Source organism: Panthera onca, chromosome E2, assembly GCF_046562875.1.
Source record: "Panthera onca isolate mPanOnc1 chromosome E2, mPanOnc1 haplotype 2, whole genome shotgun sequence".
Taxonomy (NCBI): Eukaryota; Metazoa; Chordata; class Mammalia; order Carnivora; family Felidae; genus Panthera; species Panthera onca.
Window position 1 is genome coordinate 29,168,543 of NC_138353.1, and position 72,089 is coordinate 29,240,631.

Sequence of the window (72,089 nt, forward strand, 5' to 3'; positions counted from 1 at the left end):
GATCTTGTGTCCTCATCCAGGGAGCGAGGATTTTAAGAGCTGATTCTATAGAGGGATGTTTTGAGAAATGATCGGGAAAAGTGGGTAACGTGCCTGCGCACAATAAATGTTAGCTCTTACTTCTATGTATTCTTATCTGGGCTTTCAACGCAACGCTATAGGACTGAAAGATGACGCACTCCCCCCGCCCCATCCCCACCCACAGACGTTTTATTTTAAACAAAGAGCCACAGAAGTTACCCCATCGTGCATGCATAAAGCCATTCAGTGTATTTATTTACTGAGTCCCTTCCAAGGTAAAGGCATTATTCACAGTGGTAGAGAAGAGAAAAAGGACTGTGGAATAAGGTCCCTGCACTCAAGTTGGGATTAGCTGTTTGAGGAGCACCCAGGTGTCAGAGGAGCGCCGGGGAGCCCTGGAGGGATGCTAAGAGTCCATGTGGATTCAACCCCCTCATTTCACAGGTGGACGAACCAAGGGCCACACCGGGAGGCTGGTGGCTGCCAGCAGCACCCCCACCCGTGTCAGTTTCCCTATAGTTACCAGCTGGAGGCACTTTGGACTGAGCATCTGCTTCATGTCGGTCTCCACGGAGCTGTGAGCGGAGCGTCGGAGAGGGACTTTCAGAGTTGGAGAGACAGCCCCTCACCCGTGTCCTCGGGCTGCTTCTGAGAGGAGGACTGAGGAAGCTGTGATCTTTTTCACCCACTCCATGGGAGTGGAGGTTTTTCTGCATCGACATTTCTAAGTGCTTCCCAGCCTCTACCGTCTACACTGGGTCCTGTCCCCCTTACAAGCCTCCCCAGAAGGGGGTGGGTTTCTGGGCTTCGTTATCACAAGCTGTATTTCCACTAGACGGTTACACTGCAGGCATTATATCTGAAAGGGACCGTGATGCAGAGACATAACTGCCCTTGGTACATCCTGGTGAAATCTGCTCCTTCAAAAAACCACTTAGAGATACCAGTCCCGGTTCTCCACGGCCAGACGGGACTTAGCCGATGGCTTAAGGGCGCTTCTTGACTTCCCTTAAGCCAGGGTTATTAACTCCCTAACAGCATGGCAAACAGCATTTTATTCATAATTTTTTTTTTTTTTTTTTTTTTTTTAACAAATGAACTTGCAGGGACTGATCTGCATGGGGAACTTTCCTGGAGGGAGACAGTGGGGATACTAGGTCAGCCCTTGAGGGGATGGGGCCCCAGCCTGAGTGTCCATTTGGGGAGCCACCCAGCCCCTGCCTCTGGAACAGCGTTTGGGGATCCTATTCAAATCACAGAGGGCTGGCTTCCGAGCATGTGGTGCCCTGTTCTGCTCCTAGCGTTGTTTATCGGCAATTACCCTGGAAGTCCTTCCTGTAATTAACCCCAGCTTCACGGACACTGCTATTTGCACATCACTTCCCTCCTAAACACCGCCTCTTTGCCATTATTCCCTGGGAAGATGAGTCACTGGAGGAGATGGCTTATCTCAACTCGGTTTTTAACTAGCTTTTGTCTCCCAGAGATATTTGTTGATGATACTTAGAATATTTCAAACCAGGCACTTTTTTTCCCCTCCCCTTCCTTCAACTTCTTGTTCTTCTTCTTCATCTTTTTTTTTTTTTTTTTGTAACAACATTTTCTCCCTTCTGCTTTTATACTTCTTCCTCTCCCTCCCATCGCCTTTCATGCATTCAGGATGTAGGAGAGCCAGCATCAAAGCCCAGCGCCCTCCTGAATCCTCCTCCCTATGGTAAGCATGCCCTTTCCCTGTCTGATCATTGACTCATAACCACGGAACGTCCCAGGCACAGGATGGGGGGAGAGGGAGGGCTGAATAAGCAGGGACCACGGTCTGCAGCCCCAGAGGAGACAAAAGTGGAGGATTTGTTCAACAGGGCTCCCCACCCCCTTTTAGGGATAATTGTTTAGGACAATCTGAGCTGGCCGGGCCAGGGAGGGGGTTGGGGAAACCAGCACCCTCCCCGCCCCCAACCCCATCAACTGGCAACTCCAACCAAGTGAGACTCATCTGGTCTGCCTCCAAGTCCCAAGGCCAGGCCAGTCCTAAACCCACTCCCTGGGCACCACCAAGACTTTGGATTGCATTATTTAATTTTTAATTCAATTGCACATATGCGTATTGATCGCCTACTACGTGCCAGCCTTGGAGTTGACAGGTGACAGCCATGGGCTTAAACCCTGTGGAAGTTAATATCCCTGTCCTTTAAGACCACATTTGAATTTGCAGGCCAAAGACAGCCCTGAACTCCCCCCACCCCTCAGATCCTCCCTCCCCTCTGTCTCCATTAGGCATGAATGGGCATCACATCTGTTTCTTTTCTTGCTGGAAAGCAAGAGGCAGAGACCCTAAAATGGGGACAGGCCAGCATACACCTGGGTGGTCTTTAAATTAGAAAAAGTTTTTGCCAGAGATCCTCATTTGGGCCCTGCAGTCACACTCCTTTCCATGCTGTCTGCCCCTGTAGGTTGGGAGAAATGAGGTGGGGTGGGGGCGGGGGCCTCTGACAGGGTACTGCTGGGGCCATCCATTGTCCTGCTCTTCTCTGTGGCTCACACATGTTCCTCTGAGCCGTGTTTCCTCCCCTGGACTCCTCCCTGGGCAGGCCAAGCCCCGGCAGGGACAGTAACAAAGCAGGGGCAGAGGCAGGGATGGGGGGTGGGAATGAGGAAGCAGCCATTTTAATTTTAGCATATGCGTAGGGTTTTAGATCCTTTTGAAAATTAAATTGTTTATGTTATGGTTTGGTATCATTTTATTTTAAGCATCGGATCTGGAGCCAGGCTGTCTTGGTCAAAATCTCTGTTCTGCGGCCGTGTGGCCCTGGAAACTGCACCTCGGTTGCCTCGTCTGTAAAATGGGCATAATCAAAGCTCTACCACATTGGGCTGCAGGGAGGAATAGTGAATTCATACGTTAGACTAGATGTTCACCCTGGTTAGTTGCTGGTGACAGCCTCTGGGGGTATAGGTCTGCCCTGCTGCCCTGCACCGAGATACTTCCCTCCGGGAGTTGTTTTGTGTCGTCGAGACACCTGGACATTTGTGACCTCACTCAGTACCCTCTTTCTTATTTAAAATCACTAAGAAGTAAGATTCTTGGGGTCAGTTACGAGGCTCCAGGCCTCTTCCTAGGTCTAGGTGTTTTATATCTGGTCTCAGGCTCTCCCGGGGTAGGTTTGCCCGTTAGGTATAAGTACATCTCAAATATCACATGGGGACATACTTATACTAAAAACGTTTTTATTGATTATCTGAAATTCAAACTTAACTGAGTATCTTGTATTTTTGTTTGTTAAATCAGATAGCCCTACTTGGGGATTTTCCTCGCTGGTGTTTTGGTTGGCCGCCCTACATCCCTAACGTGGAGAGAGGTCAGCACGGTTTCTGGAGCTGGTTCCTCACAGGAATATTCTAAAGCTCCAGAGTAGATGGAAGGAGGGGGGGGATGTCAATGAGAATACAAGTCTCCTATTTCTTATAAAGATAATTAGAACCATTCTCAAAGTAGCTGTCCATGGCTGCCCAAAAGAACAGAAGAATAAGCCTTTTGGAAGTTTTGTGTTTTTTTCAGACTTAAATGTAGTATTTTAGCTCGCGTGCGCCCGTGTGTGTGTTTGTGTGTGTGTGTGCATGAGTGTGTGCATTAGGAGAGCAAGGGCTGTGGGAGGGATACAATTAGTGGCTTCTGTACATCTGGGCTGTGTTGATGGGTCCTATGAACTATGTGATTTATAACATACATGCCTTTCATTTTTGTATAAACATGTAGAATGTTTAGCCAAATGGTTGAACCGTTTGGGACAATTGCTTGAAACATTCCAAGTTCTTTTTGCTTTGTTAACTTTTTTCTGAGTTACTGAAAGTTCTAATTCACTCATGAATGGGTGAGATTCAGGGGAGGAGGAATCCAACACAGGAGGGAGCGTATTTGTGTTTCAGAATTTGCCAAGGGAACCACCGGACGAGCCCGGCTAGGCTTTTGTGAGTGTTATGTGAGGGGAGGCTGATAAAAATTATTAGTATTACTTATAATCCATGAGACGTGGTAAAATTACTGTCTTAAAGGAGGTTTATTAAGAGAGTCCGGTTTATAGACGATGTTTCCCACTGAGTCAGATCATCATCCACTGGGCCTGCGAGTGAGTAGGGTCGGCTAAGTGAGAAAGCTCTTTAGAAAATTGTGTGTGTGTGTGTGTGTGTGTGTGTGTGTGTGTGTGTGTGTGATACTGCTCTAGGAGGTGGTAAAACAACACCCAAGGAGGGACCCTCAGGATGGAGTAGTCCCTTGCTGACTCATCTGAGGAGGAAGTGTGTTAGGTTCTTACTGCTTTCCAAGTGGTTGTTTTCTTTGATTTGCAAAGCCGCGGAGACATAGAATTTAATATTCGTTCCATCAGTAAGTTCTCATCCAAGTTCCCCCCAATAAATGAATGAATAAGTAAATAAATCAGTAACTGAGGTCACAATTTCTTAATTAAGTCCTACAGGAGACGGCTAGGAAGTATTGTACCTAAATTCTATTTCTAATCTACATTTGGAGTGGCTCCGTGCTGTTTCAGCGGCACGGAGCCTGTCCCTTTCTAAAGCAAGCATGAGCTCCTCTGCCTTTTAATTCTAAGCTTCCCTCCCAGCCATCCAGGCACAAAGTTGCCAGCGTTGTTTGTAGCGTGGCAGGAAATCGGTGACGGACTCTGAGAAATTAAAGGAGCCGGGGATTTCAGAGTAAAAAATATAATGGAAGCCACTCTTTGGCAGAAACTGTTCCCAACACACGGGCAGCAATCACGGGCCAACAATAATATAATTTGCATTTACCCCCTTTACCTGCAAGAAAAGTTAACTTTGTTTCCTCCCATTAATTACACTGACAAAGTATCCTGTTACCAATTCTGAATAGTTTGACTGAAAAAGATCCCCTTTTCCTAAATCCAACTGTAGCCAGCAGTTTTGGTCTGACTTTTGGGGGTGAGGCAGTCCAGTTAAGCGTCTAGGCAGGGCACAGGTCATCTGCGACACAGGCGGCCCCCGCCCCGTTTTAAGCTGTTTTCCTTAATTACCACGAGACGAGAGGGGCTCTCCCTCTGCCGGCAAAGTCTCGGTACCTGCTGGCTCGCTCCTTCCTTTCTTTCCCAGGAGGGCCCATCCTCTTTCTTCTCAAATCCTATTTAATTTTTGCATTTCCTGATTTTTATCTTGGGAAAACAAAAGCCAGCTGCAGTCACTTAAGGAAACAGCTGAAGGGTGCTGGCAGGTAGAGGTCTTGCAGGTTTCCAGTCTCAAATGGTGAGAACCCAAATGCGGCGTGTCAGGTTGCAGTGACTTCGGCACTTCTCAGCTCCCTTTCTTCTTCCTGCACACGCGCGCGCGCACACGCATACACACACACACGCACACACACGTGCACACGCACGTCCCTTTTTGCTCGCCTCCTGCCCAGGGTCCCCCTCACTTTCTACAGCTGTATTTCTAATCAGCAGAAGATACATCTTGCTTGGAGCCAACACGCCTTTTCTCCGCGCATTCTTAACCTCCTATCTTATGCATGGATCACTGGTTAGCTTAGAAATGCACAGACACAAAGGAGAAGCTGACATTCGATGGTTGACGGCCATAATGGCTGTTTATAAACCTAATCCATCACGTTTAGTGGACACCTCCATTTTTGTCCCTCTGAAAAGGTATAAATAATAAAATGGGATAGCTCCAGCTCGGAGGTGCCTTGGTAAATATTTTAACTATTTACAAGATCGCACCAATCACAAAAGAAGCATCTGTACCATCCACAGAAGGGCCCCTAGCCATTAAAGAAGACCCAGATGGTTGCTACCGTTCGACCAACAATAACATCTCTTGATGGGAGAGCTTTTGTGGCGTGGTTTACATTTTTTTTTTTTTTTTTTTTTTTTTTTTTTACAAACCACATTGTGAATTTTCATATCACATCCTGAACTTGTCTTCCTTTTTCTCTGCCGGCCCCCAGCAACCTTTCTAAAGAAAATCTCCCTAAATAGCCTCCCCCTACCAAAAGAATGAGGCCTTGAAGGATCATGGCAAATGGATGTTTCAAAGCCCAATTCAGAGGCAAGTCTGTACAATTATAAACTGGGCCTTCTCCAAGTCCAAATATTGACATGGGCCCACTCATTCTGTGGGTAAACACCCCAGTTGAGCCCCGAATGCACCTTGCCATCTAAGACTGAGTGCGCAACTCTGGCTCATTCGGTTTCAATTTACCCTTTCCTGCCAGGCTTAGAGAAGAGTGCAGTGGGGCCCAAGGAGCTCCAAGGGTGACCTTTGGAGTTAAAGGCATTTCTTCTTTTTGGACCCTGTGCCTGACTCCGGGGGGCAGGCCGGCAGCGAGGATAGAGTGTGGCTCTTGACATCTTTGGGCAAGTCAGATCACTTTTTTGTTCTGAGTATGGAGCAAACGGAGAGAATTTGCAGCCCGTAGCTGCTTAGTAACTGCTGGGAACTTAGGTTGTTTCTAAAGCACCAGGAAACCCAGCTTTTTAGTGACACGGAGATGGCAAACAGAGAGCAGGAGAGCGGCGCCCGAGTCCCGGAGCAGATCTGATTCTGAGTCTCAGCTCGGGGGGCCCCACGGCAAACGCCTTCTCCACGCCGAGCTTCGGTTTCCAGGCTGTATCACCCGGGCACCAACAGCACAAACCCCTGAGGGTGCCTGTGTGAATTACCCAAGATGATATATTTAAAGCAGGGAACTAAGCGCTCCATAAAGGTTGCTATAATTAATACTGACAAACCCATCACGGAGCGATCAAATCTTTTGAAACTAGAAGATGAGGCAGGCAGCAATTTCAAGGTTTCTGCAAACAGCATGGGTATTTGAAGTTTCCTTCCGGGGGTGGGGGCGGGGCTGGGGGTGGGGGACAGAAACCCCAAACCATGTGACCACCACTCTCCAGGTCTAAACGTTCATTTCTTTTCCAAAGGCTCTATTTAATTTCGGAGCTCCCACTTTCCAAATTTGGTCAATAAAATTAACAGCCTCCTTTTGAGTGGAACATCACACCTCCAAATGAGCTCAAGCTGGCGCAGGGATTGTCCTGCGGAATGTGAGATTTACATTTTACAGCTCCTCGCCAAGTAATGAATGAATCAGAGCTCGTAAACAAACGATCCTCGCTTCCCTTGTTCCGTGGACCCCGACGTGGGGTGTGTGCTGCAAAGAAAAATATTTATCCTGTTTGTGTGGCGCTGGGTCCCTGAATGGCCCACCAATAAAACAACATCATAAAGGGCATTTCACAGCTGAGCTCGCAATTTAATAAACAGATGCAAACAGAAGGGCTTGGAGGTCAACAATTAAAAATAAACCAGCCCGACGTTCTCCTTGGAATTCCCCTTCTCTATAAAGTAGAGAGGACCAGGCCCCCACAGCTGTGGCAGGGCTGGGGGAGGGGTGGGAAAGGAGCTCAGGAGGGCTGTACCTGTTCTCGGTGATTATTGCCACAACTCTCTCTCTAGCAAGAAAGGGCAACTTCCAGAGCAGATGAAATGCAACTCATGAGCCCAAAGAGGCCAGAAAACGGTACAGTGACCTTGGCTGGCTGCAAAGGCGGCCTGTCGATTTCTCTAGTTTCTGTGCCCAAGACCCTACGTGTTGGAGCAAAAGATCTGAAACGGTGGGGAAGCAAAGACTGGCTTCTGTGTGGTTGGTTTCGGAATGGGTTTTCCACTTAAATCCGAAAGTGTGTGTGTGTGTGATGTCTGAGAAGGAACGAAGGCACTGAGCAAAGGTCTGGAAAGATGGTCACAGGCACCATTCTGTACCCACTTTGCCCCCTACCCTCTCTCAGCGCTGCTCAGATCAAGGCTGCCCACCACGTGGGCACACGTGTCAGCGCCATCTTGCCCACCACGCGGGCACACGTGTCAGCGCCATCTTGCCCACCACGCGGGCACACGTGTCAGCGCCATCTTGCCCACCACGCGGGCACACGTGTCAGCGCCATCTTGCCCACCACGCGGGCACACGTGTCAGCCCCATCTTGCCCACCACGCGGGCACATCTGTCAGCGCCATCTTGCCCCATTTTGCCTGTCACTTCAGGCTCAAATACCATCTCTCCCTGCCTCACTTTCTCTTAAGTTAAAGGCGGGTGGTGGTGGTGGCGGGGGGGTTGGTAAGAATAGTACCTGGTTGCTGGCTGAAAGTGTTGGCTGAGGATTGGTGAGGTCGTTGGTGTAAAGCTCTTAAGGCCGTGTTTGCAAACAGCAAGGCCTCAAAAGTCCTAGTTCTTTCTAATAGTATCTGTGCGGTCTCAGGGGCTCACGCTTTCTTCTGGCCCAGAGAATTCCACCGTGGCAGGTCTCACTCACCTACCTTGAGAATGTGCTGGAGGCCTGCAAGCCCCCCATTCTGACGCGCTCACCCTCACAAAGTCCCAAGTGCCTACCCAGCGAATGCGGACAGCCTCCCCACATTCCTCTGCTGATAAGAGGGGAAATGAAGGATGGGTCTAAAGATAACCATTTGCTCTGGGGGACAGACCTCCCATGAGGACCCATCTGGCGGTCAGGCAGGAGCACTGTGTCAAGTGCCCCCCCCCCCCCCCCCCCCGAGTCTTCGGTGGAATTATGGACCAAGAAGTTCGTTTTCTTCACACGTGAAGAGTAGCGATGGTGAGCTTGAGAAATCATTCAAGCACCCCGTATTCAGGTGGACTTCCCAAACGTACCAGGGGCTCCCACGCTGTCTGGTGGCTCATCTTGGGCTGTGTTCTGGGTTCTTGGGGCTCCTCCCCTTGAATCATGTAGACTTGAGTGTAAGTCCCTCCTCTGCCTTTTTGTGTTTTTCTTCTTCAAGCAACGAGAACACGCGAGAAACACCTCCAGGGAACAGGATGGAGTCTTCCTCTCCTGTTTCTGGTGTCGAAGACATATTTTCCTTCTCTGCAACTATTTATTTAGTATGAAGGAAAAACCCTCTCCTGTGCACTGTCTCATCTACTTCCCAGGACAGGCCTGAGTGGGGACTGTTGTTCCCTTGATGTCACCGAAGAGACAATGGAGGTTGTGACGCGTAGATCATCCCATCGCTGAAAAGAAGCAAAAGTGGACGGTTTTCATCCGTAATTCGTAGTTTTTCATTTTGAGCTAGGACTGAACTTTAAAAAAGCCAACTACAAGGAAATAAAAAGTCATACAGAAAAAAAAAAATTTTTTAACTGTAAATGCACTGTTGAACAAATCATCACAAAGCAGCTGCCTGCGTAAGTACAGTCCAGGTCAAGAGAGAGAAATCTGCATCCCTCTTTTGTTCCTTTCTGACCAGGACACCTAGAAGAGACTAGCCACCATCCTGACTTTTCTGACCACCATTTTCTTCTTTTGTTTTTTTTTTTTTGCCACCTATGTGAGTATCTATAAACGATATAGTTGAGTTTGCTTCTTTTTTTTAAAATTTATTCATTTTTGAAAGAGAGAGAAAAAATGTGGAAGTGGGAGAGGGGCAGAGAGAGAGGGAGGCCCAGAACCCGAAGCAGGCTCCAACCTCTGAGCTGTCAGCACTGAGCCCGACGCGGGGCTTGAACTCACGAACCATGAGATCGTGACCTGAGCCGAAGTTGGACCCTTAACCAACTGAGCCACCCAGGTGCCCCAAGCTTTCCTTCTTTTTGAACTTTACAAGATAGGTGCGTACTGTATTTATTCATTTGTGTTTTCTCCTTTTCTTTGGTACTAGGCTGATAAGATTCATCCATATTGCTGAGTGAAGCCATGGCACGTTCCTCCTCTTTATTCCTACAGTATATTCCATTTGGGGGCTGTATCCTGATTTATTCGTCCGCACTAGGTTGGTTGACATCTGAGCTGTTTCCAGTTTGGGGTATGTATGGTAGACTGCAAATATTCTTTACATCTGTCCCTAGGCGTGCCCTCTGCCAGACTTTGGCTAATTAAAAGAGGTGAAGGTACGCCAGGGGCGAGCCAACGCTTCAAGAAGCCTTGCATGTTTCCGTCTGCTCTCCTGTACCTCTGTCATCACCGTGAGAAGGTCGTGGGCATGGTAGGCTGCTCGTGGAAAGAGCGTGATGAGAGATGTACCGAACAGAGTAAACTCAAAGAAGCATGAGCCCGACCAAGCTCAGCGAACTTGAGTGGATAAACAATAAATGCTTATTGTTGCATGATGCTGATATTTTTGTAGTTGTGTGTCATTCGGTGTCACTTAGCAATAGGTAAATGATACAAGCTTGTAAGCTTTGTGATAAATGTTCTTTTCTTTTTTAATGTTTATTTATTTTGAGAGAGAGAGAGACAGAGCGTGAGTGGGGGAGGGGCAGAGAGAGAGGACGACACAGAATCCGGAGCAGGCTCCAGGCTCCGAGCTGTCAGCACAGAGCCCGACAAGGGGTTCGAACCCACGAACTGGGAGATGGTGACCTGAGCCGGAGTCAGGTGCTTCACAGACTGAGCCACCCAGGCGCCCCTGTGATAAATGTTCTTATCAAAATCAGTCATTTTAATTCAGATTTCTCAAACTCCAAAGCCCGAGTTCATTCCATTTCACTGGACCTCAGTCTCTTTTTCTTTTTCTTTTGTATTTTCCCAGTAACATCAATGAAAAATGTCATCGAGAATTAAACATCAGACTCCTAGCTTAAGGGTCAAGATGCAAACGTGTGGTTGCAACCACATGGATGGAGGTAGAGAGTATTCTGCTGAATGAAAGAAGTCAATCAGAAAAAGACAAATACCATATGATTTCGCTCATATGTGGAATTTAAGAAACAAAACAAGCAAGCAAAGGGAAAAACGATATGAGAGAGTGAGAGAGACAAATCAAGAAACTGACTTTTAGGGGAGTCTGGGTGGCTCGGTCATTTAAGCATCCGATTTCGGGTCGGGTCATGATCTCACGGTTTGTGGGTTCGAGCCCCGCCTTGGGCTCTGTGCTGACAGCTCGGAGCCTGGAGCCTGCCTCGGATTCTGTGTCTCCCTCTCTCTCTCTCTGTCCCTCCCCTCTTGTGCTCTCCCTCTCTCTCAGAAAGAAAGAAAGAAAGAAAGAAAGAAAGAAAGAAAGAAAAAGAAGAAACAGACTTTTAACTGTAGAGAACAGATGGTTACCAGATGGGAGGTGGGTGGGAGATGGGTGAAAAAGGTGGCAGGGATTAAGGAGGGCACTTGTCCTGGTGACCACTGGGTGATGAAACTTGTGAATTACTATACTGCACACCTGCAACTAATTTCACACTCTATGTTAACTAACTGCAATTAAATAAAAGCTTAAAACCATCCATGGCTTTATGAGCTTTCTACATATCTCTTTTGTCTTTATTCTAATCTATTTATTTCACGTGAGAAACTTCAGCTCTTCGAATCCCTTCTTGCCCACGACATCCTTTTTCCTTGCTCTCCTTTTTGAATCCTCTAGTGGAAATTATAGAAGGGTCAGACAGTAAAGGTATCCAGAGATCCAGATCAATATTTATTCTGGATCAGCGCGAATCCAGGGGTCTGAAACTGATGGCCCTTGGGACAAATTGGGTCCACAGACGTGTTTCGTTTAGCCTATAGAATTTTTTTTTTTTATAAGAAAGCATCATTTTATTTTATTTTTTTAACATTTATTTATTTTTGAGACAGAGAGACAGAGCATGAGTGGGGGAGGGGCATAGAGAGAAAGGGAGACACAGAATCTGAACCAGGCTCCAGGCTCTGAGCTGTCAGCACAGAGCCCGACGCGGGGCTCGAACCCACGGACCACGAGATCATGACCTGAGCTGAAGTCAGATGCTTAACTGACTGAGCCACCCAGGCGCCCCAAGCCTGTAGAATGTTTTAAAAATTTGAGCCAACGTGAGGGGGAAAAAAACCCCACAGGATGTTATGCAAAAGTCTAGATTTTAAGCTTTTCTAGATTAATATTAGTAATATTTTGAGAATATTTACTAACACTGGGCCTGCAGCCCTGCATGTGAAACAGGAATGAAGTTGGGGTGTTTGTCTCCTTCTGAGGGATACATGTCTCTAATTTGCCACAGTCCTTACTATTCCTTATTGCCCCCCAACTCTGAGACTGAGTGTTGGGTGCCATCATAAGAGCCATTATGATACGGTTTTCTAATGATGGAGGAATATTTTTCTGAACCCGTGTCTAACAAAAGGGGAACAATAAAAGACACTGAGAGTTCCAATTTATTTTTCTGGCCATTAAGCCTCTTTGAATTTAGAATTTGTTTAAATGTTTATTTATTTTTGAAAGAGAGAGAGACAGAGTGTGAGCAGGGGAGGGGTCGAAGAGAGGGAGACACAGAATCTGAAGCAAGCTCCAGGCTCTGTGCTGGACGCGGGGCTCAAACCCTCGAGCTGAGAGATCATGACCTGAGCCGAAGTCAGATGCCCAGTCGACTGAGCCATCCAGGTGCCCCCATTAAGGCTCTCTGAAAAGTCCCTCCCCAGTGGCCAATGTGCTATTAGATCTTCTCACTCAGTTCCCAGCGCTGAGACCTTCAAAGACTCCCCTTTATTGACCGAATAAAGTCCAGAGCCCCTAGCCTGACATTCAATTCCTTCATAGTTTCAATCCCACCTTCCTTTATAGCCATGTCTCCTAACCTACGTGCTGTGACCCGTAGGCAGTAGAAACCCTGTTCGTATATAAACTTCTGGATCTTCTGGAACCCCCTGTTGATTTCATATCCTCTTATTTGGGCCCTGCTTTTTCCTCCTCCTGAATGTCCATCTTTCTTGAATGCCATTTATTTCCCGTCCGTTCTGTTAAAATGCAGCCCCGTCGCTAAGGATTAAACTCTAAGTATGCCTTCCTTTCTGATGCCTTCTCGGGGCTCCACTGTCAGTATTCATGTCTGCATTTAAACACAATAAGAGTACAAAGAATGTTGAATGAATGTTAGAACCAGTGGCTTAGAGAACGAGGCCTTTCTGCTCACCATCTTTCTTTCCTCCTGGGAACCTCACTGCACTATTTTATCCCTTCAGCCATAGTTGGTTGTTTGGGATTGGACATCAGAGGCAACCTAGTCAATTATAGTTCTAATCTCCCGCTAGAGCTGGGTAGCTCCCAGATTGGGCATGTGGTCAGGGCTAAGCCAATCAGAATCCTTCCCTGGGACATTTTAGTCTATCGCTAAGCAAGATCAGCAATCTCTTGTCAGCGGTGAAAGCTGTAAGCTACAAAGCTGGAGGTCTTGGTGGCCATGCTTCTCGCCATGCCAAAGAAGTCAGGCTACAGGTCATGAAAATTAAAAGAACAGGAAAAGAGAAGCTCAAACATAAAACAGAGAGTGATTCTGAATAGCATTCAAATCACTATTTATTGTTTTCATTGTTCCTAAATTTAGGTCCCAAGGCCCCAGTTCACCACTGCGTGGAACTGGTGACTGTGGGCCTTCCAAAAACCCATATCTGAGTGTTAAACATAAACCTGGATACATAGAGTGATTTAGAAATTATTTAGTGGAAAATAGGACATTCTAAAAAAGTGGCATAAGGTTCAGTTGAAGGCCATGGAAATTTTTATTTCAAGCTGTTGGAAATGGATATTAAAACTAAATGAAATAATTTTACTGGGGGGGAAAAAAAACCTTCCCCGAGCTTGGATGGCCAAACTTTCCTGGAATCCATGAGCCAGTATATCCCCTTTTGTGACTAACCTAGTCTGAATCGCATTTCTGTCACTTCCAAAGCAGTCCCGATGGATATAAGCAGAGTGTGGACACAGATATAAAGAGAACACATTGTGTATTTATTTAATCCTACAGATTCATGATGCTTGAAAGTTGAAAAATGAATAAGACACTTGTCAGTGAACTCACAAATAATTATGATTTCTTATTCACCTCTGTGTACTCAGCACCTGGCCCCATGACTGGCACAAAGTAAGATTTCATAAATGTTTGTTAAATAAATAGATGTAAGACTCAGGATTATGGAATGTTAGCAAGGTGTAAGAGCAAAGGGAAGGAAACTAAAACTTCTATGGGGATGGGGAGTTGTAGATGGTGTAGGCAAGGTTTCCAAAAGTGCATGCATTTGAGCTGAGTCCTGAAGGGTGTGTAGCTGCTTAGCAAGCAGAAAGGGAAGGCAAAGTAGGAGTCTAGATGGAGGCGGTTGCATACGCCAAGGTGGAGGCATAAAATTCTAGAAACCCAAACAGCTCTATGAGGCTGGATTATGGCATTAGAGGAGGCTGGGAGAAGAGGCTGGTGAGGGAGGCTGGGCAGAGTAATGCAAATAGAGAAGATTAAATATTTACATAAGCTCATTAGTGACACTGTGGGCATGTGACAGGTATGATGTAGTTGAAACCTCCAAGGTTTAAGTACCCTGAGTGCAACTGTATCTTTTTGAAATTGATTACGTGACATTAATAGGCTCTTTCTCAGCTTTGCTGGTGATCATATTCATGATTTACTTTCATCTCTCATCCCTGGAGCCAGGAACAGTGTATCCTGACCCCCATCCTTCCTCTCACATCTTTCTCAGGAACTAAATATTAGAGGCTAGAGCCTTCCTCTGTGTGTGTGTGTGTGTGTGTGTGTGTGTGTGTGTGTGTGTGTTTTGTCCTCTATAAAGGTAAGCAATTTTGCTTCCAAATAATTAACAGACAAATTCTTATCATTATGAGGAACAGTAAAAAAGGGTTGGGGGAGAAGAATGCTGTATCACAAAGCTATTTTCTTGATCCTTTGCAACACCCACTAAATGTGATCCAACAAGAACTTGTTGGTGCCCTATAATCTCTAAGATCTCAAAGTACTCCAGGACAGAATGCCTTCCCCTATAGACCTTACAGCCCTGCTAAGGGGGCAAGATCGACCTCACTAACTTTGACAATATCACTTGCTTTTATAAGACATGTGTCCAATGATTAGAGCACAGAGTGCTTTTGTCTACATTCTTACATTTGACCTTATCTGTGCAGTGGACGGTATTCCTGATTGTCCTATATTAGGTAGTGGCTAGGGGCCACTGGAGAAAGGCAACACTGGGTTCAAACCCTGAATTGATTTTTATTAACTATGAACCAGTCAGGAGAGGGTAAGTTTTGCTGCACTAACAAAGAAAACCAGGATCCCCGTGATTGAACTCAGCAGGTTTATTTCTCACCTGCGCCTGTATTCACTGAAGGGTGACTGGAGGCCCTGTGCCTCCCATTCATGCTCCAGAACTCAGCACCAGAGGGCAGCTGTCTCCCCATGTGTTGCTTTAACAGATGGAAAGAGAGCTCTGGAGGGTCTCAGCCAGCGATGAAATGCCTTAGCTCCCCACAATTCACTGGCCAGAACTAGGCTTGTGTCCCCACCCACCTACTACCAGCCGGGCCACTTTCTAAAGGCAAGGCATCATCTTCATTCTTAGGTTTCTAGCAGTTAATGTAAAGAGGTTTATAAGCATTATGATATTTGCATGACTTCTGACGTCCGTCAAATGTGAAAACAGAATCTCATGGCTCATGGTAAGTGTAACTACTCCTGGGGTTAAAGGCAAAGGAAAATGTATCATTGTAATATTTTTTCATAGAGAAGCTGCCATGGGACAAAGTAAAGACACTTTCCTCAGTATCCTTATAACAAACACAGGAACTTCATTGGGCTTCTTTAATGCTGTTCTTGAACGTTGGCTGGTGGTAGAATACCAAAGGGCAGTCCAATGAAAGCAAATTTGTAGGGGTCCAGAACACAGAGGACCTGGCTGTCTGTGGTGCTGGTCTGATCAGGGTAGAGATTTTGGAGCCTATGATGGAGAATTTGCAAAATGGCAGTTCTCCCACCAATCCAGCCTGCTGAGGTGTTTCGTTGGTCTCTACATGGTTAGAACTTTTTGTCGTTGTTAGTTGCCAATACTTGAAGTCAAGAGATACCATATACAAATTTAAATTTTGAACTTTTATGGAAAAAATATATCTGTCAACTTTTTTTTAAATGTTTTTTTTAATGTTTATTTATTTTTGAGAGAGAGAGACAGAGAGACAGAGCACAAGCGGGGGAGGAGCAGAAAGAGAGGGAGACACAGAATCCGAAGCAGGCTCCAGGCTCCGAGCTGTCAGCACAGAGCCCAATGCGGGTCTCGAACTCACAAACCGTGAGAACGTGATCTGAGCCAAAGTCGGACTCTCAACCAACCGAGCCACCCAGGCGCCCCCATATCTGTCAACTTTTGACCAGATTTAGGCAGCACCTGTCTTCTATAAACGAGGTGTGAGCTGTCCAGCAACCCGTATTCTTTTCTGATCCTCTGTACTGTGGAATGGTACCTACCCCATCCCTGTTGGTGTTTGTGTTTACAGTTTCTGGTTTGTAGGACTGGAAGCATTGTATTCTCTTTAAGTAACACTTTGAATACTTTCCTCAGGTGAGATTTTTTTTTCAAGGTTTATTTATTTATTTTGAGAGAAAGAGAGCAAACATGTGTAGGGGAGAGTCAGAGAGAGAGAGAGAGAGAGAGAATCCCAAGCAAGTCCCCTGCTGTCAGCACAGAGCCTGAGCCAGGGCCTGATCCCACGGTCCTTGGATCATAACCTGACCCCAAATCAAGAATCGGATGCTCAACCAACGGAGCAATCCAAGCGCCCCTCGCAAGTGAGTTCTTAAGTAGTAGTGACTTTGAGGTATTTCCCAGTCCAGAATTTGGGATTACTGTCTCCATTTTACAGATGACAAAATTGGATCTTGCCTAGAGTCATGGAACAAAATGATGGAACTTCAAAGGGCAGAGCTGGGATTTGATACCTGAACGTAACTAACGAGGCTCCGTGAGATCTAGTCCCCTCCTACTGCTCCGTCTCTGTTAACACTGCTCTCCCTTCAACTTGCTTTCCAAGCTCCAGCCTCATTGTCCCTCTTTCAATCCTTTGGACGTGTCATGCTCATTCCCACCTCATGACCTTTCCCCTCGTTCTTCCCTTTGTGTGAATTTCTTTGTTATTCCTTCTGGCTCCTCCTCCCATTTGTCCGACCCTAAGGGAGCTCATTCAATAGGTCAGCCATCTTGACAGGTGTCACCTAGTTTTAAAGGATGAGCCCTACCCTCCACAGGAAACTGGCACCGAAAAAATAAAGTAGCCAGTTAAATGTGTTGAACTGAACCTAAAAGTTAGTGTCACATCAGGGTGAGCCGGCCATGATAGGCTCTTCTATGAGAACTCATGCCCTGACCGCAACAGCCGTGTAATAGACTGTGCATAGGAATTTAGACATGAAAGAGGAATTTTAATGCGCATCTAAAGCACTTGGGGAGTTTGTTGAAAACGTAGATTCTGGAGCCTTAACCCCAGAAACTGAGACCAATAAGACTTGGGTGATAGGCTTGGTTCAAGAGGAACACGCCAGAATGGCTAACCTGATGGTCAAAATATGAAAATACTCTTTACTTATTGGTAAATACCAAATTCTCCAACTGTCTTGGGAACACCACACCCATTGAAACTGCCCCGACCCCTAACCCAGGTCCTCTTGGATACCCCCCATAATTGGCAGACAAATGAGTTATGCCTTGCAGAGTTGGGTGCTTTGAAGTCTCTTGCATTCTGACTGGCACCATTTCCTACTATTTGTTTTGTTTAGTAATTTGTAATTAATTATTATTATTTGTTTCCTATCAAATGTTTTGTATTTGACTCCTGATAATAGGGCATGGGAACCTTAATTTCATAAGGGACCTAGAAACGTCTGACCTAACAGACATACTAGCCATACCTTTAGAAACACTAGTCTTCGGGCACCCAGGTGGCTCAGTGGGTTAAGCGTCCGACTTCAGCTCAGGTCACGATCTCACTGCTCGTGGGTTTGAGCCCCATGTCAGGCTCTGTGCTGAGGGCTCGCAGCTTGGAGCCTGGAGCCTGCTTCAGATTCTGTCTCCGTCTTTCTGCCACTCCCCTGCTCATGCTCTGTCTCTCTCTCGGTCTCAAATATAAATAAACATTAACAAAATTTTTTAAAATACTTTTAGAAACTTAATCTTATGGACTGATGGAACCAATGGTGATAAATGCCATGATCAAGGCCTGGAAAACATGAGGCAGGAATAGAAGAGGGACCTAGTCTTCTGGTGGTGGGGCATGGGGTTGTTGGAGAACCATCTGAGAAGACACAAAAGAAGCAATGTCTAGAAAGGTTCTCAGGAGCTCTCCAGGATGCAGAAGTATTAGAAGCCTCAGTTGCAGTCAAGTAATATTCTCAACTTAGCAAGAGATGAGAAGTGTCCATATATGCAAAGACAGGAGATTATTAACAGCTGCAGGGAGACTGAAAGCAAGATAGCAACACCGAGGCATAGAAAAGGAATTCCTCCTGTGGCCGAGGGACAAGGAAGGACTATCTCCCCCTTTCTGTGTTCACCCTACAAAGCATTACCCAAGAGTATCTCAGAGATGCATGTAGGGTTACAATAGAAATTGATGGAATTTGGAGTGTGTTGGCCAATGAATCGCTTTTCAGAAACAGTATCTCTCTCCCTCCCATGCTTTCACGAGAAGAGTATATTTCATCACCTTTGACCTTGGACGTGATCACCTGACTTGTTTTGACCAATGACATTTGATCGGACTGAGGGCGTCAGAGACAGGATGTGTTTGTGAGGTTGACGGTGTAGCCTTCCGTGTCCGCCATCATTATAAGGAAGTCATGCTCCGATTAGCTCCCTGGTGCCAGGGGGAGGATGAGATCAGCCAACCTGCAGATATGTGAACTGAGTAAGTGCTCATTTCTCTATACAACTGTGGTTGTGGGTTACACCACGACAAAGGACCGGTGGAATGATGTATGTATGACAAAACCATGTCAAGGTCTGGAGAGGCCCACCCAAGTCAGACTGAACTGTCTTTCCTGTTTTGCTCCACAGTAGCTAAAGGGATTGGCCATCGTTTCAGAATATTCTCTTAAGAATAGAAAAAAGCCAAAGGAATTCACATCTAAATACAATCATAATATAATTGCATTTTGACGGTTCGTTGAACACCCTACGTGCTAGATTCCATGGAATCTAGCTTTAGATGGAATATCTCATGGAACTGAGATTCCTCTCAATCAGTCCCATGTGTCTATACTCTTTTTGGATAATCGTGAGGCCCAGAAGGGGACCAGTATGCAGACTGTGCATTTTTTGGTTCCTGTCTAGACCATTCAACCCAAAACTGAAATAGCCGAGCTGAATAAGGAGCTGGGCTGTAGGGGTTGAAGTAGGGGAAGGGTGAGGCTGGGGAGGGGAAGGGGACAGAAGGCTTAAAAATAGCGGGAAAGAATATTGCCTAAGGGCTCGGAGATAAACAACGCAGTTTCAGTGTCTCTTCCCATGACCCAAATCACGGGTCTTAAGAATGTGCACTGGTGTTTCTGAGTCGGGGAAAGGTGTTCGCTTTTCGGCGAAAACAAGGGGCCCACACCAAACAGCCTCTGGCTGTCTTACTCCAAGGGCACAGTGGGGTCAGCCTGGGACTCTATTGGAATCAGAAGAAGAATGTAATGCTGGCTGACAGGCCCTGGGTGTTACTGTGGTGCAAATCAAGGAACAAGGGCTTTGCGCACACGATCTCCCTTCACAAGCCTCTGACACCTTGTGCCCAAATATCCCCATTGCATGTACGAGGAGACTAAGGCTCAGGGAGGCAAAAGCAGTTTCCAAAGTCGAGGGGCTTCAGGGGCTCACGTTAGCGTTCGGGGTTAGAATTTATGCTCACGTAAATTTAAAGCACTCATGAAGAATCACCCATGGAGAAACGGCGCTTTTGAATCTTGAAAAATTCCATTCCACTCCTGCCTCTGAGGAGCAAGGTAGGGGAAACGGTCGAAATCTCAGCAGGAAGGCTGCACCAGCTGTATTTTATCTCATTTCGGCTCATGTCATCAGTGGGGGGACTGTCGCATCCGAGTCGATTGTCTCAGGGCAAGGCAAGAAGTTGCAGGAGCCTTTAGAAATCGGAGGAGTGTCCGAGTTTCTCCGCACGCCACACTGTCTGATCCAGATGAGTCCTGGCAGACCCTGGGCTTTGAGGGGCTCCTGGGGCACCGACAGGTGAGAAGAGCCAGCCTTTCATTTCAGCCACGGAGAAGGTGAAATCAGAGAGGGGAGGTGATGGGCCCCAGGCTCCACAGTGACAAGGCGGAGATCCCTACCCCCAAGGCAGGTGGCCCCATCGCCAGAGCCACGCTCTTTTCTGCTGTGTCACGCTGCCCCTCCCTTGTCATTTCTGGGGCGTGACTCATGGTGGGAGATAATCCCGGGGCTCTGCCTTCCCAGGAGCTCTCTCTAACACATGTCACTTTCTGGTTTTGTGGAATGAGGGAAAAATTCCAAGAAATTAAATGTTTGTAAACCAGAGCGCTTTGTGTTGTCTCCGAGGGTTAACCCCTTTCTGGTTGTTTTATTTGTGTGTGTGTGTGTGGCGGGGAGGGTGGGGGTGGAGGAAGAGGCTTTCCCCCCCTCCCCATTCCATTTAAACAAATACCAGAGCTAGAGCTAATGGAGGCATTTAGAGGTGCGCCAGCCAGAGTAAGCAAGGAGAAAACCCTTACAGCCACAGTGTTTATGGTGGGGGAAATTCTTCGCAGGCTCTCGCACACACGAGTTTTGCCTCATTCTATCTTCGTGAGCACGGACATGTGTGACCGTGCCGTGCCCACCATTCATGGCAAGACCCACTTGCTGAGTAGCCGTAACGTCTTACAGGGATTTCAGAGACCACGGAGCAGTCCTACCCGACGCAGTCGCATTGAAGACCGGCTTCATCGAGAATCTCTGCTCACAACGCGTAGAAATCTCCTTAGACCAGCTCAAGCACAGTGGAGATACCACTGAAAAGAATAGAAGGGTATCGCCCAGAATGAGAAACGGATAAGAATCAGGACTTGGCAAGTCAGACAGAAACGCCTCAATCTTTTCTTCCAGGGTGCCATGATGCCGGATTTGTGCTTCTCTCTATGATGTTTATTTTTCTCTCATTTCACAGATTTTCATAGTATTCTCGGCTGCAAATCAGAGACACTTCAGCTGTACCGGGCGGGGGGGTGGGGGGGGGGGCACTATGGCCCTGCCATTTTTTCATCCAGACCAAGTTACGGTTGTATTTGGGTCACCGTGGCCATCGAGCAGTGGATGGGGAAACGCAGAGCTTGTTTGTCGACACGTCTCAGAGTTTCGCTCTGTGCCACCTTCCGTCATTTTTTTCTGGATGCCCGGGCAAGCTGCCTTCGCAGGAGGAGGGAAAGCTGAGTGATTAGAACGATGTGTATGTTTCCTTTCAAGAGAAAAGTTAATTTTATTATGAGCAGGTTATTTAGAAAGTGACAGCTTTGCAGCTGGGAACGCTTTTTTACCACTCCTCTATAATCTTAATGGCTAACACTTTTTTGATTGCTTATTATGTGCCAGGCAGGGCTCTTGGCACTTCCCACATATGGGCTCATTTAATTATCATGATAATCCGGTGCGGAAATGCAATCATGGGTTCCCTTTTACAATGCAGGAAACTGAGGCATAGGGAACTTACCCGACTGGAGCAAGGGCGAGCTGGGAATCGAACCCAGGGCCTGAACTTCACAGACCACTCTACTAGTTAGTATTTTGTGATGACTCTTAGCACATGCATCACTTGCCTGGCACGTCGTAGCCCTTTGTACATATCATGACATTAAGTCTGCACAAAAGCCATGACTGGAGGTCGGAACCATCGTGTAGATGAGGAAACTGAGGTACAGTGAGGTTAGATGGCTGGTCTCAAGTCAAGAGAGCTCATCGTGGCAGTGCTGGTCTTTGGACTCAAATCTCGCCCAGAGTCTGGGCTCTTCACCGCTGGGCTTCAGCTGCTAGCTTAACACAGACCTACGGAGGCTAGAGTCTTAGGCGAGAATGTGCTAGGGAACGGTCAGAAAATTAAAAAGGGGCGCTTGTGGGGCTCAGTCGGTTGAGTGTCCATTTGGGCTCAGGTCATGATTTCAGGGATCGTGAGTCTGAGCCCCGCGTGGGGCTCTCTGTTGTCCGTGCAGAGCCAGCTTTGGATCCCCCAACCCCCTCTCTCTCTGCGCCTCCCCCACTCGTGTGCTCCCGTTCCCTCTCTCAAAAATAAAAATAAACACTAAAAAAAAAAAAAAAAAGAAAGAAAGAAAATCACAAAGAAATGTTTTCAGGGCTTTAAAAGACCAAAGCGAAAATCATAAGTTTGAAGCAATTTTCTGGATGGAGAAGGAGGGCTCAAACAAAGCAACCAAACCCTCAAACTGCCTTTCAACGTATCTGAAACGGATGCGTCTGAGAGAGAAAATCTGGTAGATATTGAGCCGATTACAAGTTTCCAACAGCTGAAAGGAGCCGAGCTGCAGGCCGATCATTGTCAGAAAAGCAAATCCGAATTTGCCCCAGAGCAAAATAACTTGCGGAAAATCAGGAAGAGGCTAGATGGACAGTAAGTTATGAACATAAAACTCTTTGTACCCGACCCAATTAACCCTAACCCAAGGCAACCCTGTGCCTCTAAGCTATTCATTTAAGGGTTTTACGATTTATAGGCAGCCTTTCTCAGGGGAGGTCCCGCCTGGCTCTGATTTCACTTTTCACAGCAGCACACGTGTAATCCCGCCGCGTCACAGCTACACTATTAAGCCCAGACCAGAAAATGCACGTTTCACAGGATGGAAAGAGACCAGAAGAGTCCACAGCCGGCCCCGCTTCTCTCCGAGAGGCTGGTGAGAGCTCCGAGGAAAGTGCACCCTGAGGCCTGCCTGCCTCCCCTCCAGAGAGGGAGGAGGGGGAGGGCCTGAGGCTCTGTTCTCAAAATTTAGTCTTCGAATTCAGTAGGGGGGGTCTTGTGACCACCACACGCGCAGAAACAAGGTAAACCCAAAGTCGGGATCGCTTCCTTCCGGGAGGGAGGAGACGCAGCAAAGCCCCCAAGACTGTTGGTTAGACACAGACAGAGGCCAGAAGGCAGAGGCATTCGTATCTCCTGTTAGTTCTCCAGTTAAAATATCACCGCGGATGAAGAGGGTTTGGTTCTATGGAGGGGCAGAGGGCAGGGATTCCCCAAAAGGATGGTAATTGAGGGCCTGGAGGTGAGACTTAGCCTGGCAGGGGAGACACGACTCTGGAAACTAAATCTGTACGGGGAGCCCCAGCGTCCTTGGAGCTCTGTGGTCATTCTTCTCCGAAGGCTAGGCCTTGCGACAGGAGCCACAGTCACTAAATTGCGACACCTAAATGCAATGGGGAGACTTGGGTCCCCCGGGGCAGGCACCAAGTGGCTACACTCCACCACCAATGGCCAGATGGTCACGATCGCCATAACGGACAGCAGAGATAGAAAACCGTGATCGGAACGGTGTGACTGGTGTAGACCCGTGGTGTTGGCTAGTTGACCGCGGTGTTCCTAGATGTGAAACAGGACGCCCACTGCATTCTCACTGGACCTGTATATGCAGGAAAGTTCTAGGGCGAGTGAACAAGTCTAACCTAATCATAAACATGCAAAGTCATGGTCCCTCAGTCAACCCCCAGACTCGAGCCACTTTACAGGCCCTGAACCCCTTGAATAAAGTGGAGGCTGAGGCCCCCAGAGGAAGGACCCTCATATTTTCTCTTTCTTTTTTTTTTTTTTAATGTTTATTTATTTTGAGATTGGAAGAGAGAGAGAAAGCAAGCCGAGGGACAGAGAGAGAGAGAGAGAGATGGAGGGAGAGAATCCCAAGCAGGCCCCGTGCTGTCAGCACAGAGCCCGACATGGGGCTCGAACCCACAAACTGTGAGATCATGACCTGAGCTGAAATCAAGAGTCAGACGCTCAGCCGACTGAGCCACCCAGGCGCCCCATGGACCCCCATATTTTCAACGTCTGTGCTGTCGCTCTTTCTCCCAGCCTTTTCCAAAGTGGCCTGTGACCTTTTGCCAGGCTAACTGTATATTGGAGAAGAGGAAATCATCAGCCCTTTCGGGGACTACTGGACCCTGGCTTCCAAACTGACACTAATTTCAGGAGACCCAAACGTCACCCGGGCCCTCCAGGCAAAGTAGGGGCTTCTGGAGGCCAGGTGACCAATGAAGTTTTATCGCAAGTCCCCCTTGCAGGGGCCTAGGGGGTCCCAAACCGATCCTGTGGTTATTTCCCTAGTTCCAGGATGTTTAAGTGGAGCAGACACCCTCAGCAGCCGGCAGAGTCCCCGCATTGGTCCCCGGACCTGTGGAGTGAGTGCTATTGTGGTGGAAATGGTCCAGCGGAAGCCCCCCGAGCTGCCTCTATCAAGGCAAAGAGAAAACCAAAAGCCCAACCACATTCCTGGAGGGGTTGCAGAGATCAGTGCCACCACCTCGAAGGGTGGTGGCGGCAGGGCTGGGGATCGCCCCGCAGACCCATTCGACTGGCCCGTTCTGGCCTGGGCAGAAGACGGGCTAGAGACTGACCTGGCTTCTCGTGACTTTAACCAGGCGGTGACTCCAGTTGGAGCTGCCGTGCCCGAGGTAATTTCCGGGCCTGGTTAAACTAACACGTGACCCGGTGTCTGCTGTGCAGCTACCCATCTGGCAAATACCTTGTCCTCCACTAAAAGCACTTCGCTGTTAGCCGGCGAGGCCGGGAATGCATTGTCACTGTCCTACTTCTGGGGCGTCTCAGCCCTCCAGGCCGGGGTTGTAATTTAGTTCACAAGGACCTTGATCGCCTTTCGCTTCCAGAAGGTATCACACGGGCCCATTGAGTACAGTGATGATGTGATGCTGATGGGATCTTGTGAGCAGGAAGTAACAAACACCCACTCAGGAATTACCAGGAAGACATTTAAGTGACGGAGGGTGGGACAGACATCTGATGGAAATTCAGATGCCTGCAGCCTCCGTAAAATTTTTAGGGACCCAGTGGTGTGGGGCGTGTCAAGACGCCTCTTCTGAGATGAAGGGTAATTTGCTGCATCTGGTTCTTCCTAAAACCAAGAAAGAGGCATGATGCTTAGTGGGGCCTCTTTGGGTTTTGTTCGCAATGTATTCCTCTTTGGCGTATGTGACTCCTGCTCGATTACCGAGGGATCCAGAAAGCTGCTAGTTTAGAGTGGGGCCCAGAGCAAGAGAGTCTCTTCAAGAGGTCCAGGCTGCCACGACAGCTGCTCTGTCACTTGGGCCACAGGATGATCCAGTAGGTCCGATGGTGCCTCAAGTGTCACTGGAAGATGGCTGTGTGGAGACTTTGACAGGCCCCTGTAGGCAAACCACAGCACAGGTCCTTAGGAGTTTTGGAGCAAAGCCCTGCCCTCCCCTGTGAGAAAACAGCGCTTGGCCTGCTCTTGGGCCTTAGTAGAGACTGAATACTTACCCATATGCCACCCAGTTACCATGTGACTTGAGACATCCATCGTGAGGTGGGTGTTATCTGACCCACCAAGCCATAAAACTGGGTCGGCACAGAAGGACTCCAACCTCAAGTGGAAGTTTCCGGCTTGCTGACTGGATATCTTGGGACTTGTCAGCCTCCAGAGTTTTGTGAGGCAGGTTTTTTTTTTTTTTTTTTTTTTTTAAGTTTATTCGTTGTGAGAGAAAGAGATAGCATGAGTGGGGGAGGGACAGAGAGAAGGAAAGATAGAGAATCCCACGCAGGCTCCGACAGGGGGCTCGAACTTGCGAACCGTGAGATCATGACTCGAGCAACAATCAAGAGTCAGATGTTTAACCGACTGAGCACCCTTGGCAGTTCCTTCTCTCTCTCTCTCTCTCTCTCTCCTGTCGGTTCTGCTTCTCTGGAGAACCGTGACGAACACATTCAGGACGAAGATAACGGTACAATTGTGCTGAGGTTAGAGGAAGATTTGGAACGAGGAAGTGGAAGGAGGCTAAGAAGGAACGGGCTTCCCAGCCGAGGGAATAGTCTGTACAAAGGCCTCACGAGAGGAGGGAACCTGGTGGGTAGAGGAACCTGCAGGTGAATGTAGCCTGAAGGAGGAGAAGGAGGGGACAGTGGCAGGCGATTGGCCACAGACTCTGCAGGTACCAGACAGCACGGGGCCTGAGACAGGCCAACCGTGTGGTTGATCATCTTCCCAGGACACAGCCAAGGAAAGAGAGTGCTGTTGAAAGCCAGGACAATGTACCCAAACCCGGGCTCCCTCGGACCAATTTGCGGCCCTACCTTTCAGGCCACCCTTAGAGCTTTGCAATGTATCCTGTGAGCGATGGGGAAATTACGGGGGTGTTCTAAGGAGAAGTGTGACGTAATCCTGTTTGTATTTTCAAACTCACTGTGGCTGTTGCGTGGAGAATGAGTTGGGGAAGAGCGAGAGTGGACAAGGGCAGGCCACTGAGGGGGAAGGCGATGCAGAAACCTTGCCTGGGTTTCCAGATGCTGCCTGGTGAAATGAGGACTCCGGACGGCAGCACCAACTCTTACCGGAGCCCCCAGCCTGTCGCCCTGCCCTACATACACTTTCCAGCCCTCACAACTGTAGAGGTCAACTCCTTAAAATTTCTCTCTCTCTCTCTCTCTGTCTCCCCATATATATACATGTAGTAAAACCTCGGACGGCGAGTAACTTGTTCTGCGAGTGTTCCGCAAGATGAGCAAACGTTTCTAATAAGTTTTAACTTGATAAATGGACGAGGGCTTGCAATACAAGTAGCCGTGATGTCAAATGTCACGTGATCATAACTGAGCCGATGGTTCTTCTCTCTCCCTCGCTGTGGGATTGTGGGCGATCGTCTCCCAAGCTTAGGTGTTTGGTCTCAGGCCACGCTGTGTGGCAGAAATCGGTGATTTTTCAGGACGTTGGAAGGTGCCCGCAACTGGCAGTAGTGTATTTTTTGTCACTTCGAAGCACCGATGGACGGTCCTTTGCTTTTCCATACAAGAGTAAGGTTAGGAATTGTTGGCTTCCTTCTAGGTCAGGCTGCCTGCGGATATAGACCCTTTCCTCCGCTGCCTTATTGCCAGTTACATTAAGTACAGTAAATGACAAGTGTTTATTAATACTGTTCTGTCCTCAACATCTGTGCGAGCATATACAATGGCCCCCATGCAGAAGAAGATTCCATCGAGCCAACAGACAGCAGTGATTGCGTTAGTGATAGTGAAAATCGTCCTACACGGTAACCCTCCTCTCTCTGGTCTCCCTCACACCAGCCACGAAGGTTTCCAAGGTAAGTGCCAGTTAATCTGTTTATTTTCCTTTATGTTTTGTATTTTCTTTATGATTTTGTATTATTTGGCAGTATGGTAATCATTCTTATAGGAATATTCTGGGGGTGTGGAACGAATCATTTGAGTTTCCATGATTTCTTATGGCGAAATTCGCTTTGATATACAAGTGCTCTGGATGACAAGCATGTTTCCGGAACAAATTACGCTCGCAGACCAAGGTCTTATTGTGCAAGTTATGTGTGTGTATATATAGCATAGTCTATACCTATAAGGCCTCCGCAGATCTCCCGTTGGTTCTTTTTCTCTGGAGAACCCTGCCCAACACAGGTGTGGGTACCCTGGCACATGAGAACGCCGTGTGAAGACTGGAGTTCATTGCCACAAACCAAGGAAATCCCGGAAGCCAGCACAGAGGCCCAGAACGAATTCTTCCCTGGTGCCTTCTGAGAAAGCATAGCCCTGCTGACACCTTGATTTTGTACTACGGGCTTCCAGGACTGCGAGACAGTAACTTTCTGTTATTCTAAGTGACCCATTTCTTGGCGCTTTGTTCTGGGGGGGCGTTGGGAAACAGCACGGATTCTGGTGGCGTTTAGCTTCTGGTGAGTTTCGGCTTCCCCGTGTTCTGCCTCCTCCAACTCTCTGTGCTCGACTGCAGGTTCTATGCCGAGGATGCCGTTTGTGGTCACAGGCAGCGCTGTTGATCTTCTTCTCTGCTCACGGCGCCGCGTCAGTGTGGGTATTTGAGAACAGAGGGTATTTGGTCCTAAGGTGGCGACGGCTGGAGGAGACGGGGGTCTCTGCCCTGGATCTTCCACGGGCTGGTAGTCCTTTCTCCTTGGAAGCTAGCGGAGGGAGAAAGAGGCGCCCAGCCTTCTTGAACGATTGCACCAGGCCTGCTTCTCCTGCTCTCGCTGCTGAGATGCCCCGCAAATTACTTCCCACGTTTGTCATTGAGGACTACAACCAAAACCACATTTTTTTTTTTTTTTTGGATTTGGACGCAGCCGGGTAATGGTTGAAATCTAAAACGTTAAACTATGTAACTTCTAGAAGGACAACGCATTAGGAACCGTGTGTCTTCTTGAGGTTGATAACGAGTTTCTTTTTCTTAAGTTTATTTATTTTGAGAGAGAGGGAGACAGTGTGAGAGGGGAGGGGCAGAGAGGGACAGAGAGAGGGAGACAGAGAATCCCCAGCAGGTTCTGCGCTGCCAGCATAGAGCTCCACACGGGGCTTGAACTCATGAACCGTGAGATCGTGACCGGAGCCAAAGTGGGTCACTCAACCGGCAGAGCCACACAGGCGCCCTGATGAAGAGTTTTTAGGATACGACGCTGAATACGTGCTGCATAGGAGAAACGACCCGTGTACTCCAACTAGTCAGTGGGTGAAATAAATGTGATCTGTCCATTCAATGGAATATCACCAAACAATAAAAGGCGAACAGACTCTGCATTGGCACAAAGACATAGGTGTATCTTGAATGAATTTTGCTAAGAGGAAGAAGCTAGACCCCAAAGGCTATATATTGTGTGATTCCACTTAATGCCATTCTGAAAAACAAAACAAAACAAAACTATAGGAACTGAGAAGAGATCAGTGATGGGAGACGGGTTGTGCACCGTGGCACCAGCATGAGGGAATTTGGAAGGTGGTAGAATTTTCTGCAAGCGGCCGATGACCACTGAGCTCTATAGAGCGAGTATTTTTTGATGTAAATTTAACAGAACACTCAACCAAGTGGCATGGAGAGTCTAAAATGGAACACCGCCTATAACAAATGAATCAAACTTCGCTGCAGATAAGTATCAATTCGCACTGAAGGCAGGGGCGGAGGGGGGCGGGGGAAGGGAGCTGACTCTGGAAAGCAGTGTGGCACTGAAAACCCTAAGGCCAAAGGCCGAAAAGAACGATGCAAAAACTGTACTCTGGTTGGTAAATTCTGTTTTCACGGAGGAAGGGTTAGCAATTCTGCAACTGCTTTAGGGGCGTACGAAGAAGATCTGTGGCGTCAGTGGATACATTGTAGATAGCGGACAAGATTTCTCACTGTCAGAAGAAGAAGTGACAAATGAGGAAGTAGAGGAGCCTAGAACAAACCCTGTGGGGCTGGTTTAGGGTCCGAGGTTATCAGTATAAACTCATGATGTCAAACGTGTACCAGCAGAGAGGGAGATACAAAAATAAACATAGATACGTGTGGACACATGGCTTAGTATGCACACACACATTTCTTAGCCCAGTTTCCTGGGAAGACATGAAAACACCCCAGCACCATTAAGTACTTAAATATTATTACTTAAATATCATTCTCCACAAAAAAAGGAGCCAAGGCTCCTTGGAAAAGTGGTTGACTGCAGGGCTGGGGAAGGGAAAATCCAAGATGATCGTGGAGCAGGTGGTGGTGCCAGAAACTAACCAAGTGCCTTAAAAAAAAAAAAAAAAAAGGAAGAGGTGTTCGGTGAAAAGACCACAGGAGCCAACCTTTCAATTTTTTTTTAATGCTTATTTATTTTTGAGAGAGAGAGAGAGAGAGAGACCAAGAGTGAGTGGGAGAGGGGCAGAGAGAGAGGGAGATACAGAATCCGAAGCAGGCTCCAGGCTCTGAGCTGTCAGCGCAGAGCCCGACGCGAGGCTCGAACTCATGAACTGTGAGATCATGGCCAGAGCCAAAGTTGGACGCCTAACGGACTGAGCCACCCAGATGCCCCAACAGGAGCCAACTTTTCAAAAGGTCCCAATGACCAAAGCACTGGCAAAAATTCAAGCAATAAAATAAATAATGATAGGATTGCAGCAACCTAAAGAGTACATAAATATCCTTGAATTCATACTGACAAATGGATAATTGAATAAATATGAGGTATGAGATATGGGGTAGAAAGGACACCTCTTCCTTATGAGAAAGTTTCAGTTGGAAAAGAGTGGGGCGCCCGGGTGGCTCAGTCGATTGAGCGTCCCACTTTGGCTCAGGTCACGATCTCATGGTTTGTGAGTTCGAGTCCCACATTGGGCTCTGCTGACAGCTCAGAGCCTGGAGCCTGCTTCGGATTCTGTGTCTCCCTCTCTCTCTGCCCTGCCCCCACATACGCTCTGTCTCTCTCTCAAAAAACATAAATAAACGTTAGCAATAAATAAATAAATAAATAAATAAGCAAGCAAGCATTTAAAAAAAGTAGAAAGGAAAAAGAAAACAGAATACTGCCATCAGAACACCGCAGGAAAACTTGCTGCAGGCAAGATCCATTGATAGATGCTAACATTTTAGTGGGCAAAAGTTTCAGGACATTTGCATAGCCTTGAAATGTCCTCCCCCCAAACAAATATTTATTAATTGCCAAGGGAAAAATAGTCACTTCGCAGTGGAGGAAGTGGGCAGGCACCTCCTTCTCCATGTGATCAAGTTTAACGTCACCTGGGATAAGATATACTTCATCATGTGCCCCCTGATGGAAGAACGGCACTTCACCTTACTGTATTCTTGCCAGTAAAGTATAACCTCCATCTAATCGTGGGAAAAAACCTCATACAAACCCAAACTGGGAACCAGTATACAAAATTACTCTTTAAAAGATTCCAGGTCCTAAAAGACAAAGTAGCTGTCGCAGGTTAGACATGAAGAAGACACGAGAATTAAATGCAATGGGGATCCTGGACCGAACCCTGGAACACAAAAAGACACCAGTGGAAACATTTGGAAAACCCAGAAGAAGTCTGTAGATTAGTCCATAGCATTGTACTGATGTGAATTTCTTATATGTGACGAACATATCATGTTATGGAAGTGTTATCATTAGAGAGGGCTGGGTGAGGGGTATATCGGGACTCTGCTAGCCTGGTAATGCTTCTCTAATACTAAAAGTATCTCCAAATACAGAGATACAGAGTTTCGTTTCCTTTCTTTCTCTCTCTTTCCTTCTTTCTTTCTTTTTTGCACACGCAAGTAGGGGAGAGGCAGAGGGAGAGAGAGAACATCTTCAGCAGGTTCCACGTTCAGTGCAGAGCCTGACCCGGGGCTCAGTCTTACAACTGTGGAATCATGACCTGAGCTGAAATCAAGAGTCAGATGCTTAACCAACTGAGCTACGCAGGTGCCCCAAGAGTTTTGTTTTCTTAAGCTACGGTTAGTCAACGTTTGTTGCTTGCAAAAGCATTCTGGTGTTAAGACAAAGATCTAACTTGGAATAGGGTGTTAAGACTAAGATCTAACTTGGAATAGGGTGGTGGTTGGCAAATATAGCCAAATCGCATGGTTGCAAATTAGGGGAACAATGTAGGGAAGGAACTTGTGGGGAATCCTGCAGGGAACGATGAACAAAAGTTCCCCATAGAGCGGATTCAAACGTCGTATTCGGAGTTAAGAGAGTGAAATAGGTCTTTTTTATACTTTCCCCATCTCTAAGGTTATATGAGTCTGTATTCTAATTTCAAGTAGAACCCACTTGTTTTGCAGCCAGAATCTATTACTAATTTTTACAAAATGAACTGGAATCTATTCTAAGGGTGGGGGAGGGGAGAATGGTAAACAGTGGAATATAAAATGCAAACCAATTTATAGTTTCCAAAGGGCCTAGGGAGGCTGCCAAAACTCAGGTTGGCAGAAAGGAGTTTACTACATCTCTAAAGAAGAAGAAGGAAAGAAAAAAAAAAAAAGGTTATATTACAAATCCCATAAATATTCCGAGAGTGGTAGGTAGAGCGTGTTTAATACTGATGAACAAAGTTTTAGCATGTATTGGAAAAACAGTTTCTAATATAAAATTACCGACGACTGGAAGTTATCTGCAAAATTTTATACCTAAGTACTTGCAGATGTGATTTATTTTTCTGACAGCGCCCCCGATGTAATGAAAGTTGCTTTTAATAAAACATGAATGCAGTTAGGTTTTGCCAATTAGGTTCAGAGGATTGTAATCAGTCTGATTCAAGTTGATATGTGGCTCCTTAAATTCAGCACTGACCCTTAGAATGGCTTCAGTATTTCTAACGTGTGTGTGTGAAAGATGAACTCCCCAAGCTCCCGGCATACAGGCAGAAGGGAGGACACTCCAGCTAGATCTACAGGGAGTACTGGAGATGGCTGTGGGAGGTTATGTGCTCTGGGCTGAATGTTAGCACTTTGCTACAATTACAACTGATGCCAACATTAGCTTAGTCTTCATCGCATTTACGCATGAAAAAGTGGGCATGTCTCTCGTGAGCAAGCATCTCATACCCGTGCATCCAGGATCATTTGCAAGCCAATCAGCCAGAAAAATAAAGTCGGGTTACTATGTGAGCACCCTTCTTGATGCCGAGGGGGATTCAAAGATAACATAAAGACAACTTCTTTCACCTTGAGTGCCTTAGAAGCCTGTCACCAGGAAAACAAAACAAAACAAAACAAAACAAAACAAGTACAAAAACCCAAACACGGTGCCTTTTTTCTGGTCCTAGGGTAAGAGCATCTGTATTTTGGGTTTTTCATGTGGGTGCCTGAAATTGTATATTCAACAGGTATTTATTGAGTCCCTGCTATTTGCAAAACAGAGAGAGCGGAGGACTGGAAATATTATCGGACTCAAAGCCGGAAGACCTGTCTTCCACCACTTGTTCCAGTCATACATTTAAAAATAGTGATGATAAGGGGCGCCTGGGTGGCTCAGTCGGTTGAGCGACCGACTTCAGCTCAGGTCATGATCTCATGGTTTGTGAGTTCGAGCCCTGCACCCGACTCTGTTCTGATAGCTCAGAGCCCGGAGCCTGCTTCGGATTCTGTGTCTCCCTCTCTCTCTGCCCCTCCTCCACTCATGCTCTGTCTCTCTCTGTCTCAGAAATAAACTTTAAATTTTTTTTTAAATAGTTATGATAAGGGGTGCCTGGGTGGCTCAGTCGATTGAGCGACCAACTTCAGCCCAGGTCATGATGTTGTAGTTCACAAGTTCAAGTCCCGCCTCGGGGTTCGGGTGCCGACAGCTCAGAGCCTGCTTCGGATTCTGTGTCTCCCTCTCTCTCTGCCCCTCCCAGCTCATGCTGTGTCTCTCTCTTTCTCTGAAAAATAAATGCAAAGATTAAAAAAAAAATAGTGATGATAATTCTTGCCTTTTGTCTAACTCTCTGGAATGCTGGCGGGGGTGGGGGGAGCAGGGCACAATAAAATGGTTTTAAGGGAAAGGGATTTGCTCAATGCCAGGGGTACAATCCCTGTCTCTTGGACTCTTAAGGCTGGTTGGGAAGGCTGGCGGTTGCCTCCTCTCAGGTTTTTGCTCCCATGCTGGAGCATATATGAAAGAATTTCAAGGGCGTGATCTCATCCCTTGTTCCATAAGGATGGAAAACTTGAGGCTAGGGATGACGCGGCCACCCAGCCAAGACCCCTCGGCCGGCGTGGGTCGTGATCGGCTCTGTTACCCCGTCCACAGCCCACGTGATTCACCCCCTGGCTCACCTGCCGGCTCGCGAAGCCAGTTACCAACGCGACAACGTAGAAGACGTTCTGCGCGGACGGAACGCACACAATCGCCGTGGGAACATCGAGGGATGGCCTCCCCGGGGCTGCGGTTTGGGGCACATTTTGTCAGCGCTTCCTTCCGGGTTCCAGCCCGCACCGTCGGTAGGCGAACTTACTACTCTCTTGCTATCTGCAGCTGCTCCTCCCCAGACAGGAACTGAAACACGCCTCGCGGTCGTCCATTCATTCCCAGCTCGAGTTTTGTCTTTCCTGTACCTCGGGGCACTTCCAGATTCCGGACCCGATGCGGAAGTCGGCGTGTGAAATAGACCCACCGGGGCGGCTTCCCGGCTATTTTGGTCTCTGCTGGCTTGCCCAGGCCTCATCCCCGGCCCATCTCCCCCTCCAAAGTTACTGGAATGACGAAGCAGAAGAATAAAATAAAGCGATGTCTCATTCCTTAACAGGAGCGCCAGGCCCTGGATTGGCATTCAGAAATGGGGCCTGGGACCGGAGCCTGGTAGACTCTTGGCTAAATCAACAGACGATACCAGGAAACACATTTTATCATAGACTCGTCTGTCTGACCGAAGCATCTTGAACTCTCCTGGGGTTGGAGTAAAGCATTTTTTCTAACTTGAGAAACAGTTGTTTGTTTTTTTTTTCTTGAATTTATGATTAGAGAGTTGACATTATGCATTTTGTTCGGTGGCTTTGAAGGGAGCAGTCTGAATAACAGGAGGCCGTGGATTCTAGAAATATTAAAAAGGGCATGTAGGGGCGCCTGGGTGGCTCAGTCAGTTAAGCGGTCGACTTCGGCTCAGGTCATGATCTCGTGGTTTGTGGGTTCGAGCCCCGCGTCGGGCTCTGTGCTGACAGCTCAGAGCCTGGAGGCTGTTTCGGATTCTGTGCCTCCCTCTCTCTCTGACCCTCCCCCGTTCATGCTCTGTCTCTCTCTGTCTCAAAAATAAATAAATATTTAAAAAAAAAAAAAAAAGGGCATGTAAACAGAAGTTGAGCTGGAACGAGGCGGCAGTTAGTTCAGAATTTTCATGTTTTGTTCATTGTGGCATTTGGGGGTTCTGGCATTAGTTTCGAAATTTAAAAATTGTTTCAGTAAAGCATGACTTTATTAGTAATTAAAAATTAATAATGAATGCAATAATGCGTTAAAGCATACTGTATCGTTCCCTTAGTTACAAATGTGTCGATCTCCACTTAAAGTTTAAACTTGAGACAGGTGTTTTATTGGCCTCAACCAAGCCCTGGCCTTGCAGAGGACGGGCCTACCAATCCCATCAGGGACATGAAGACTTGAGAAGAAATCTTGTGTCACTCTTCTGGAATCCACTCAAAGCAGCCCTGTTGGGAATGAGATACCGCCTCTCTCGTATCCAGAAAAGCAACCTGGGTGCTGTTCTGGTAACCGAAGAATGCTTCTGCGGGTCTGCTCTGGTTATAGAGGATGAAATTCCACAGTATAGACTGTGCGCGAGGTTGTTGAGACCTGTACTTCTCAGACTCGAATGTAGACACAATCACCAGGGACTTTAAAAAAAAAAAAAAATGTAGACCCTAGGGCCCTCGGGTGGCTCCATCGGTTAAGCGTCCGACTTCAGCTCAGGTCATGATCTCACAATCCATGGGTTTGAGCCCCGCGTCGGACTCTGTGCTGACAGCTCGGAGCCTGGAGCCTGCTTCCGATTCTGTGCCTCCCTCTCTCTCTGCCCCTCCCCCCGCGCACTCTGTCTCTCTCCTTCTCCAAAATAAATAAACATTAAAAAGTGTAGATTCTCATTGAACGGGTCTAGAATGGAGCTTGAGATCCTGCGTTCTAGTAGGCTCTCAGGGGACGCTGATGGCATTGACCACCTGACTTTGAATAGCCAGGTCTATAAACTGAGGAGTGATGGGCTGAATGTTTGGCCCTGCAGTTTATTTATTTATTTATTTATTTTGAAAAGTTTATTTTATTTTGGGGGGGGGGAGAGAGAGAGAGAGAGATTGAGAGAGAGAGAGAGAGAGAATCCCAAGCAGGCTCTGTACTGGCAGCGCAGAGCCTGACATGGGGCTCGAACTCAGGAACCGCAAGATCGTGACCCGAGCTGAAGTCAAGAGTCGGACGCTCAACCAACCGAGCCACCCGGGCTCCCCTAGCCCTGCAGTTTCAAAAAAAATTAGCCAACTTTTCACCTACCTTTAAAAAACTCCGGAATGTCTTAGTGACCTTGGCCCAGTATTCTTGCATGGTATCTAAAGACTAGAGAAGGGTCAGAACTGCCCCTTCAGACATGTGTTCTCCATTTCCTTGTGGTCCTCACCACACGTACGCACACAGCACCCATACCTAGCACATTCCATTTCACTGGCCGGTGGCCTGGACTGTGCAGGCATTTGAACCGGTAACCCTGCTCTACTGTTTCGCTTGTCAATAGCATTGAGTGATATTTACCAAAATCTATTGTCTCTCTGTTGACTCTTTGATCCTGAAGCTATTGATTTATGTATGTGTGTGGCGTCATTACCAATTTATGTATCAAAAGGCCGCGTTTAAAATTAGCCTTGCGAGTGAGAGGAAGCAGCAGTCATTTTGACTGCCTAAAAGGCTCAGACCTTAACGACTCTTGGATTTTGAAACTCCTGGAAAATTTTATGTGCGATTAAGTTAAGGACTAAGGAATTAATAGGAGCACCATCTACTAATTTATGTTTAAATTTGGCCCAGGTATTTTGTAGCACTTGGAGCCGAAAGTGCGGGATTATTAGTCGGATTTGCAGTCTAAATATAAAGATTACACTCTAGTTCATGAGACTTGAATGATAATTACCAAGTCACTGACTTCTGGGACAGAGGTGTTTCCACTGCCCAGTTTTTGTCAATCACCGGCCATCTCTAACTGCTTCTCAGGTCCTGTTAATTCTATTCCCTAAATATATCTCTATCCTTTTCCTTATCTTCCCCTTCTGGCCACTGCTCTGGCATCATTTCTCATCTAGCTCATTGCAAGAGCCTCTTAAAAGTCTTTTTGGATTCCCATCGTACCTACAACTCTGCAAGTGGTTTCCTACCTTCCTGTGGATGTAAAAAGCAAAAATACACCGAGTTCTTGGCTCCTTAGACCCCCGTGACTCCACCACCCTTAGGACAAAATATAAAATCCTCGGCTGCCGTCCAAGACTGCGCCTTCTCCATCTGGTCACCGAGCTATCCGCTTTCCATCCCGCATCTAACCCACGACACATCCATGCTAAAATCCCTATAGCTCTAGGAATTTCCCACAGGGTACTTGTACCTTGCATTATAATGCACTTTGCTCGGTACCTGCTGGTCCCCAGGGATAGTCATTGCCCCATCAAGGCGTGCCCCCCTAACACTTATTGTATACAGTGGGGTTCTGCACAGTGTGGGCATTACGTTCTTATCAGAATGTTGGGCAAAAACCAAGTATAGTTAAAATTACCTCGGGAAATTCTTCATATCATGCATAACAGAATATATATAGTTTGTGGTATACACAAAGCTAGCATGTGGAACAAAGAGCTGTTTCTTCAGTGGATCATTGATTAAAGTAGTTGACTTATATTTAGGAATTCTAGAGGAATTTAATTTTGTTGGGCTTCAATTTCCCCAGCTATGAAATGAAGAGAGTTGAACTAAATAATCATCCAGGTTTAATGTTCCAGACTAAGAATCACACAAAAGTGCCAGGCAGAGAAAATGCAAAAGTGCCAGGATGCCAGGCACTTTGGAAGGCTTAAGGAAAATATGGAAGTGTAGCGGGATGAAGAAATTTTTGCTCACTAGAACTCCAGGGACGTGGGAATCCTAGACAGATCAGCTTGGAGGGTCTGTTGCCCCCAAAAGAAGCAGTTGAGAGAGAAGGTCAAAGCTACTCTTCTCAGCTATGTGCCAAGAGAGAGACGTGAGCGGGAACATGGGCTTCTGGAAGGTGTTGAGGCCCGAAAGGAGTGGGGGCAGCAAGATGGCAAAAGGCTGTGTGGTACAATATGGCGCCTCTCCAAGCTTCCTTAGGCTTCGGGAAAGTTACCAAACTCATTAGCCATCAAGCAATTGGCTTTTGTTTGTTTGTTTTGTTTTTCTTTTAGGAAAATGACACAGAGGCCACAGTGTGGCAAACATCTAAACCAAGAAGGCAACTGGTTTGGAGAGAGAATTCAGGAAAAATCCTCTGAAAGTTATTATGCCAGGGAAATCGCAAAAACTTAAAGAATGAGTGGAGGCTAAGTCAAACTCTGGGTGATTCCCATGAATCTCAGACCCCCGCTACTCCCCCCGCCCCCAAACCCTTTCTGAAACAAAGCAGAGCCCAGAGTGGGAGGGAGATCTCAAGTAGAAAGCTGTGACTTGTTCTCATCCTGATGAATCAATTTTCCAGAGTAGTGAGTTTCAATTCCCTCCAGACTATGTCCAAAGGGCTCCTTCTGTTCATGAGAAATCGCAGTGCTGGAGGAAACTCATTTTGGACTCTTTTCTCCCCCAGAATTGTTACGACATTTTCCATTTGTGAACTCGGGTTACTTTTGTTCCATGTAGCATGCAGTTCCCACTATTTGTAATGTAGTTCTATTGGCTCGATTTTTTTTTCTTTCTCGTTCGATGGGGATGTCTGTGGTCTGCGTTAGGTTCTTCTTGTTGTGAACAAGGCTCTAACTTTAAGCTTTGGGCAGTCGTCATCTAATCAGACGATGCGCCTACAATGCATATTTCCCATTTCGCGCGGGGAGACATAGAAAGAAATGTCGGATATACCCGTGCCCTTGTATGTTTGTTACTCTCTCAAACTCAGTCGTGAGGGCAACGAGCAAAGAGATCATAGACCCTCCGGTTTTGCAGCTGGACAGAATCTGAGAGTGCCCAGTGTGGTACTCACTGTTTACATAGTGTCTGAGATTGTTCAGGTTTCCGGGTTTCTCCCTACGACTGTATCATGACAGAAGCAGGACCAGACTCTTTTCTTTTTTCTTTTTTCCTTTTTCTTTTTTAGGTTTATTTATTTGTTTTGAGAGAGAGAGAGCGAGAGAGCTGGGAAGGGGCAGAGAGGGAGAGAGAATCCTAAGCAGGCTCTGTGCTAGCATAGAGCCTGATACGGGGTTCGATCCCATGGACTGTGAGATCGTGACCTGAGCCGAAATCAAGAGTTGGACACTTAACTGACTGAGCCACCCAGGCACCCTCAGATTCCTTTCTTACACTTCTCTTGTGCATTCCAAATCTGGGGCTTCTTCTGCTAGACCGTGTATAATACCTGGCTGACAATATCATTCCTCAATCTTATTCAGAGACCAGGGCGACCCAAACTTTAACTTCCACGGGTGCCGGGAAGACAACGAAGGGGCCAACGTAAGACCTAGTTTTGCAACTCATCTTTTCTGCTTACGCATTAAACAGGCAGACTTAAGTTCTTATCCTCCTTTCCCCAGAGCTCCGCCCCAGTTTTCTCTCGAAATATATGATCTGCTAGGCCTATCTTTCATTTTTCTATTTTTTTTTTGGGAGAGACATACATATAGGGAACTGTTGCTCCATTGAAGGACTAAAAACAGATTGGTGATATGATAAATGGCAAAGGATAATGGTCTCCAGGCTCCATGTCGAGGATCGCTTGGGGATCGCGCAGATAGCAGCAGATCGCTAAGGGTCTATAGGGGCCGCCATTGCCCAGCAGCGGGCGTTATGCTCATGTGGCAAAGTGGGCTTAGAATGATCCGCTGCTCTTTTTCAAGAGAAGTAGGAAATCTCTCTCTCTTTGTGTGTGTGTGTGTGTGTGTGAGAGAGAGAGAGAGAGAGAGAGAGAAAGAGAGAGAGAGGGAGAGAGAGAGGAGAGAGAGAGAGAGGGAGAGAGAGAGAGGGAGAGGGAAATCTGCTGAGTTTTAAAATGCTGACACCTTTTACTTTTTTAGGACACCACAAGACCAACCAAATGCATCCATTGTTGGATCCAGGCGCACGCACACCCTCCCAGAGGCCACGCTTTGCCACCCTTTCCTCTGGTGGCGTGTGTAAGCCTCCCGGTGCCTAGAGCCCACCTGAGATGGGAAAGATGGGCAGACTTTGGACGGAGAAGTAGCAGCAAAGAGAAATGAACGCAGTCTTTGACACGCAGCTGCCTTCGAATCCCAGATCTCTCATTTACGTGGTCTTTCTTTGGGGGAAAGAAAGCACTCTTCTGTCTCAAGATGGCTTCCTGGGGAAACAGACTCTGAGCCCGAGGCTGTGTGGAGGGGTTTTATGGGGGAGGGCTCTCAGAAGCACCACCAGCGAGGGCTGAGGGAAGCAGGATGGGGCAGAATGAAGACACAAGAAAATGAAGCCGTCACACCAGAGGCCTCAGCTGATGGACCCCATGGGGGAGCTCTGGACAGGGACGGTCCTTCAGAAATGTCCCAGATGAAGGCAAGAGTCCCAGACCCCTTTATACTTGAGTTCCAGACCGTTGTATACTTATATATGAAGCAGTCATACGATGCAGGCAGATAGCAACAACCCTTCCAATTTGCAGGGAGGAGTAGGAGTGTGACCTGTCAGCAGTCAGTGCCCTCAGGAGCAGGAAGAATGAGTGCCTTTGTCTCACAAACGGGGGAGGCTCTTGCGAAGGCACCATGCCATCTGCTCTAATCTCCGAGCCTCAGTTTCCTGCTAGGGATTTCCTTCCTTGGGCGTTATACACGTGAGAATATACCATATGCAAGTGACCAGCACAGAGCTTGGCACATATCCAGCACTCGATAAAATATTACCAGTGCATCTGAGCATGAATTCCTTTGAAGTGAAGAGCCAGAAACGACAGGAACGAAGCCATGGAGATATGGACAAGCATGACAAGTTTAGGATATTAAGAAAAGCAAGGAGACAGGCAATGGGTTTAACATAATTGACCAGCGGGGCTATAGCACCGATTAGGTAGTTTGAGGGCAGATGATAGAGATTCTTCAACATTAAGCAAAAGAATCAGGACCAGTGCAGTAGTCAGTGAGGGTCAGATACAGCTGTAACCAACCTGCTGAAGGCAGGCTGTGCTCGGATTCAAAGTGTGCCCCTAGTGTGGCAGATGACCAGTAAGCAATCAGCTTTCCTGCCTGTGTGTTTAATGAGGCAAGCAATTTAGGGTAGACCTAAAGAAATTATATCTGGGACGCCTGGGTGGCTCAGTCAGTTGAGCATCTGACTTCAGTTCAGGTCATGGTCTCATGGCTCATGGGTTCAGGTCCCACATCGGGCTCTGTGGTGACAGCTCAGAGCCTGGAGCCTGCTTCGGATTCTGTGTCTCCCTCTCTCTCTGCCCCTCCCCCACTCATACTCTGTCTCTCTCGCTCTCAAAAATAAATAAAACATTTAAAAAAAAGAAATTGTTTCTTAAAACGGGGAATAAAAAGATGGTGTTGCTGGTAATCAGGATATCCTAGACCTGTGGACTGACTCACAATCTGCTTTTTTATTCAGCGAGGTGGAAAAGTCACTCAAAACTTGGGAAATTTGGCCGGGGCCTCTTAGGGTATACCCGGACGCTTGGGGGAGATCACCCCACTCCACCATCTCTGCAGAACAGTGCAGAAGTCTGGGAAACGGAGTTTCTTTCGGCAGCAAAACACATGGAGTTAAAAGCTTCAGTCAGCCTGTTCTGTGCAAAATTCTGAGAGCGTCAGCCATCAGGAAGCGGTCAGCTTAAAGGGTGGGCGTCAAAAGTCAGCCTGCAGCCAGCACATAAGGGTCATTTTACTGTCTCCGCCCTGGGACAAAAAAAATGCACCTCGTGCTGCCCAGAGCAGCAAGATAGGCCACGTCTTGTTTAACGGAGGCCACAGAGATTTCCCGACAGAGAGCTCAGGTGGGACGTACAGGTGAGCACGAGATTATATACAGAACTCACACGAGTCCACGAGACTTTCGAATTTCTCAACTGCAGCACATTTATCTGCCTCTTTATTTAAAAAAAAATTAATGTTTGTTTAATTTTGAGAGAGGGAGAAACACAGCCCGAGTGGGGGAGGGGCAGAGAGAGAGAGACACACAGAATCCGAAGCAGGTTCCGAGCTCTGAGCGGTCAGCACAGAGCCTGATGCGGGGCTCGAACTCTCGAACCGCAAGACTGTGACCTGAGCGTAAGTCCCATGCTTAACCGGCTGCTCCCGCCCCCCCGCCGCCCCAGGTGCCCCTTTATCTGCCGTTTCTTTTAAAAATGTCACTTTTGATCGTGGGTTGAGAAATGACTGGTGTGGAAGAGTTGGATTAACTGATCCTCAGTCTTGAGGATATGCCTGTTGAAAATATTCCCTCTGCAACACCCGAGGAGAGCTCTTTCTGCAGATTTCCACCCCCTCGGGCAGCCCCTTCCTCTCGTAATGAAGAAATCATTTTTTACAATGTTCATTATGAAATAGGGAATGGCTTGAATTATCTCTCTCTGCAGGGACTTCCATTTATCTGGAATATTCAACCTAATTAGCTGCACCTACTGGTCAGGAGTAAAGAAGATAGCCAGGGGCAATCTTAATACATTAAAAAAAAAAAAAAAGCTTACAGCTCTTTTAACCAAATCCTTAGTGACTATTTGGATACTTAATATATTTACTGGAGCAAATAAAGAAAATATTGATGAATATAAACAAACAGAAAATACTGATAAGGAAGTTTCTAAAGTCATTATCTAGGGATAGCTAGGGATGATATTTCAAATTAGGGTGGGTGCACCTAGAAAATTAAGGCATTTCAGTGTGGGGTAATATCTCCTCCTAAATGTTTTATTGTGTGTGTGTGCGTGTATGTGTGTTTTAACTAATTTTTTAAAGTTTATTTTTGAGAGAGAGAGAGAGAGAGTACAAGAAGGGGAGGGGCAGAGAGAGAGGGAGACAGAATCAGAAGCAGGCTCCAGGCTCCAAGCTGTCAGCACAGAGTCTGATGCAGGGCTCGAACTCACGAGCCGGGAGATCATGACGTGAGACGAAGTATGATGCTTAACCGACTGAGCCACCCAGGTGCTCTGTGTGTGTGTGTGTGTGTGTGTGTGTGTGTATTTTAAGCAGATATGCTGATGTTTGTGCTGTCCCGTGGCCAGCAAACAGAAACTCGAGTGTTAGCTGGTGATCACGAGTGTGCAAATTCACCCACGGGTCAGGGACTGAGCTTCAGGGAGCCCTGGCTGTTGCTGCGTCCAGCCTTAACCAGCTCGCCACGGACACAGATGCAAACGTTTTCCCTCCCTTCACCGGATAGCCTGGAAAGATAACCATGCATCAGGTAGTTACTTAAGTGGAACTCCTGGTGTAGGGTTACTGGAGTCTTTCCCCTTTAGTGCCCAAGGGCAAAGAGCACTGTTAATGACGCCTACACCGGAAAGCAGGTTAAGAGGGTTGACACGAACTGTTGGAGGTATTAGAGTTTAACACTTGGTGTCCTTTGACTCAATGCGTAGATGCCAGTTCATGCTTTGTAGCTTCTCAGGAAACTGAAATTTAGACGTCTGTAGGCGGAGGGAGTGGAATTGATGAATCATCGGGAGGGAAAAAAAATGAAATACATCTTTGTTTCTTTGAACTCAATAATACCCAGTGCCTGAAATGAGAATGTGTTAATTACAGAGATTTCAAAGCAAAACTATAGCCTGCGGAGGGTTAAGAGTGTTTTTACTTAGCGTTTTAACAATACCTTTATGGTAGGTGCTACAACATACTGAACACAAGGGATGTTTACGGAATCCAGTGACAACGATTCGTGAGAACCCAAATCATAACAGGACATAAAAAGGCGCACATGATTCCTATGATCAAACGGAACAGATTCTTCTCTCAGTCGCCCTTTATCAAAAAGATGCCTCTTTCCCATGAGATCCAAAACACAGCCTCCACAATATATAAAAGACAACATTTACTGAAATACATGTTTAATTTTAGATAGAAACAAAGGAAACTTGAGTCTGGTTCTTTTCTACAGTGAAGCGCATATGTGCTCCTAAATGCTGCTTAAACGATGCCAAATTCCTTATGGATATTGGGTGGTGTGGTGGTTAAGAGGTTGGGTTTTGTCTTTTTGTCTTTTTTTTTTTAACGTTTATTTTTGAGACAGAGAGAGACAGAGCGTGAACAGGGGAGGGGCAGAGAGAGAGGGAGACACAGAATCTGAAACAGGCTCCAGGCTCTGAGCGGTCAGCACAGAGCCCGACGCGGGGCTCGAACTCCCGGACCGTGAGATCATGACCTGAGCCGAAGTCGGACGCTTAACCGACCGAGCCACCCAGGCGCCCCAAGAGGTTGGGTTTTGGAATGTGAGTTCTCTCCTCTGTGATTCTGGCACAGTCCTGGAGCCCCTTCGGACCCACTTCCTTCTTTGCAGAACGGGAATGGTGATGTTTCCTCATCTTAAGGATGAAATGAGATCATGCTTGGAAGCTGTTCGGTCCAGCGCCTGGCATAGAGTGAGATCCTCTGGTCCAACTCATCCTTTTATACCATAGAAAAAGTAAGGCCTGGAGAGGGGAAGGGGGCTTATCCAGGATCAGAGTAAATTTTTGGCAGAAAGAGGACTAGGTCCAAAGTCCTCCTATCCAGGGCAAGACTCCTTCACCACAGTCCTGATAGCCTTTGAGTATGAAATAAGTAACTACATGTTGCCAGTTAGTGGGAACACTGAGTCAAGGTCATTCCTGCTAGGGATTGGGGCGTGTGTTATCGTTGCATATTTTACTAAAATCTTCAGGTGGGTTATTTTAAAAGTTCCTTTGTTATGTACGTCAGATTGTGTGTCAGTTTTGGGGTATGTGTGTCTGTCTGTAACCCTATGGATGTAATTGGAGCTGGATGTACACATGGAGAGAAGGTGTGGCCTTTTGCATGGATATCAGAGTTTTCTTATTTCACGACACCTGGACGAAAATTCTGCTATTAGATGAACTCCGTATAGACTCTCACTAAGAAGCTCATCACATGATACCCATAAATATATTTAAAATTTTTTTTCTGTTTATTTTTCATTTTTGAGAGAGAAAGAGTGCGAGTTGGGGACAGGCAGAGAAAGAGGGAGACATGGGATCCGAAGCAGGCTCCACGCTCTGAGCTGTCAGCACAGAGCCCGATGCGGGGCTCCAACCCACGAACCATGAGCTCATGTCCTGAGCCGAAGTCGGCACTTAACCAACAGAGCCGCCCAGGCGTCCCCCACAAATAAATTTTAAATAAGAATAAATCTCCCGGGGGGCCTGGGTGGCTCGGTCGGTTAAGCATCTGACTTTGGCTCAGGTCACGAGCTCATGGTTCGTGAGTTCGAGTCCCGCATCGGGGTCTGTAGTGACAGCACGGAGCCTGGAGCCTGCTTCAGATTCTGTCTCTCTCTCTCTCTCTCCCCCTCCCCCACTCACGGTCTGTCTGTCTCTGTCTCTCAGAAATAAATAATAAACATTAATTTTTTTTTTTATAAGAGGGGTGCCTGCTTCGAATTCTGTGTCTCCCTCTCTCTCTGTTCCTCCCCCACTCATGCTCTGTCTCTCTCTCTCCTTCCAAAAAAAAAAAATTAAAAAAATAAAAGAATAGATCTCCCATTGGTTTGTTGGTCAGCTCTGCTAGCTATGACTATACAAACCAAGGAATTAAGGAAATAAATTAGGAATATTTGTAAGCAACATGAGGGGAGAAATATGGCACTTCTCCCAAAGAGTAGATCCAGGGAACAAAATTAGAACATTGAATACGAGCCAAATTAGTTGAGGATGATAAAGATCAGGGCAAGAAGAATCTCGCAGGTCTCAAGCATTGAAACACTTTGAAACATTTCAAGTGTTTGAAGCACTTTGAAACATTTAATGGAAATGTGCCTAATCTCACAGGTGACCATTGGCTGGCATGGCCTTTTTCCCTTACCTTGTTAGTTTGCTAGAACACAGACAAATGTTTAGGAAACCCCACTGCGGTTGTCACAAACAGCCACAATTCCCCTATCTGGGGAGAAAGGGACAAGATCATGAGCAAATCAGACCATCTCTGAAGTCTCATATCTAATTAAGAGGCATTTAGCTGCAAGTAAGAAGGCTTAATCTCTCTCTTTTTTGTGTGTGCTTATTTATTCATTTTGAGAGAGACAGGGACAGCACACGTGGGGAGGAGCAGAGAGAAAGGAGACAGAGAAACGCTGCCAGCACAGAGCCCAGTGTGGGGTTTGAACTCACAAACCGTGAGATCATGAACGGAGCCGAAACCATTAATTGACTGAGCCACCCAGGCACCCCTCAAAGGCTTAGTATCTCAAGAACTTTATAGACATAGACTCTTCGGTGCTGGGTCAGCAGTTGAACAACGTCAGAGCATTCGATAGGCATCGATCCAATTCTCTTGAACTTTCTCTTAGGGTCCTAACATGGCTACAATGGCCCCCAGGCCTCATGGCTGCCTTTACATGGGAGAGTGAAGCAGAAGGAAAGGCTGTTCCCTCATAAACCTCTGTCTTTTTATCTTAGGGGAGAAACTTTTCCTGAAAAACCAGGCATCTCCTTGTGTCGGTCCAAGTCCAGCTGCAAGGAAGGCTGTGAAAGCGAGTATGTGCCCAGGAGAAATGGGATGGCCAGAGGGACTGGGAACCCTTACGCTTCGTTCCCTAGAGCTGCACCCCAAATACACTCAGGGTGTCGCCAAGAAGGAAGCAGAGGAGGCAGTGTTTAGAGTGTGCCTTGTCTGCCTTCCTCGGGTCAGAGGAAGACTGGGGGCGTCGGAGTGGCAGCCAGCAGAGGCAGAAAACGTATTCTTGCAAGTTAACTGCCCATGATGATGGGTGATTCCTACCTGACCGAATGATAAATTTTCTCCTGCAAGACAAACAAAAGCCAGCCAGCTTTTCTGTTCTCTCTGCACCTCTCGTGTTTCAGAGCCTGTGCTGAGTTTCAAGATCCCCTTGTTGTAAATCACCTCGGTGAGCAGTCACGTAACGATGGCCTCAGAAGTTATTCCGTGACTTACAACACAACATGTGGCCTCTGTAAGAGCACTGAACCGGAGCCGAGGCCACGGATTTGATTCGGGGGGGACAGAACCGGGGCTCCTCACCATTTTGTGAGTTCAGCAAAAGCTGAATTTCTTCCAAAGGCCTGAGGATGATGGTTTCAGAGTACCACGCTCTCCTCTGACTGCTCTTAAATGTTTCTTTATCTTTGAACTAGAAAGAGCGTGAGTGGGGAGGGGCAGAGAGAGAGAGAGAGGGACAGAAGGTCCGAAGCGGGGTCTGTACCGACAGCAGAGAGCCCAATGCGGGGCTCAAACTCGCGAACCACAAGGTCATGACCTGAGCCGGAGTCAGGAGCTTAAGTGACTGAGCCACTCGGGCGCCCCAGACCGCGTTTAAAATACAACCTTTGTCCTTTTTCTACTTGTATTACTAGCATTGATTATTAATTAATGACTAAGTATTACATTAATCAGTATTTAATATGCATTACTTAAAATTGGCTGATGCTGAGAAAGAAAAAAAATAAGAGTCACTCAGTGATAATTACCATTATTATTTTAACATTTTTGTGCATCTTCTTTCCTAGACAGGTATCTCATATAAATATATTCCACATAAATACATTTAAAAATGGGACCAAGTTATATCCTATAAAGTTGTTTATCCTGGATTACTACTGACCGTCATATTGTGATAATTGCCTTAGCTTCCCAAAACGTTCCTAGAGAGTTTGGTATTTGATGCTTGTTTATAACTCCATTTTTTAACTTTCCTATTGTAAAAATCCCTTTTCTGAGTTTTCAGTACAATTGATGCTTGAAAGATACAGGAAATTGGGGCACCGGCCCCCCACCCCTATGCCGCCCTGTCAAAAATCTTGAATAACTGTTGACTCCCCCAAACCGGCCTACTGTTGACCAGAAGCCTTGCTGATGATATAAACAGTTAATTAACACATATCTTGTGTGATATATATATGTTATTTACTGTATTCTTTTTTTAAAAAAATATTTATTTATTTTTGAGACAGGGAGAGACAGCATGAACGGGGGAGGGGCAGAGAGAGAGGGAGACACAGAATCTGAAACAGGCTCCAGGCTCTGAGCTGTCAGCACAGAGCCCGACGCGGGGCTCGAACTCACGGACTGCGAGATCGTGACCTGAGCCGAAGTCGGATGCTTAACCGACTGAGCCACCCAGGCGCCCCTATTTACTGTATTCTTACAATAAAGTAAGCTAAAGACAAGCAAATGTTACAAAGAAAATTCTAAGAAGTCCTGCACTGTATTTATTGGAAAAAATCCGCATATGATTGGACCCATGCAGTTCAAACCCCTGCTGTTCAAGGGTCAACCCAACCGTAACAGCGGTTTTTTTCCTGTTTTGCTCTTTCAAGTTAACATCTTTACACATGATTTTAACTATGTATTTTATTTTTTGAAGATAAGCCATGGCAGTGGAATCAGTGGGTTAAAGGGCATGAACTTTTTAAAAAAAAAATCTAGGCAGAATATAAAAATCACAAACGTACGCTCTTCTTTTAAGTTGAGGTTACAATTTTGTTTTAATGTTTAATTATTTGTTTGTTTGGGGACAGAGCAGGAAAGAGAGGGTGCAAACCTTCTGGGGAGGGACAGAGGGAGAGGGAGGAAGAGAGAGAATCCCAGGCAGGCTCCGTGCTGTCAGCACAGAGGCCGACCCGGGGCTTGATCCCGTGAACCGTGAGATCATGACCTGAGCCGAAATCAAGAATCAGATACTTAACCGACTGAGCTGCTCGGACGCCCCCAAATTGAGTTTATAATTTATACACAGCAAAGCATAGCTCCTGTATGGATCATTAATATTTACACATGTAGTTGCCAGATGTAGAATGTTGGCACGAACGTTTTCAGGTCTCAGTATTGATTACATATTACAAATTGCTTTCAGGGAAGGTTGTACCATTCACACTTCTTCTAGCAGGATACCATCATTCTTCATCATCTTTTTTTTCGCTAAAGGCTTGCCAACACTGACTCTTAACGCCTTAAAATATCTGATGCTTGGCGGGCTAAAAGATGATTTTAAGTTGCACGCCATTGTCTTTCTTAGCTGCTGGTATATCTAGTGTGAAGTATCTTTTGCCATTAAAATTGGGCATATTGGTGGCATCACAATTTTGGAAGAGCTGCTTAAATTAAGAATGTTAACACTTTGTCTCATTTATGTAATTATCCTCTCCGGTTTGCCATGTACCTTTTAATTTTGTTTGTATTCCCGGCTGACACAAATAAATACATAAACAAACTTCTCAGAGGTATTAGTGTTCTCCTTCATGATTTCTTCTTTTGATTTTATCCCCAGGAATGCCTGGCCCATTTTCAAATAATTTAAATAAACACCTCCGTTTTCTTTCAAGGAAAGAAAAAGGTAAGTCATTATTTAAATGATCTTGAGAGCATTTTTTGAAATTTCCATTAAAATTCACGTGTAATTTCTTTTCTTTTGTTTTTTTTTAATATATGTTTTAAAGTTTTATTTAGTTATTTATTTTGAGAGAGACAGAGGCAACATGAGTGGGGAAGGGGCAGAGAGATAGGAAGAGAGAGAGAGCCCCAAGCAGGCTCCATAATGCCAGCGCAGAGCCCGACCTGGGGCTCAAACTCACGAAACCCGGAGATCATGACCTGAGCCGAAATCAAGAGTCGGATGCTCAACCAACTGAGCCACCCAGGTCCCTGTCATTTATTTCAGTAATGGTGTGAAGAGTGGTACAGGTGTCCCAGGAGGTTGCTTCAGGAGTTGGATATACTAAGGTCTATTTCAGGGCTGTCTTTTCTGTTCTTTTGAAACTATAATTATTTCAGATTTGTAACACATTCCAATGTTTGGTTGGGCAAGGTCTTCCCCATTGGTCTTTTCTTTTTTTTTCTTCCACATTTTCCTGCACTGGTCTTGCCTGTTTATTCTTCTGGATGAAAACCATTATTTTTTTCCCCCTAAAACTCTAGTGTGTAACAGACCTATAAGTAGATTGCCTTCCCAAACATGCCAAAACCTAGTGAGACCCAGACAACACTCAAGATACTCATGTGGTCTTCCACATTCCAGGCTCTTATGCAGTTGGCTGAGGACTAGGTGACTAGCTCTGGCCAACGAACTCTAAGCAAAAGGGACCGGAGTCCATTCCAGAACAAGGAAGTCACAGCCTGAGGCACCTCTCTCTTACCTTGCTGTAGAACCCTTTTGCAGAGCCACGTATTGACATGGCAGCATGATGTCTTGGAGAAATCTTGGATCCCAGAGACAGTCCTAACCCATCGCAGGCTTTGCTCGAATAAGAGACAAATGTTTATTTCTCAAACCACTGAGATTAGAAAGTTGATTTGTGATTGTGCATCAGACTGCCTTCTGCCCACTTCTCTTCCTAATGCACTGAGGTGCCCTCTGGGACTCCCTGTATCTACTGAGACCCCATGGCCACTCCATCAGCAAGTGCAGAACCTCAGACTTTCACGTTTACTCCAACTCTGGTAATTCTTATCACGTTCATTGCTAAAACCACAGGCCAGTGGACTTGAAACGAGGGTTTTTCATGAGGTTACATGAAAGTTTCACCAGGGGCACGAGAAACAGCGACTGTAAGGCAATCAATTTCCCTGTTCTGCTTCCCCAAACACACGTGCCTGAGGAAGATGCTGAGCTCACTCATGTCTTTGTGGTTCTCTTCTCATGCCTTTCCTTTCTCAGTTACCTTCTGCACCTTCCACAATGGAAAACTTGCCCAGCATCCGCTCCTGGGTGTGCCCTGGCCCTGTGGGGGGAAAGCCCCTTGGGTTCCCTGGTGAAAGGAATAAAGAAGGATGCATCGAAGGCATCCTTGGCAAATGTCCTTGGTTAAGTCGGGTTGTTTCTAGTTCCTGGTGCTCAACAAAACAAAGGAAGAACTACCTGGGCTGGTACACGTTTTGAAAACAGGTTAGCTTGTCATAGTTTGCCATACGACTCAGGAGTGCAAATCATTGGCAAAGCTTGCGACAATAAAACTTTCATTTCTATATCAATAAAAATTGCAGTTGGGATAGAATTGACATTGAGCCCTTATTCCAACGGTAAGTAAAAGCCACCCAAGGAAGCAAGAGCCCCATTAACCCCCTGACAAGATGTGTTTCTAATAAACTTTAGTTTTTTATGTCTAATCATTATTCAATAGCATTTGAAATGTGTTTATGTTATTGCAATCAATTGTGTGCTAATAACGCGTTTGTGTTATTTTAATCAATTGTGGATTGTTGTCATCAATCGTGTGTTAGGATTTCTTTTCTTTTTTTTTAATTTTTATGTTTATTTATTTATTTTGAGAAAGAGAGGGAGAGCACGAGCAGGGGAGGGGCAGAGAGAGAGGAAGAGAGAGAAAGAATCCCAGCAGAAGAATCTAGAAGAATCTCTGCTAGCACAGAGCCCAGTGCAGGGCTCAAACTCACAAACCTTGAGATCTTGACCTGACCTGAAACCAAGAGTCTGAAGCCTAACCAACTGAGCCATCCAGGTGCCCCTTGTGTATTAGAATTTCTGATAATTCAGGAGTGCCTGGGTAGTTCAGTTGGTTAAGCTTCTGACTCTTGATTTTGGCTCAGGCCATGATCTCATGGTTCAGGGATTGAGCCCCATGCTGGGCTCTGTGCTGGCAACCTGGAGCCTGCTTGGGATTCTCTCTCTTCTCTCTCTCTGTCCCCATTGTACTCTCCCTCTCTCTCAAAAATAAATAAACATTAAAAAAAAATGTCTGATAATTCAATCAGAAAAAACATCTCTCGGAGTTTATAGCTATAGGAATTACAAAAAAAGACAAATTCCAGTTTTTACACATACTTTTGATGTAAAACATTATGCTAGGATAATCAACAAAAGACCTCAAACATTAAAATATATCAGGGTAAAAATCTGTAGGAAAATGTAATGCAAAGCAGAATAAAATATGGTTACAAGATAAAAAAGAAATAAAAAATTGAGTGTCACGGGAAAGCTTGTTAATGTACTTTTAAAATGAGCGCAAGTATTAAATGGTATTTAATAAGTCATGGTATTTAGATTCAATTGAATATATTGAAAAGTATGATATGTAACAGTTTTGTTTGAAATGGGCAACATTTACGTGAAGCAGAAATTACAATTTTTGGTAACTACGCACACTTAAGTTGAAACATTTAAGATGTTAACTTAAAAATGTGGGAAGGAGCTCAGACTTTGTCAAAATCCTCTTTGGGTGAACAAGAGAAAAATTTTGGGGGGCTATTGTCCTGGAAGAAACAACCTTTGCTGTTACATGTGCTTCTACAATGGCCCCCCTCACTACTCCCTCGGCCGCTAGACCCGTCAGTCCTTCCTAAGATCAATTCTCCACTCAGCAGCCAGACTTTTTTTTTTTTTTAAGTGAAATCAGATGTTGTTATTCCTCTGCTTCCAAATTGTCTAATGTCCTCCCATCAAACACAAACTCCTTCTCGTGGTCTATAATGCCTTTTGTAGCTTGGCATCTGTTATCTTTTACTTCCTTTCTCCTTATTCTCTTGGCTCTTGTTATTTTGGACTTCCTGGTTCTGGAACATGCCAAGCTCTTTTTGGCCACAGTGCCTATGAACTTGCTCTTCCATAGGACTTCCAGGCTTGTTCCTTCCCATCGTTCAAGTGGTGCTTACTCAGAGATTGTGCCCAACACTCTTGTTTGAAGCTGCTTGCCTATCTCCCTTTTCACTTACTTGCTTTATTACCCTTCACAGGACATAGGACAATCTGAAATTGTGATATATATTTCTTCCTAAGTTATCTGGTGTCTCCCTTCTTAGAATGCAAATGAAGGCAGGGACTTTTGTCTGTCTCGTTGCCCCTTTGTTCCCAGCTGGAGTGGAGCCTGGTACATAGTAGGCACTCAATGCTCGATGAATAGCTGTTAATGAATGAATGGTAAGAAATAGTTGGAAACTATCTGCCTACAAATAAGAGAACTATTTTTTCAACATGGTGATGTTTAACTTTTACAATCATTTAAAAGAATTTATAGGGGTGTCTATATGGGTGGCTCAGTCGGTTAAGCATCCAACTTCAGCTCAGGTTATGATCTCACGGTTTGTGGGTTCAAGCCCCGTGTCGGGCTCTGTGCTAACAGCTCAGAGCCTGAAGCCTGCTCAGGATTCTGTCTCCCTCTCTTTCTACTCCTCTCCCCACTTGCATTCTGTCTGTCTCCCTAAAATAAATAAACATTTAAAAATTTCTTAAAAAATAAATAAAAGAATTTATAATAAAGAAAAATGTAAAGACTTAATGTTTAGTGGGAAAGAAACAGGCTTAAAATATTTATATCTGTATCCAAATCTAAATCTATATATCATCCCATAGGAAAAGATGAGATGCAATCCCATAAAAAGAATAATAGTATTTTTGTGGTTATGGGTTGCTCTGTGCTATGTTATAAAAGAGCACGTCTATTATGTTGGAAGTTTGAAAAGATTTAAGAAAGGAAAAGGACACCATGTGGCAGTAACTTAAAAAGAATCATATTAATATACAGATACTGTTTGAGAAGTTCTAGTTCTCTGCGAAGGGTTGAAGTCCATGTGTACCGGCCAAAACAGGCTATAGTAACAGATAATCCTCAAATATCAGCAGCTTAAAATGGATCAGCCAAATACGACCCACGGTGCAGATCTGGCCTATAGCCTATTTTGGTACAGCTCACAAACTAAGAATAATTTTCATGTTTAAAAGTTGTTTAAAAAGAAGAAAGATACGAAATGGAGATACACCCCCACAAAGTCTAAAATGTTTACTCTCTGGCTCTTTACAGAAAGAAATTGTTGACCCCTGGTTTAAAATAACAAAGATTTGATTTTTGCTCATAATGCGTGTCCACTATGGGTTGCGAGAGAGGGCTTTTCTCATCCTTGCCCCTTCTGGACCCAGCCTGAAGGAGCAGCCGCCATCTTGAATGTAACCTCACCTCTTCACCTCTTCACCTCTCCCCATGGTTATAGAGGAGGCTGGTAACTCTATCACAGGCCCTGGAGGAAGTTTGGAGGATGATTCACCCAAGCTGGGCTCAGAGCGGTTCAGCGCTGCAGTCTCAGGTTCTCCGAGGTTCTGTGCTTTCCTTGGAACAATCAGGGAGACCTGTTGTCATGGGGGACATGCCACATGACCCGGCACAGCTGTCACAAAGTGCTTTGCAGGCCCCAGGGCCCTTGACTCAGGGCACCCCGTGTATCTCATTTTCTGCTTCAGGTCTGCCTGCAGGAACCCACTTGCCACTGACACGTGCAAGAAGCTTATTCCTCAGGGCGATCGTGGACTGGGAGGACATAGATAAACACTTTCCTTCTCAGTCCCCCAGCAGATGAGGTTGAGGAATGTTCCGGAAGCTCCTCAGAGGCTCCTAGAGGACTCGAGCCCTGGTAAGACACCCTCATATCAGCTTTCCTGCTTTTCCTGGGTCACTCTCCAGTCCCTCACTGGGGGTTCCTAAACTCCTGTCCCATAAGAAATCAGCTGCACACAACCCTTGTCTCAGGCTCTTCCTCCTTGGCGAAACCAAGCCGAAAGGAGCCCAATAAATGTTGAATAATGAAAATATCCGTACACAGAAGTGAAAGCTTGCAATTTGCTGCAACGGGGCCATTCAGAGGAGTCTCACTGAGGGAGTGGCAATTACGCACCACTCTGGGAACTCTGGGGATTGTAATTCCGAATTGCACGATCACTCGTGCAACAGGCCTCCTTGGGATCATCCCGCACCAGGATAGATTCTCTGCTTTTTCGGCAGAATCCCCCTGTGCTTCTTAGTCCCATCCATTCAGGCATCAATCTCCCTCTTTCCGGACAAACTAAATCCTCCCCTTCCGCAACACATCCCTTATTTGTGGAAACCCACCAGGCCCGAGATAAAAACCACCACCTCAAGTGCCGGTTCCAATGGGCCTGTCATGGCTGCCTGGAGACCTGGCTGGAGGGATCTTGCTGAAGAGTCAGGGAGAGGTGGTCTGATCGCTTAACCGTGTCTACTACCCGAGGACCTGGGAGAGGCAAATGCCACACATTTGCCCTCTACTCCCAAGGCCGTCTACTGAGTTTCTGAACCGTTGCCCATGCTGGTTATAAACACTCTCCTTGAAAGCAGAGTTTACGATTATTTTTATCAAATCATACAGTTTGACTTCACTAACAACAACTTTAGACCTGGTCTGTCCTAGTATTTTGCCCTTTCCCCACTATCATTTCGACATCTGCCCCCAGTTCTGTGTCACCATGTGAACCGGGTTTTTTTTTCCCCATCATCCCTAAAACAGCTTAAAGAATTACAGTATTTGGTCCAAATAACCCAGGAAGACGCCACATGCATTTATGTGTTATAAAAACAGAGGCTCCTAGAATAGCATGTTTAGAAATTAGAGATGACAGACATCTAACAGGTCATTGGCAGCCTTGTACGATTTGGTTAAATGTCTGGTATCGCTACAGAATATCTTTTAACGTCCTCTATTTTGCCAACCATTTCCGTCCCGCCTATGAGGAAAGTTGATTCACATCTTCTATTCGGGCATATTTAGAAGGACTGCCCCAAGGAAACCTTAGGCCAGCCTCTTGCCTAGATCTGAGCTCCCAGAAAATTTTCTACAGCATCATCAAGTTATTCTTGTCTGCACAACCCCACAAGAACACGTCAACGCAAATATTTACCCAGGGGGTAGTTCATCGAAAGTGGTGTACCAACACACACACACACACACACACACACACACACACACACACATAAGCTGCAAGCAGTCCGAACATCCAAAAACAAAGGATCAATTTTTAGCTTTTGTACAACCTCTGACATATAGTACCAGGCCGTCATTTGTCATTTCAAATCATGTAGATGCAAATTTATCAATTTCAAATACTGGTGACCGTAAAGACTCAAAGATGACGAGGAGTCGATTTCAAAATAGAGTGTACACCCTGCCGTGGTTTCTGTTAGAAATTGTATACTTACTGTTCAGGTTTGTAATGCTTTATGCCGGTTAATACCAGCTAATGCTCGATGCGGAGATTATGAGTGCTGGTGATTTTCCTATATGTATTATTGTCATATCTATCTCTCCCTGATTCATCTAGTCTGAACATGGAGTGCTTTTTTGTAAACAGAAAAGAGATCATTTTAACAAAGAAAAAATCTTGGCCCGCTTTTTTTTTTTTTTTTTTAATTTTAATACTCGGTTAAGAGGGGTCGGTCCTCGTGAAGTCCTTCCAAGGCAGCCACTGAGCTAGGAACTTCCCCAATCAATATTTACCTTCCTGCCTCACCGGCAGCCTGTGCCAACTGATAACCCCTCTGAAGAATTTTCTGGAGTTGAATCGCGAAGGCCCTACTTTGGGTCTCGCTTGCTTCGGCGAAGGCGTCTTCTATTTTGTTAATTCTGCCACGTACATATTCCAGCTCTTGCAAGCCGGGGCAGGTCTGTGCTCAACTGATACCCAGGTGCAGACCAGGTAAATAACTGTCCCCAAAAGCTCCCCACATGCAGGGCCTCGGTCCTCGGGCCACTTGCAAACCCAATCCCTCACTCCGTGGACAAAGGAGACAGCCTCCCCTATAAAGTTACCCCATGGGATTGCGGGAGCTCTACATGTGTTCACCTAAGCTTTGTTTATATCCCTTCGAACAAAGGCGCAGAAAGCCACCCGGGCAGCAAGGTGCGTCCAGCACTGAGCATGTCTCCGGGAGCACTGTCCTGAGTGTAATGTAACTCTCTCCCATCACCTTCACCCCCGCTGTCCCAACTTTTTAAAACCCAACTGATTACAAGTGTTGTTCAAGGTTACTGAACTAGAAAAACAAACCACGCCATGGTTGGTGCGTTCCTAATTACAGACGGGACTGTGTTCGGAACAATTGTTTTTGTACCTCGACATTTCTCTGAGCCTCCATCAGTAAGTGGGCTGTTTCTCTCTGGCCACTCATAAGAAAGGATTACTGACAATCTAGAAACCGCTATCAGCTTTCTTTTCCATCCCGAACTAATATGAAACCATTTCTCAAGTATCAGCTTTTCCAGCGAAAGTCTTTAGCGGCTGACGTTGCATCATAAAAGCAACCTCGCCAGATTTGACCCCGAGGTATGTGCTCTCTCCCGATCGTATTCCAGCGAAGAATATTGTCTGTGGCTGCTTCCAAGGGGGAGGAAGGAATATAGAAGCAGGGGCCGTTCATGTTCTCACTCGGAGCAGGAGCCTGTAAGTTAACACCATGGATTCTTCCCTTTGTCGTTTTTCGTTGTGTCGTCATGGTTAAGCGGCTCAGCGAGTTCCGCCTGCGGGGTCTGCAGCCGTCCACCCAAATTTAAAACGAGCCAGCTGAACCGAGCAAGCTGGATTGATACCGTTCACGGTGTGGTCCTCAGTGAGATGAATGAGAAGGCATTTTCCACTGGTACCCACCCGGACTAGGCTTCGTCAGCAAAAGAACTGCTTCTCGTGCCGTGTAGACCAGCCCTGCATTTGCCCCCTACAACAACTTCCACGTCGTCTTTGCTGGGACAGTCCCCCAGCCTCGCCTAATTGTCCAAGGAAAATGAAACAAGAGAAAAAAGGAACCCCCCGCAATACTCCCATTAACACTAAAGGAGACATGGAAAATAGGAAAACACCTGGCCTTGCGCTTGCTAGATGTTTGCCGTGGAAACAATCTGTTCGTATTTAACGAGAAATGACATCATAAAGCGTTCACTGCCATCACCACGGCTCCTTGATCTCAGGAGTCGTACTTTCTCGGCTCCGAATGAAACTTTGGGGCTGCAGAAGGAAATTTTCTATGCAGAGGAGAATAGAGCTTACGGAGATAAAAAATGGCCCACGGGCTAGGGCTTGTGACAATGGCGTCAGGATCATCTTGTCATTGTGCCAGGCCTCCATCTTTCCCGAACGCCCTATACTTGCCACAGGGCCAAGGTGCTATAAAATGCTTTAAAAACATTGTGTTTTAACAATGCCGTGCAGCGAAAACGGTTTGCTCTTTAATGGCCATCTGTATAAAGTCTCTTTTTATTTAGGAAAATCTATTTTAAATTAAATATCATAAGCCCACGAGCCATAGCAAACAATATTTTTGACCATATGTTCTGAATTAATATGCCAAACATTGCGACCTCTATTTTCCTCATGACGTGGGTGTGGCGCTCCTGGACGGCAGGAGGGGAAGAATTTTCAATAAGGCCACCAACGATGGCATGGAACCAACAACCAGGCGTCCCCAGAGTTATCCCTCTTCCGAACGATCTCGACTCAGATCCACTTCCCTTTTAAGAAAGAAACTCCCTTTGATGCCTTTTTCTCTCTTGTCTTCACCCCCAGGAGCGCCAGCCAAAGGCAGCCACACTTGAGCTGACTTTGGAAAGTTGCCGGAATTCCTTTCATCTGTTGCTTGCCATCTGTTGGGGTGCGACGGTTCAAAAGCAAGTACTTTCATCAGGTGCTGGGCAGAAATGGCAACTTGGTGTTGATACCCTTGTGTGGGCCACTCCCCTCGTTGCCCTTGGCTGAGCTCCTTCCATTCGGTCCTCTGGTTCCTCCTGCAGCTCCCCTGCTGATGGAGATTGAAGAGAAGCATGGCTAGCACCCCACCCCCCACCCCCCACCCCCACCCCCACCCCACCGTGGGGAGGCTGAGCCCCACGGGGACCAAGAGTTCAGTGGGCTGTTGGCACTTGACTGAGGTAGGGGCGTCAAGAGGATTCACTTAGGAGTTGGCCCAGCTGCCTTCTGTCTTTGCAAACCGAGCATCGGATTGCTTGGGGACTGGTTGCATGGCAGTACAGGGTCCTCTGACCCCTGAATAAGGATTTCTGATTCTTTACAAGTTCGCAGGGCTTGACTGCACGTGGCTGGCATTCCTCCTCGAGGGGCGGTGGCACCGGAAGTTGTTTGGGGCTGTGGAATCGCTTTCTGCGCGCAGACTTGGAAACCACCCAGCGCGATCTAACGGTCTGTTCTTCCTTCCTGCGTTCTCCTTCCGGTCATTTCTTCTTTCCTTTGTCGCACCGTCTCCTGGTCTACCGTGTTTCCTCTCTTCTGTCCCTCTTTTCTTTCTCCCTACTTTTTTGCGTTGATGACACCTTGGGTGTTGCCATGATTATTCTTAATATCCAGGATGAATTTATTGTTGTTTTGATAACTGCTCAGTGCCATCCAATTCACAGGGATCACTGTCGAGGCTTAAAACAGAGACTTGGGTATTATCGCCCCCAGTTTAGAAATGAGAAAAAGGATTCTGAGGGAGTTTACGTGAAATGCCTGAGAATCCACATTCTGGAGTGGTGAGGTGATCCACCCTGCATTCGTGGAGGTCCAAATCCATATTCTTTCTCCTGTGCCTTAATGGTGGTCATATGCCATGTTTGCGTCTCCTTTGTTTTTTTTGTAAAATGACTTATATGGAGGGGAAATGGGTAGGGGGATGGGTTGAGTGGGTGTCGGGCATTAAGGAGGGCGTTTTTCGGGATGAACCCTGGGTGTCATATGTAAGAGAGAAATCATTGGGTTCTACTCCTGAAGCCAAGACTACACTGTATGTTAACTAGTGTGAATTTAAATTAAAAAAAAATTAACACACACACACAAATAATACATAAAAATTCAAGTACCACATTAGCATAAAAGAGGCACCTGGATGGCTCAGTCGGTTAAGCGTCCGACTTTGGCTCCGGTCATGATCTCGCAGCCCATGAGCTCGAGTCCTGCTTTGGGCTCCGTGCTGACAGCTCAGAGCTTGGAGCCTGCTTCAGATTCTGTGTCTCCCTCTCTGTCCCTCCCCTGCTCATGCTCTGGCTTTCTCTGTCTCTTAAAAATGAATAAAAAAAAAACTTAAAAAAATTATCATTAAAAAATGACTTATATGGCTCCCTAATATTGTTGGATCTTTCCAACTGGGCTGTTTCTTCTTCCATGCATTTCTCCCTTCTCATGAATGCTTTTTAAACTCTATTGTCTAAGTTATAAATCTTCTATTTGGCCACACAACAGGATCATAAAAAACGTGGTTAATCCCACTGAGTAACTCAAAAATCTATGTCTACTATCCCTACCTCACGCTAAGTTTAATTTTTTTTATTTTATTTATTTATTTTTTTTTAATTTTTTTTTATCGTTTATTTATTTTTGAGACAGAGGGAAACAGAGCATGAACGGGGGAGGGGCAGAGAGAGAGGGAGACACAGAACCAGAAGCAGGCTCCAGGCTCTGAGCCACCAGCCCAGAGCCCGACGCGGGGCTCGAACTCACGGAACGTGAGATCGTGACCTGAGCTGAAGTCGGACGCTTAACCGACTGAGCCACCCAGGCGCCCCAGTTTAATTTTTTTTTAAATGTTTATTTATTTTTGAGAGACAGAGAGAGAGTGCGCACACAAGTCTGGGAGGGGCAGAGAGAGAGGGAGACACAGAATCCCAAGCAGGCTCCAGGCTCTGCACTGTCACTACAGAGCCCGATGAGGGGCTCGAACCCATGAACTGTGAGATCATGACCTTAGCTGAAGTCGGGTGCTCAACCGACTGAGCCACCCAGGCGCCCCTGAGTTGAAAAGTCACTTATTCAAGGTGGCCTTCCCTGACTCAGCACTTTGTCTTTGGGTGCATGGCTGTTCTCCGCCACTCGCTCTACCTTTCTTTCATAGAACTTATTTAAGTTTAGAATTAAAATTGTAGTTAATATATCTCTCATCTACTAGACCGAAATGTGTATGGAGAGGGATCATGTCTAGTTCTGCTTTCTGTTTGGATATTTATTGGTCACCGCTTCAAAATCCTCTTGGTTCTACCACTTGTTCCAGCGGGGGTGACTTGTCCCAGGCCGTCCCTGACAGGCTTCGAACAATTGCAGTTGGCCATTGTCCAGCCTTGGGCCTCGTGCCCCGGACGTGGGGGAAGGAGACTGCTGACTTTTGCCAGATATGTTTCCCGGCCTCCTTTGCCCGCTGTTTTCCAGCTATTTAGACAGGTAGGAGGCATTGGTGGGAGATTGAAGGGTCCCTCTCTGTCTCTGCCTCTGGTGCAGCTTTGGCAGGAGCTAGGGGGAAGATTCTGTGGTTGTAGTTCTCATCCCACAGTCCTTCCCTGTCTGGTCTTCACTTCAGCTGGACAGTATCGGCTAATGTTCTACCCACCATAGGCACCTTTGCTTCTCACTGAGGACATATTCATTGTGGATTGAATTGTATCCCTAATAAAAAAGTATGTCCGAGTCCTGCTAGAACCTTTAATATAATCTTATTTAGGGATAAGGTCTTTGTAGATGTGGTTAGTTAAGATGAGGTCAGACTGGATAGGGCGGGACCTCATCCAACATGACTGTATCCTTATAAGAAGAGGAGAGGGCAGGGGTATGGAGAGGGAATGGCATGCGAGTATGGAGGCAGAGATTAGAGCAAGGCATCCATCCACAAACCAAGGAGTGCCAAGGGTTGCTGATCATCTCCAGAATCTGGGAGACAGTTATGGAACAGTTCCCCCTTAAAGCCCTCACAAGGAAAAAAACCATGCGGACACCTTGATTTTGGACTTGTAGCCTCCAGAATTGTGGGTGAATAAACTTCTGTTGTTGTTTGTGGTAATGTGTTAAGGCAGTCCTAGGAAACTGATACGACCTCTTTTTCACGTGGTCCCTTCATGCCTTGCAGCTTGTGGCCATTGCTAATCTTGAGGCAGTTTCCTCTGTGTCCTGTAAAACAGACCTTACATTACCAGTAAAACCAATCCCTTGTATTAGGTTCCCACTATTTGAAATACCTGGAGCGGTTTCAGCTTGTCTGATGGGGCACTGAGTTATAGTATAATATAATATCTAACATTCAGAATATGCTTCTCATACACCAGGAATTGATCAAGTATCTTACCCACATCGTTTCACGTAATCTTCACACGAATCCTACAACAGAAGTGCTATGTTTCCATGGGCTGAACAGATGGGGAGAATGTGGCAGAGAGGTTATGTGACCTGCCAAGGACATTTAACTAGTTAGGCACAAACAAGGGATTCAAACCCAGGGCCGGCTGACTCCAAAACTCATGCTTTTAAGCACTGCCTTGTTCTCCCTAGCCTGGCTCCAAAGTCAACAGTTAAAGTGTATAACATCTGTGATGTACCCTATGGTCCATCCTTTCCCTGTGTCCCCATTGCAGGGGACAGTCCAGCTTGTGCCCTGCCCCAGAGGCCTGACTGACACTGCCTCTAGTCTCACACCCCCTTGAATCCTTTGCAGCATCACTTAGGAAGTGCTTCCTGCCTTCCGTCGTTTCTGTTTCATCTTCAAGAACTCAAAGGGATTTGTTATTCAAGAGTGCATCTTCGCTCAGAGTTGGCTTGGCTTATATTTTAAAATCCATTAGTTTGCTAAGGTTGCTGTAACAAAGTATCATACAACAACAGAAATGTATTGTCCCACGGTTCTGGAGGTGAGACCTCTGAGGGCGAGGTGTGACCAGGGCTCCTTCCTTGGAGAGTTGAGGGGGAATCTGCTTCATGCCTCTCCTCTAGCTTCTGCTGGCTTGCTGGCAATTTTTGGAGTTTGGGACTTGTAGAAGCATCTCCCCAATCTCTGTTTTCATGGTCACACAACATGTTCCTTGCACTTATGTCTGTGTCCTATATTCTTTTTTTTTTTTTTTTTTAACAACACCAGCCCTACTCCAGGATGGCCTCATCTTAACTGTGTCTTCAGTTACTCTGTTTTTGGAAGGCCACATTCTGAGGTATGGTGGATGAGAACGTCAATGTATGAGTTTTGGAGGGATAGCAATTCAACCCATCATAAATATTATATAGAGAAATGCAGACAGAATAAATTTGCAAACACCTGCTTACTTATACATATGTTGGTCGAGTTGAAACATCTTTTCCATTTTTGCTTCATATTTCTTTTGTTAAGAAAACCAAACGTTATAGGTACAGCTGAAGATAAATTGTATGTATCATTTCCATGCAAGTTTTTATATTTTTATCACCTGCAAAGGAACTCCTAAGCAGCATGTAACCTGGTTTTACATTTTAAGAAACTATTATAATGATTTCATACTCTGTGTGTCCTTCTGTTGGGATTTATTGCTGTTAAAACCTACAGCCCTAATTCATTTAGCTTTTGTATGATATTTTATTATGGGGGGGGGGGGCACCTGGGTGGCTCAGTCGGTTAAGCATCGACTTCGGCTCAGGTCATGATCTCACGGTCCGTGAGTTCGAGCCCCACGTTGGGCTCTGTCCTATCAGTTCAGAGCCTGGAACCTGCTTCGGATTCTGTGTCTCCCTCTCTTTCTGTCCCTCCCCCGTTCACACTCGGTCTCTTCTCTAAAAAAAAAAAAAAAGAATAAACGTTAAAAAAATTAAAAACAACATTTTATTATAGGAATATACAACAATATATTCATCTGTGGTTCTATTAATGGACACTCAGTTTGTTTTCAGAAATAGTGCTAGAACAACCCCTCTAGGACTTGTCCCATTGTGCGTATAAATGGGTTTCTGTTGGGCATACACATATCTTAAATTTGCTAAGTTTTGCCCAATCTAAAATGGTGATCCCAGCTTATTCCTCTATTAGAAGCATAGGAGAGATACCACCCTCCACCTTTCCATTAGCACTTGGCGTTTCCAGAGATTAGATTTTTTTGTCGTTTATTATGTTTTTTATTTCAAATTTTAATGTATTTCGTTTTATTTTATTATTTTATTTTATTTTATTTTATTTTATTTTATTTTATTTTATTATTTTATTTTTTGAGAGAGAGACACACACAGAGAGCACGGACCCGGGGAGGGGCGGGGAGAGAGGGAGACAGAGAATCCCAAGCAGGCTCCACGCCAATCTTCGCAAAGCCAGACGTGGGGCTGGATCTCACGGACCCTGAGATCGTGACCTAAGCCGAGATCAAGAGTTGGACGCTAAATTGATCCACCGAGGATCCCCAAGTTTACTATGATTTTCATTGGATTTGCACTTCCCTGCCAATTCTGGAGGAGATTGACCATCTTTCTACATATTTACGGGTCATTTCAGTTTTCTCTGTTTATCCATGGTTTCTATCCTTTGCCCTTTATACTTTCTAGACACTTGTCCTTGTTTGTTATGTGCACTGAAAATATTTTCCCATAGGCTGTGGCTTGTCCTTTCACTTGGTTTAACACCATTTTGTCGCGGCCGTTCTACAGAAATGTTAATTCTAATGACATAAAATTAATCATCCTTTTATTTTATGGCTTGTACTTTGTGTAACTTGTTTAAGAAATTCCTGTTTAACCTGAATTACTTGGTCCAACCTTTAAAGAGTCCACATTCGGGGCGCCTGGGTGGCTCGTTTGGTTGAGCGTCTGACTTCAGCTCAGGTCACGATCTCGCGGTCCGCGGGTTCGAGCCCCACGTCGGGCTCTGGGCTGATGGCTCAGGGCCTGGAGCCTGCTTCCGATTCTGTGTCTCCTTCTCTCTCTGCATCTCCTCTCTTCATGCTCTGTCTCAAAAATAAAGAAAAAAAAACGTTAAAAAAAATTAAAAAAAAAAAGTTATCTTAAAAAAAAAAAAAAAGAGTCCACATTCCCACCACTTTACTTGGGAACTCGTTCCTTTTCTAAACACCTTCCAGAAAAATATCTGGGCTCCCAGGAGACTGTCTTGTGCATGACTCTCTCACACTCTCTGCCTCTTCCAGTGTCTAAAACTTCTCTCTTCTCAAATCTCACCTCAAAATCTCACCTAGTATTTCCCAAAGTGTATTTCTCAAGATTTAGATCCACAAAATAGGTCACAATAAAAGTTATCTGTGGTCAATTAAGTTTAGGGGAAACTCGCCTACTATATAATGCATAGCGAGCACATTAAAGTCTCTCAAGAGTCCTGCAGCAGAGAAACTTTAACCATAACAAGCTTAGTGTTTCTCCTTCAACCACTGAATCTTCTTTTGGGTAATACCTACTATCATCTTGTAGAACTAATATTTTCTTGAATAAATACTCCTTGGATTGTTGCAAATTTTAATTTCTGGGCTTCAGAAGAAGTCAATTTTGATCAGTTTGCCTGTTTTCATTCCTTTCTGGAGGAGTAGATTTTCAGATTTCCACCATTCTGGAAGCTTTGTCTCCTAGAAATAATATATTAAGATACGCTTAGACTAATCCTGACGTCTCCTTTCCTGTAAAACCATCTATCAAGGCTGTATTTCTCACTCATTCCTTCTTCAGATCCCTTTGCGTGCAGGGTCTCTCTTGAATTGTGGACAAATTCCATGCAGCTTCCTGGGGTCCATGCATATGACAGTGATTATGGAAGGGGCTGTTACAATCGCCTTACACCTGTCTGAGTGGCTAGAACCAAAAGATAAGAAATAAAAAGCATTGGCAAGGATGTAGAGAAAAAGGAACCTTCACGCACTGTTGGTGGTAGGAATGTGAATTCGGTGCAGCCACCTTGGAAAACAGTATGGAGTCTCCTCAAAACTTAAAAATGGAAATACTGTACAATTGAGGAATTCCACCACCACCAAAGAAAATGAAAACACTGCTTCAAAAAGATGCATGCACCCTTATGTTCATTGCAGCATTATTTACGATGGCCAAGATATGGAAGCAACGCATGCGTTTATTGATAGATGAATGAATCAAGAAGATGTATAGGCAAGGAAACATTACTCAGACATAGAAAAGAAAGAACTCTTGCCAGTCGCGACCACATGGATGGAGCTGGAGGGCATTATGCTAAGTGAGATAATTCGGACACAGCAATTCAAATACCGTATGATTTTACTTATATGCGGAGTCTAAAAAGCAAAACAAACAAGTGAAAAACCAACAACAAAAAAACGCAGAAACAGACCCCTAAATACAGAGAACCAACTGATAGTTGCCGGGGGTCGGGGCGGGGAGGGCTTGGGAGATGGGCAGAATGGGTGAAGGAGAGTGGGGGGTAAGGGGTTCCAGTTATGGGATGAGTAAGTCACGGGAATGAAAGATTCAGCACAGGGAATATCGTCAACGATGTTGTAATAGGTGTAGTGACAGAGGGTAGCTACGCTTGTCGTGAGCAGAGCATCATGTATAAACTTGTTGAATCGTTATGTTGTGTGCCTGAAACTAATGTAATATTGGGTGTCAACCATACTTCAGTAAAACACATCTGATAGTTGGAAAGTGGCAAAAAAAACAATACATGAAATATAAATTATTTAACGATGGTAAACAGAAGGACTATTACATGTTTTTCTTGTTTCTCATTGTGTCATAAAGTTCAACGCTTTTTTTTTTTTGTTCAGAAAGCTAGAAGCCAGATTACACACTGGTTGTATTTTCCAAGTGTTTGTTAATAGGTGAGTTATTGGACTTCAGGACACATTTTCCTGCAGAAACAACATTCTACAACAGTTTACCAGACTTTCACGTGCATACAAATCGCCTGGGGGCCTTGTTAAAATGCAGAGTCTGGGGGCACCTGGGTGGCTCAGTCGGTTGAGCATCTTAGGATCTCAGGTCATGAGCGTCAGGTCATGATCTCACAATTCGTGAGTTCAGGCCCCACATCGGGCTTTGCGCTGGCAGCCCGGAGCCTGCCTGGGGATTCTCTCTCTCTCCCTCTCTCTCTCTGCCCCTCCTCTCTCTGTCTCCCAAAATCAGTTAAAAAAACTTTAAACAAAAACGCAGAGTCTGGTTCAGTAGGTCTTGGCTGGGGCCCGTGGTTGGCATTTCTAAGCAGAATGCCCGTGCTGATGGTCTGCATATCACAATATAGGTATCCGGGTTCTACGATTATCTACCGTAGGGCATGTTGCCTCTCTGGGAAATGCACTAAGTTCTCATCTGGGGGAAAATGTGTCCCTGAAACGCCAGATATAAGGATAATGCATGGCGAAAAATCTTCAGATTTCCATGAAAACTACGCGTCGCCCCGTGACAAAAATTAAGGAAGCTCTTGAGGGCTCCGTGTAAATCAACAACCAAATGGGTTGTGCCAGCATGTCACCGGATGTTCACGTTCATGTAGCACTGCCTCCTCTGGCAATCTCTCCCCCGCGCAAGAGCTGTCACTGAGGGGAAATAGACAGAGTCCGGTGTGGACTGTATGTGCCCATTACTTGTGGATCTCAGAGTATCTAGCACAGTGCGAGGAGGGGCCGAATGTGAGCTACTTGCTTAGTTTCTAGATTGGGACGTCTGATCCTGGTTGACTTAATTGTGTAGTGGACCCGCCCCTGAGCTTAGAATAAAATCCAAACCCCTGGGTATGGCCTGGGTAACACCCGATTCGTCCGAGCGACCCCTGCCTGTCTCTTTGGCTTTGATCCTCTACCATACCACCCTTTCGTGATGGCACTTCATCTACCTGAATTCTTTCTGCTTCTCATTATCCTAAACTTGTCCCCCTTTAAAAAAAAAACTCATGGGGCGCCTGGGTGGCTCAGTCGGTTAAGAGTCCGACTTCGGCTCAGGTCACGATCTCGCAGTCTGTGAATTCGAGCCCCGCGTCAGGCTCTGTGCTGACAGCTCAGAGCCTGGAGCCTGCTTCGGATTCTGTGTCTCCCTCTCTCTGCCCCTCCCCCGTTCATGCTCTGTCTCTCTCTGTCTCAAAAATAAATAAACATTAAAAAAAAAATTAAAAAATAAATAAATTAAAAAAAACAAAAAACTCACAGGTTATTTAGCCTTGCTGTGTCATCTGCCCAGAAAGAGAGCGTCTAGAACTTCACGCTGCTGGTTTCCACTTGTCGTTCACGTATCAGCTTAGATGTCGTCTCTACAGGGAAAGCGTTTCATGACCTATCCATCCACCACTGACCATCCTCTTTTATTTTATTCATAGCATTACTACTACCTTAAGAGATTGGGGTTTATGCGTGTAGTAGAAGTTACAGACCCTGACCAGATCTCCTTGCCTGGCTGGGATGCCCCTTCCCCTTCCTTCCTTTTCACTGCTAATGGCCCACAGCTGCCTACTTGTCCCTAGAATTGCTCTTGGCCAACAGGAGCCACCCAGCCCAGGGATGCCTAGGAGGCTGGAATGGCGCACACGGATCCAGTAAGCTGGCTTGCAACCAATGACTCACTCCTTAGTGAGTCGAAAAGCAGTGCCTCAAGCTGGGTGAGCTTTGGGGGCCATTCACGCTTCAGAGCTGCCCTGGGATTAGGCTGAGGCTACAGTCAGCTTTGCTAGCTTCTTGTCCTGCCCTCTTCCACCATCCGCACCTCTTTACACATCCCCTGTGAGACTTGCTTCTGGAGTCTTCGATAAATCACCCTCACAACAATCCTCATCTCAGATGCTTTTTCTAGAGAACGCTGCTCAGCCAATGTATTTCTTACTTTATTTTTTCTTTTAAGGTTTATTCATTTTTCAGAGACCGTCAGACAGAGTGTGAGTGGCGGAAGGGAAAAGAGAGAGGGAGACACAGAAATTCCAAAGTGGTCTCCAGGCTCTGAGCTGTCTGCACAGAGCCCGACACGGGGCTCGAACTCACGGACCGTGAGATCATGATCTGAGATGAAGTCGGAAGCTTAACGGACTGAGCCACCCAGGTACCCCTAGCCAATGTATTTATTAATTTTTTTCTTTAAAAAAATTTTTTTAACGTTTTTATTTATTTTTGAGACAGAGAGAGACAGAGCATGAGCAGGGGAGGGGCAGAGAGAGAGGGAGACACAGAATCGGAAGCAGGCTCCAGGCTCTGAGCTGTCAGCACAGAGCCCGACTCGGGGCTCGAACTCACAGACCGCGAGATCGTGACCTGAGCCGAAGTCGTCGGACACTCAACTGACTGAGCCACCCAGGCGCCCCAGCCAATGTATCTCTTAACCTGTTTACCATCTCTCTTCCCCATTAGAGTCTAAGCTCTAACCTTGCTCCCTTCATGGGAACAGAGACATCGTTTTACCCACTCCTGTTTTCCCAGCACAATGCCTGTTACATAGTAGATGCTTAATAAAGACGTGTCGAATAAATGGGTTTTCTATAATCAGCTTCAGAGTAACGGCAGTTCAGCATTAACACTAGAGTTATAACCCACCCATCAACCCCAGCCCCCAAACGGATATGCTGGGTCGCATTAGAAACAAGTGTATATCCCTCTGCGTGAAGTGCACTGTAAGTTTGCTTTCCTTGTTTTTCTCCTTATGAAATGCAAAACCATAAAACGCTGGGGGTGGGGTGAGGATGTCAAAGCCACCCCACAATACGCCTCCTTCAAGTATCTGATTACACAAAGTCCTCAAAGAATATGATTAATGTAACTAAGCCATATTCACACTCTGACATTCTTCCCAGCCAAACACATATTTTAGCCTCACCCCGTCCCTTTCAACAAATAAGCTGTTTTGAAAATGATTTCCAGGGCAATGTCTGTTGCCATAGGAATGACATTAAATGAAAAGGACAGAAAATATAGAGGGTGATAAACTGCATGCTTGGATGAGACACTTGACTTGGAAGCCTGTGTTCAAATGAGGCATACATGCCAAGATTTTTATGAAAGACAAAATTAAAATGTATCGCTATCAAGCTGTAACTGACAAGGTATTGTGTGGCGGGCTGTTAACATACTGCTCCATATATTTATTGTTTGTCATTTTACTGGCCCTGACAAAGGTCTCTCAGTGTTGTAAATCACACCATTAAATCTGCCACGAGCAACAGAGGCTGCTGGAAAGAAGAGAAAGAAAGCGTGGTGTTGAATCTCAGTGTCTGATACATGCTGGGTGAGCTTGTGTGTCCTCCAAGGAGACTTCCCCTCCGGGCTGACACTTTGATAAGTGTCAGATTGTTGGCTTTTGACCCCTCGAAAAGAGCAGGGGGGGGGGGAGTAACAAAAGCATGGACTCTTCCCCCATCGTGGTTCCAATCGCCCCTAATGTTGCCGTTCAGAAAAATGACCAGAAATTGCCTCCCACCTCCCTTCCATTTTATGCTCATTTTGGGTACAAGACCTCAGAGGCTCGGGGGGGGGCCCTGTGGATGTGTCCTGCCTGAGCTGGCTTTTCTTGTTGCCTTGGAGGTGTGCTTGGGTTGCCCTGAGCCTTCCCTCTCCACCAGTCAAGACCTGTCTGTTCTTGAACCGCGGAAGTGGGAATGACACCACTGGTGATCTCTCTGCGTAGCCAGATCTCCGAAGACTTGACCTCTCCACCTCCCCATCCTTCTTTCCAGACACTGATGTCGTGGAGACACTGCCAAGAAGCTGGGCGGTCGCGGTGCTATGGAGACTGGGGAGAAGAACATCCAAAGGCAGATTCGGATCTGAGTTGAGCCATGGCTTCTCCGCGAAGAGCTGTGTGATTTGGGCAAGTTTTGAACCCACCCCGCGGACCGTCGTCTCCTCACCTGTTTCAAAAAAAAAAGAGGTGTTGCATTCCGATTATTTGTAGGTTGCTTTCCAGTTCCGACTTTAAATTCAATTAAGGGCCTGTGAGAGGCATTTTACCGCCTCTGGAAAGGACTCGCCTACATCATCCAGAATACATCTCCATCAGAAGAGGGTCTATGTGAAGAACAATCAGGCAGTGTGCTGATGTCTCCCGAGGAAAGAAGAAAAAGGAAAAGAGGAAAGCACCGCTTCCGGTGTCTAAACTTGGGAGTGGGAAAACAAAAATCCAATCACTGGTCTGCAGTGGGGACAGTGTTTTCGGGACTCATTAAATGTGGGAGAGTTTCCTGCCAACGCTTTTCAGGAATGTCTACACTTATTTTTATGACACAAATGGATGTTTTAGGCATCAGGCTTAAAAGATCAGACAACGTTCACCTGCCCATCTATGGTGCAGAGTATCTTTTTCCTGAAACTTTCTATCCTAAGAACCACCTCGATGTTATTTGAAGGTCTCCTTGCACAAAAATTAAGAAGTGGGTTCTTAAACCTTTTGGGGGCGTACGATTGATGTTTTGGTCAGATAGTGTCAGAATTTTGTACATGCATGCTTCAAAATCAGCAATTTGTATGCTGAGTTTGCAATAATCCTATAGCTACAGATTTGAGGGAAAGTGAAAATTGCCCAGATTGGGAAAACTTCGACCAGCAAGCGAACCACACCAATCTTTCATTGATTCCCTGTTGTAATCAAGCCCCCCTTGGCCTTGGAACTGCCTGGAGAAGCTTTTTAAAGAAGAATTGGAAAATAGCAAAATTCCAAGCGTCTGTTTGGAGTTGATCCCTAGGCTTTGGTTCTGGTTCAGTACTACTGATTTTCTGCGTTCCCAATGGAGTTCATCAGTGCTGCCCAAGAGATCAGGTTCTGGAATCCGACAGAGTTGAAGTCACAGCGCCACCATCCACTTGCTGTGTCACTTTGGACTTTTATTTTTCTTTCCGAGCTTTGTTTTTCTCATCTGTAAAATAGGATTGTTGTGATTCAATGAGATAAAGCCTGCAAAACCCGATTTACTGCATAATAGGGACATGATGAATCTTAAATATCATTGATTTTTAGGATTCACTGCAATTCTGGAAAAGTTCAAGTAATATCTGAAAGTTTTGACTTGCTCCACGTATGAGAGCAAAGTAATGCGACATATGCTGTCATGATTATAAGACTAATATTAAATCCACTGTGATGATAGCTCTCAAAGCAATCTGAGACATAGGCAGTAGAGACACAAATAAAGAAGTGATTGTTATTTTGATTTTTATCCTGTCTTGTGTTCCAGACCAGAAAATCTTCAAGTAAGATACAATGACAGCTTTACTTATCACCGGATTACGGACAATTTTTTTTGAATATCATTTGAAAGTATTAAGGATGAAAAATGAACTGCGTCTGATATCCACAGCGTTGGCCAATTAACAAAAACTTAAACCTGTTGTCCCCTTCTTTGCCAATTGCGAACAATTCTACATCAACAACTGAGATCTTGTATGTTCGGAGTTGAAAGTGGTATCTGAGCCTAGGTCCCTAAAGTGGGAGAATACCCAGCTGCATGACATTTCCAATCCTTATGCAAATTAAAGCTATTAATATCTTCCCAAGCTCAAGGAGGTCCCATCAAAGAGTATCTAACCTATTTCAACATATCAAAATATTCAAATATATTTAGACTCTATCCAGAGAATATTCAAATGTATTTTCTTTAAAAAACATTATTTTTTTAAGTTTATTTGTTTATTTTGAGGGGGTGGGGCAGAGAGAGAGAGAGAAAATCCCCACCCGGCCATCACTGTCAGTGCGGAGCCGGATGTGGGCCTCAAACTCACAAACTGAGATCGTGACCTGAGCCGAAGTCAGATACTTAACCGGCTGAACCACCCAGGAGCCCCTTCAAATTTATTTTTTACTTAGACAACTCGAATTCATATTCTGTTTAGAACTTTAAAAAACCGAGTATGAGATACACATTTCAAAAGAAAAAAAAGTGCAAAAGAAATACGTATAGTAAACCAAAGGAAATACACATAGCCTACACCCATAGATAATCGAGGAAACAAAAATTGACATAAGGATGTGCTACTTTTCTTTTACCACTTTGGCAGAAGAGAGATAAGGCTATCCAGTCAGTCGGGGGTGATGGGAAAAAAATCTCCTTGGTCTGTCGCTGGTGGGTTTGCCTCTTCGTGGGGAACTTCTAGATAATCTGGGCTCTCATTTTTATGACTT

General features: G+C 45.9%; 1 long non-coding RNA gene across 2 annotated transcripts; it reads left to right on the forward strand.

Moving 5' to 3' along the window:
• Positions 1-3,879: 3,879 nt before the first annotated feature.
• Positions 3,880-10,168, forward strand: LOC132691353 (uncharacterized). 2 transcript variants are annotated; one of them, XR_009615701.2, is made up of 4 exons: positions 3,880-3,987; positions 8,836-9,241; positions 9,715-9,825; positions 9,902-10,168. It is a non-coding gene; the product is annotated as an uncharacterized LOC132691353 (long non-coding RNA). The 2 variants fall into 2 exon arrangements; XR_009615699.1 differs by lacking the exon at positions 8,836-9,241.
• The last annotated feature ends 61,921 nt before the right edge of the window (positions 10,169-72,089 follow it).